The sequence below is a fragment of the Rattus norvegicus genome, chromosome 16 (assembly GCF_036323735.1).
Source record: "Rattus norvegicus strain BN/NHsdMcwi chromosome 16, GRCr8, whole genome shotgun sequence".
Lineage (NCBI taxonomy): Eukaryota > Metazoa > Chordata > Mammalia > Rodentia > Muridae > Rattus > Rattus norvegicus.
Window position 1 is genome coordinate 65,663,325 of NC_086034.1, and position 72,089 is coordinate 65,735,413.

The 72,089-nt window shown below is 41.4% G+C and overlaps 1 long non-coding RNA gene across 2 annotated transcripts; it reads right to left on the reverse strand.

Moving 5' to 3' along the window:
• Positions 1–21,927: 21,927 nt before the first annotated feature.
• Positions 21,928–44,948, reverse strand: LOC134482553 (uncharacterized). Of its 2 annotated transcripts, XR_010058794.1 has the most exons (3): positions 44,767–44,940; positions 38,206–38,302; positions 21,928–22,692 (listed from the first exon to the last, which is right to left on the reverse strand). It is a non-coding gene; the product is annotated as an uncharacterized LOC134482553 (long non-coding RNA). The 2 variants fall into 2 exon arrangements; XR_010058795.1 differs by lacking the exon at positions 38,206–38,302 and having other exon boundaries at positions 44,767–44,948.
• Between the last annotated feature and the right edge of the window lie 27,141 nt (positions 44,949–72,089).

The window sequence follows — 72,089 nt, forward strand, 5'->3', positions numbered from 1 at the left end:
GTCAGTTTACCAGTATGATTATTTGGTAAAATGTTAGTAGTGGCCTCCCTCAGAGACTAGGACCTTCATAACCATGAGTTCTTTGTCAGGCTTTCAGAAATAGGCATGAGTTACCTTTGTGGAGCATGTCTCAAGTCTAATTAAAACGTTGCTGGTTAACCCCACAACAGTCATGGCACTGATGTAGCAGAGGGCACACGTAGTCTGGGAGGTTCACTTGTAACTTGCAGGACTCAGAGCTGGCTGCATAAGCCTGGTGACCATTATTATCTCCTAGCAGCCTGAAGAGCACCTTACAGGACTAGAAAGCCTAACCAGTAGGGAAGAAGCTTCCGGCTCAGTTCCTGTTTGATTTCTTTATGTCCTTTTACAAGTATGCAGTGCCTTAAACAATAGCATCTTTACAATCATGCTTTGGTGGGTGGCCAAGAGCAATGGCAATATCTTGTATTGTCTGGGTGGGTAGGGCTTTTGGGGTCTCCCTAGATGACTTGTTGGAGGTATCCCATATTTGGCACTGGTATTTTTGTTTAATAACCCATGGCTTTGGGGATGAACATTATCCATCCATGGAGGGCTCCTGCATTCACCCGCTCTTCCTCTGTCTTATATTTTCAAATAAGTCTGTAAAACAGTAGGTTTCCATATGACTTTTCCATAGATCATTGGTTTGGTTACCTTCCCCTCCTCCCCGCTCCTCTTCCTTATTCTCCCACCCCCCTCTCTGCTTAAACTTTTTTATATCTCCCACTATGTGCTCTTCTCTCTCCTCTCCCTTAAGGCTTCTTCCCTTCCTCTCTCACTCTAATGGCCCCTTTCTAGCTTTCAGGTCCTGATGAGCCTTCAATGTTAAATGCTAAACATATGTGGCTAACACCCCCTGTAGTGGTTTGAATGAGCTCGACTTCTCCATGATTAAGGAGTTGAGTGTGTGTTGCCTTCAATAATAGGGACTAACTTATTTTTATGGAGAGCCACCAGAGAGCCTTGGCAACAGCTTCTGTTGTTTGGGGTTTCCTGTGATCCCCTTTGCCCAAGAACTCCATTAGGTATGTATAACACACTCCTGGCCCCCGAAGCTGCTTCATTTGGTGATAAGAGATGGCCAGTTGGGTTCTGTCTACCCTGTTATTTGACGAGTCCATTTAAATCAGCTCCATACACAAATGGAGCAACTACTGTATTAGGTTTCCGTACTGCCCTTCAAATGGGATGTCATTTATTTCATTGATCGTGGCCATTCTGATATGTGGAAGATGAAATCTCAAAGTTGTTTTGATTTACATTTCCCCGATGACTGTGGATGTTGAACGGTTCCTTTAAAGGGCTTCTCAGCAATTTGAGACTCCCCCCTTTTGAGAATTCTTGCTTAGATCTCTATCCTATTTTTAAAATTGGGTTATTTATTACATAATTTTATATCTAGTTTTTTTGAGTTTTTATATATTCAGGATTTTATCCCTCTATTGGATGTTGTTAAAATCTTTTCTCATTCTGCAGGTCACTGCTTTGTCCAGTGATGGTATCTGTTGTTGTAGAGAAGGATTCAGCATTGTGAGGTCCCATCTAGTGATTTTGATCTTAGCGCTTGTGCTTTCCATATTCTATTCAGAAATTCTTTTCCTGTGCGAATGAGTTTAAGGCTACCCCCCACTTTCTCGTCTATCGGGTTCAATATATCTGGTCTTATGTTGAGATCCTTGCTCCATTTGGAGTTGAATTTTGTGCAGTGTCAAGTATGACTCTATGTGCACGTTTCTGCAAGCAGCCGTTCACCTTTGTTGAAGATGCTGTCAATGACAAAATTTTTGATAACATTGTTAACTAAAACTAAAAGGCTCACAATTGTGGTTATTGTCAAGACACAGCTCGTTGAACCTGTAAACATCTTTGTGACATGTATGCGATAGATAGTGCAGAATATTCCAGAAACTCACAACATGCTATCATTGGAGAAGATGGCCCATGGAACTTGAACAAAAGTAAAAGTATGTGATAAATCAAAGTTTGTGAATGAATGCCTCTCTTCCCACTGAAGGAAAATTTACTTACATCTAAGAGACATATTTCAAAACCAGAAATTTAGATTTTTCTTCTTAATAAATGAATAATTATCTTTAATGTGAGATATACTATTGCATAAGAGAAAATGCATGAGCACCCTGGATTAGGCAGTCAAGACTGAAATGATAACTTCCTGTTTTAGAGCGCACCACAATTCAGCCATATAGGGTTGCAGTAAAGTAAGCAGGCTCTGCAGTCCAGTTTGCTTGCCTTTAGTCCTTCACTATTTCCTGGGTGACCTTCAAGAGGTGCTTAGCCCTGTAGACCTCTATTTCAGGTCAGTGGTTCTCAGAAACCAAAAGACATTTGGCAATACTTAGAGGTGTGTGTGTGTGTGTGTGTGTGTGTGTGTGTGTGTGTGTGTGTGTGTGTAAAATAGTGTGTTCATGTGTACTTATTCATCAGGAGGATGGTTGGGAGAGGAAATATATGGGCATGTAAAGGGTCAACTTAGACATCTCTCTCAGTGGAGCTCACCGTTGTTAGACTAGCTGGCCAGCAAGTTCCTTCTGTCTCTATGCCTACCTTCTCTATGTTCCTTCTGTCTCTAGACCCATCTTCACTCCACAGCTGGGGTTATAGAGGTGACACCATTGCACTTGGCTTTTATGTGGGTCCTGGGGATTTCAATTCAGGTTCTCATGCTTGTGTGGCAAACACTTGAGAGGCTAAGACATCTCCCTGGTCCCTTAAGAAACTTGATTGTCATAACAATAGGGTTTCTGTTGGTGTCTAGTGGGTAGACTTGGAATGCATGGGACAGCTTCACAGCAACAGTACGGCCCAAATTGTCAATAACTCTGTCAAAAGCTTGAAGGGACTTTTGTCATTTGTCCTTTCTAACTGATAAAATTGGCTCGAGGTAGTATACATAATGTGAAAAAAAAAGAGGCAATCATTACACTTAAATTAGAGATATTTCTGTGCATCACTAAGACCGAAATGGATATCCACTTTATGCTAGACGGAGTGACAGATTTCATTCATTAAGTGAATTTTCTCGTACTTAATAGTTGTTAAAATAGTTAACATTTGGATATTACTGGTTATCATACCATTATTGGCAGACTGTTTTCTCTGATTACTCTGTAATGTGGCTGAACATTTACTCTTTTCTTTTTTTCTAACTCCTGTGTACTTTAAGAATATGCTCACTGCAAGGACTCATGTGGTTCTCACTGTTCAGCAACTCAAACCTTAAACGTTTCCTACAAAATAGTGCATGTCAAGTAAATAAAAACATCACTGATGGTATTATGTCCAGCAAACAAGCGGGTGTCGTGGAGGGGGTGCTGACTGAAATGAGTACAGGGCAAAGCTGTGAGGCTACAAGCACCTCAACACAGATCCGAGGAAAGGGACATGGGTAGCCATGAGGCAAACTGTGCAACTGTGAGATCCATTGCATCACAACTCCTGCTTCCAGTGGGATGGCTTGTTCTCAGACCCCAGAGCCTGTCCTCAGACCCCAGAGCCTGTCCTCAGACCCCAGTGCCTGTCCTCAGACCCCAGTGCCTGTCCTCAGACCCCAGAGCCTGTCCTCAGACCCCAGAGCCTGTCCTCAGACCCCAGAGCCTGTCCTCAGACCCCAGTGCCTGTTCTCAGACCCCAGTGCCTGTCCTCAGACCCCAGAGCCTGTCCTCAGACCCCAGTGTCTGTCCTCAGACCCCAGTGCCTGTCCTCAGACCCCAGTGCCTGTCCTCAGACCCCAGAGCCTGTCCTCAGACCCCAGTGCCTGTCCTCAGACCCCAGTCCCTGTCCTCAGACCCCAGTGCCTGTCCTCAGACCCCAGAGCCTGTCCTCAGACCCCAGAGCCTGTCCTCAGACCCCAGAGCCTGTCCTCAGACCCCAGTGTCTGTCCTCAGACCCCAGTGCCTGTCCTCAGACCCCAGTGCCTGTCCTCAGACCCCAGAGCCTGTCCTCAGACCCCAGTGCCTGTCCTCAGACCCCAGTGCCTGTCCTCAGACCCCAGTGCCTGTCCTCAGACCCCAGTGCCTGTCCTCAGACCCCAGTGCCTGTCCTCAGACTCTCGAGCCTGGGGTCAACACTGCCAAAGCTGAACGATGATTTCACACAAGCACAGAAAGGCTATTTATCTTAATTAAGATGGATATAGTTTAGGCACAACTATATTAAATTCATATTGTTCTTATATAGATAACAATGTGGCTGATTATACCATATATCCGCTTGACAACTTCTAGTGGTGTCATTTACCATTTGAATTAAGTCAATTCCAACTTTGAGTGTGTGTATGTGTGTGGGTATGTTTTTTCTAACAGACAAACCCATCTCTTGTTCAGCTTCTGCCTCTTCAGAGTCTGCGTGTGCCTCTTTTTATCTTATTTTAAATGTTTACTTCTCAGATGTTCCAGTAAGGCCATTTAAATTTCCAAATAGAATATACATTTTCAAAACAAAACACAAAGCCGTTAGAAGCAGCCCCGAGTATTTTCTCCGTGATGAGTTGTCTCTGTTTAATATTGCACAGGGAGGATTCACTGTCTACTGAACCGTAGACTTTCATTCATAGCTTGGGTTTTTCACAGCTTATGCTGGTTTACAGCTGAATGGAGCCACACAAACAATAATAGGAAAACAAATGGAATCGATAAGAATTCAAAATGAAGAAGGCAGAGTGCGCGGCTGAGCTCAGACTCTGTGACTACGACACGACATCTTTGATGATGCTCCTCAATTTCTGCAAAGTGGCTGAGGGGTGATCTCTGTCTTTATGACACCGGGTTCCATAGCTGAATCAGTTTATAACATCATCTCCAAGTGCATTACTCTTATAACAATTAAAACATGAGTCTTTCAGAAGTGAAATAGAATATACCTTCCTAGGATGATACTTGGACCTTGTCTTAGAAAAATGTTTTTAATATTTTATTTATTAATAATTTATTAATGGATCTATAACATCACTTTACATCTCCATCGCTGCCCCACAGTTTCTCCTCACACAGTCCCTTCCCCTTCTCCTCTGCAAGGGTGGAAGCCCTCCTGGGTATCCCTCCCCACCCTGGCCCGTCAAATCTCCTCAGGGCTAGGCACATCCTCTTCCATAAGAATATTTTTTTTAACACATTGTGTTTTGGAGGCTGTGTTGAAGATTCACTCTGTGATATCAAGAAGTCCATTTTGGCTCAGTTTGAATTTTGATTTTCAACATGGATGGATGCTCTTGGTCCACAAGTCCTCTGGATTTTTAACTGGTTAGATATTAAAACTGTCACTGAATTCTTTCCTTAAATGTAAGGGGAGGTTTATATTTAAATGCCAATACTGTTTGACTTTTATTTCATCTGAATGAAAGTTCAACAGTATGCACAAGATGTTAGACTGTCTTGATAGATTATGGTATTTAAAGAGGTGCAGAACATTCTAGAACAGTATTTTTTACCTCGTGGCTGCAACTCCTCTGGGGATTGAACGACACTTTCACGGGGTCTCATAGCAGATATCTTACATATCATATATTTACATTATGATGTATAACAGTAGCAAAATTACAGTTATGAAGAAGCAACAAATAATTTTATGGTTGGGGGTCACCACAACAACATGCGGAATGGTGTTAAAGGATCATAGACTTAGGAAGATGGAGAACCACTGATGTAGAGGTTAGTAGCTAAGCAAATAAATCTTTCATGTAGTATAGAGATGGATCTAAAACAAGGATGCCAATATTTGCCAGAGAAAATAAGGAATGTCTGAGATAGTATATATGAAAGCCAATTTTGCATTCTAGTCATTAATGATGCTCACCAATTATTCTATTCACCTTCTAGGTACATCCTAGGACCTTAACTTAGGTACGGCTGTGTAATTTGGCTTGGCTAAAAGAAAAAAAACAGATGGGGATGATATGCAGAAGGTCAGGAATTTGAATAGGGAACTTTCACCAGCAAGTTCCAGGTACCAGGAAAGCAAGAGGCTCCCAGGATCCAACAGGATGAGATTAGCTGAAATGCCCAACTAAGGGGAGGGAGAACCTATAGAGACCATATCTAGACGTTAGGAAGGCCTCCGGATGGGGGATGGGGTCACCTACCCTTCTCAAAATTTTAAGCCAGAATTGCTCCTGTCTAAAGGGAATACAGGGACAAAGAGTGGTTCAGAAACTGAAGGAAGGGTCATCCAGAGACTGCCCCACCTGGGGATCCATCTCACATGCAGCTACTAAATCCAGTCACTATTGCTGATGCCAAGAAGTTCTTGCTGACAGGAGCCTGATATGGATGTCTCCTGAGAGGCTCTGAACCTTACTGATGATACAGATGAGGATGCTTGCAGTTAACTGTTGAGCTGAGCACGGGGACCCCAATGGAGGAGTTAGAAAAAGGACTGAAAGAGCTGAAGGGATTTGCAACCCCATAGGAAGAACAACAATATCAACCAACAAGACCCCCCAGAGCTCCCAAGGACTAAACCAACCAAAGTGTAACCATGGAGGTAACCATGGTTCCAGCTGCATATGTAGCAGAGGATGGCATTGTCTGGCATCAATGGGAGAAGAAGAAGCCCTTGGTCCTGTGAAGGCTCAATTCCCCAGTGTAGGGGAATGCCAGGCCAGTGAGGTGGGAGTGGGTGGGTGGGAGGGGGAGCATCCCTACAGAAGCAGGGGCAGGAGGGATGGGACAAGGGGGAACCAGGAAAGGGGATCATGTTTGTAATGTAAATACATAAAATATCCAATAAAAATAAAAAAAAGAAAGAATAGAAACAGAGAAGTTTTATAGTTAGAAAGCTTTTAGAACTAGAGTGAAATTCTCCAAGTGCCATTTTCCATGTCTCCTGACTGTGAGAGTCTATCAGCCTGCAGCTGTCTGGGATGGTTAATAAAGTGTGTTGAGAAGTCAACCTCTTTCCTTTTAGCCAGGTGACTTTGGGATTGCTGGTTACAATGGCATAAGCAAAACTACATCACTGATGGAGTGGGCTATTGTTACCTTACTCAGATAAAAAAGAATGCCAAAAAATACCATTTATTATTTATTAGAGGTTATGGGGAAATGGGATAAGGAGCAAATGAACACAGAGATATGAGTCTGTATATGACATCATTTGACCAAAACAGAGTCAAATTACTCTTTATAACTTATTTTACTAGCTAGGTTAATAATTGCCCTGAAAAATTAATTATACATTCATTAATTTACAAAAATATAAATATCACAGTCCGTACATTTTGTTCCTAATAAATCTTGAAAACCCTTAGACTACTTGATTAGAAATGTCCAAATACCTAGATTATATTAACATTAGATTTTACAGAATGACTATAGTGGGAATCATAAAAAGGTAAACTAATAAAATTCTAGTTTTAAAGCATGCTGTTTAAGAGTTTTGTACTCTGACTCGTAAATTAGGAAAGATAAAACTCATTTAGGTGCTGGGGAGATGGCAGAGTGTTTAAGAGCTGGCAGGACTCCTGGGTTCCAGTTCCAGGACCCTCACAGCAGCTCACAACTCTTTGTACCTCGTTCTAGGAGATCCAGTGGTGTTTTCTAGCCTCTTTGGGCTCACATGTGATGCCCATGCACATGTGCAGACAAAATATTCATACACATAAAATAAGAATAACTTGAAAAATATGTTTGGACACACAGCTACATTGTACAGTTTGTTATGGACAAAGACCTGTTTTTGGTACTTACTTGTTTGTCTATTAACTTGGTAGTACTGGATGTTTTCCCTAGGGCCTTATGTGTACAAGGCACAAGCTCTATTATTGAACTACATCCCTTATCCTGTCTGTTTCTGACATCTACAGTTTGCTCTGAAATGTTTTGAATACTTACACGCTTAGAATTAAATAAACGTACACATGGCAAGTGTTGTAGCCACATACAAGGTGATCTAGAAATGGCGTGAAACCACAGTGTCAAAGAACAAGGACTTTCCCTTTTGGAAAGAGAGACGGCTAGCTTAAGTCCTGATTCAGAAAGACATCTTGTTGAATGAACTCATTGGAAAAAAAGCTCCTTAAGTCACATAGAACACAATTTTGTTTAATACTGTGACTTCAGAAGCTCAGAGAAACTGTGGGAGCCAAGAAGGTTGAGGGGCGTCACAGTGGAAGTTACCAGTGTAATTGCCTTTCAGCTGTGGCAATGCTCAACTTGAAGAAAAAAGTGCACTCTGTTAACAAGAGCCTTTGAGTCAGTAACATTGGATTGGTGTAAGCTTGAGAGAAATGCCCAGTAGTTAGTAGTCCTGCTATATGGGAAGAGTCACAGTGGTTCTCTGCTAATGTATTCATTCATTCATTCATTCATTCATTCATTCATTCATTCATACATAAATAGTGTTCATTTAGAATAGGCTAGAGTTCTACTGTTACTGGGTGCTTTCTTTCTTTCTTTCTTTCTTTCTTTCTTTCTTTCTTTCTTTCTTTCTTTCTTAAAATCATTGGCAGAGGAATACTATGTACTTAAGATGAATAACTTGTACTGTGTGTGTGTGTGTGTGTGTGTGTGAGAGAGAGAGAGAGAGAGAGAGAGAGAGAGAGACTAACATCACACCAATGGTAACTACCACGCTACTACCAGCTTTCACAGACTTTTATGCATTTTAGATTACACATACAAATGGGATCAAGCAAATATATGCCTTTCTCTGACTTATTTCACTTAACGCAATATCCTTCAGGTTCATCCACGCTGTCAAAAATAACAAGGACACATGCTCCACTATGTTCGTAGCAGCCTTATTTAAAATAGCCAGAAGTGGGAAAGAACCCAGATGTCCCTTTAACAGAGGAATGGATACAGAAAATGTGGAACATCTACACAATAGAATATTACTCAGCTATTAAAAACAGTGACTTCATGAAATTCTTAGGCAAATGGATGGAACTGAAAATATCATCCTGAGTGAGGTAACCCAATCACAGAAAAACATACATGGTATGCACTGAAGGAGCTGCAGGGGTTTGCAACCCTAAAAGAAGAACAACAATATCAAACAACCAGACCTTCCCCCACCCAGAGCTCCCAGGGACTAAACCACCAACCAATGAGTGCACATGGAGGGACCCATGGCTCTTGCCCCTAATGTAGCAGAGGATGGCATTGTCTAGCACCAATAGGAAGAGAAGCCCTTGGTCCTGTGAAGGCTCATTTCCCCAATGGAGGGGAATTCCAGGGAGTTGAGGTGGGTGGGTGGGAGTGGGAGCATATTCATAGAAGCCTGGGGATGGGGATCTGGGAAAGGGGAGGAAGGGGATAACATTTGAAATGTAAATACATATCCAAGAAAAATAAAATTTAAAAAATGACCATATTCTTACTATTTGGTTAGTTGTGGAAATTCGTTGTACAGTGCTGAGTGTCATAAAGACATTTTCTTTCAAGTATATCATGTAATTGGAGTCTATGCTCCAATCCCTTGCTTCCTTATAATCTCCTTCTATCATCCAATATCCCTTCAGCGTTCATGTCATTAAGTACTTGGCTTTATATATTGTATATAAATGCATCAAACTATATAAATATACTATCATCTCCATTGTTCATGTCCCCGTGTAACTCTATCTATCCATCTATCCATCCATCTGTCTATCTATCTATCTATCTATCTATCTATCTATCTATCTATCTATCTATCTATCTATCTATCTAACAGTTTGATGTATTTACATACAATATCAAATCCATAAGTGTAGGAAAAGATGTGATTGGTCTTTATGAACTTGGCTTGTTTCACTTAAAATGAGGATCTTTAATTGTATCTATTTGCCAGCAAAGGGCATAATTTCCTGTTTCTTTATGGCTGAATGAAATACCACTGTGCATATGTAACATGTTTTTAATCTGTTCGTCTTTATCACACAGGTCTTATCAATCGCCTCAAGTTCTCAGAACTAGACTTGTTTCATAGGCTCTGTCTCTGTTCCACCTCAACAGCCAGAAGGCCTGTGGACTTCTTCTCTCCCTCTTTAGTTCTCTTTTGTTCTTTGGCTTAAAAAAAACATTTACTGAAGAGTTACACTAGGACATGAGCAATGGAGACAAAAAAAATCTGTGCAAAGATTGCATAAAATGGTTGTAATTGTTGGAAAAAAATTTATAGGGCTAGAAAAATATGAATAAAACCTTAGGCAACAATTGAGAGAGTGGTAGTTAAGAGTGTAAATTGTTCTAAGGTTCTAATCTTATTTAATATTGATTATGTTTGGACTTTGCAGATCTAATCAAGAATATTAAAATCTTTAGAGTAATTAGTGAACAAAAGAGAAGTTTGGTGAAACAATTTCCAAAGTTATAGAAGGAAAAATGTGGGGAAAATATATTAAAACCCTCACTCTAGCCAACGAATAAAAAAATAAAAAGGAGAGAAGGAATTGGTAAGCCAATGAGATGCTGGAAGCCCAATAGGAAAATGCTCCGTACAATTGGCCTGCAGGCCCTTTTTCTAGGCTGTGGGTTTATTTCTTGATTGAGGATTGATATGGGAGGGTCTCCCCCACCCCTGGGCAGATAGTCTGAGTTGTTTAGAGAAGCAGACTCATCAAGATAAAGAGAACGAGCCAGTAAGGAATGTCCCTTTATGGTCCCTGCTGCTTCAGCTCGTTTCTGCCTTGGCTTCCCTTACTGATGGATTGGGTTCTGACATAGAAGTCCAACAATCTCTTTCCTCCCCAAGTAGTTTTGAGTCATGGTGTCTTTATCACAACAACAGAAAGCAGACAAAGAACATCGACTAAGTACGTTAAAAAAATTAATGCAAAGCATTTCTAGGGACAAAGAGACTCTTCGGTGTAAAGTTTCAGACCATTAGACGGACATAACACTCTATTTTAACGGTTCTCACACCAGAACTTTAAAATCTACCAAACAAAATTTATGCAGCGTAATGAAAAAATGTGCAGTCATCGTGAAATTTTAGCACATTTTTCTATGTGAATGTTAAGCACACATTAGTGAAAGTGTAGATGGCTTGAACTGTATAATTGTTATAACCTTTAAAATGTCAATGGCTCCAGACGATTTCAGTTTACTCTTTGTTTAAATAAATAGTCTAACACAGGTGTTCCTAATTGGTAGGCGGGCATGTGCGGCCTCTGCGCAATATGGTCACACAGAGGCCCAGGACAACAGATGGTCTCAACATACAATTTCCAAGACCATACTGAGCATCAAACATTGGCCAGCAGACCAGGGGAGAAACTGCAAGAGAGCTCATGGAGTCTATATCAGATAGGATGAAAGTGGCTTATTTCACTCTTGTCTAGATTCATTTGTCGGAGCTCAAACATATGGCTACGACCAATCGCAAGGAAGGCTGAGAAACTCAAGCCTGTCTAGGCATAAGATCAACATTTTAAATAGGCAATTTTTTTTGTGTGTGTAGACCATTAAAATAGTTCTGAAATTAAATGAAAAAGAGGGTGCCCCATATAATAGCCACAAGAGTGGAGGAGTGCCAGAAATAATCCTAACTAAAGATGAGTAGTTCCTCAGAAGACTTATGAAAATTTATACATGTAGAAAAAGATACATTATGGTTATAGAATGTATGGTTATACATTATGGTTGCAGATATCACTTCTCCCTCAAATGATCTTTAGGTTCTGAGTAACCGAGGATAAAATATTCCCTATTGGGGTTTCTGTAGAATTTGACAAACGGACTCTAAAATTTGTATGAAAGATCAAAGAATGAAGAAAAGTCAAGATACACCCATAAGAAGATGAATTAGAAGGTGTTGTTGTTGAGGGTTATGGGGCAGCAAGGACTGGCCAGACTATATGCAAGACTTAGTTCGCTGACAAAAATGGGGTGGTACTAGCACAGGGCATATAACACAATGGTACAACAGAATCGAAGTTCCAAACCAGACCCAAGTGTGTTTGGAAATCTGATTTATGACAGAAGCACCACTGAGTATGTTAAGCTGTTCGATGCACCGTGCTGGGACAGTCTCTTGGGACGGAAGAACATGATAAAGACTTGGATACACTTCCATAGAAATTGGCCAAACCCAGACAGGAATCTAAGGCAGAATTCTGAAGGTCAATCTTTAAAATAATTAGAAGTAAATTGAATAGACTTTCTTTGTGGTCACCAAGTTAAAAAAAAATGAACTTAATAATACAAGAGAGAGGCCTGGAGAGATGGCTCAGTGGTTAAGAGCACTGACTGCTCTTCCAGAGGTCATGAGTTCAATTCCCAGCAACCACATGGTGGCTTACAACCATCTGTAATGGGATCTGGTGCCCTCTTCTGGCCTGCAGCCACATATGCAGGCAGAATGCTGTACATAAATTAAATAAATAAATCTTAGAACAAAAAATAATACAAGAGAGAAAAAGATTGAAGCATTGTGTGTAAGTTGTATGAAACTGACACTGAAACAAAATTTGTGTTTGTCAAAAGATACCTAGGGGAGTTGAACGCAGAATAAAAATTAAAAAGTAATAAATTTGAAGAAGAAACCGTTTATTTATATGATATTAATAATGTATAGATTCTAGATATCATTATATAAGAAAAGATAAATGATCTGAGGAAAAACGGTCAAAATATCTATATGGGAAACTTATATAAGAGGAAGTATGTACAGGAAATATCTGGTGAGATATTTGTATCAATAGTTAGGAATCAGGATGTTCAAGTTTTACCTCCACCCCCCTCCCCCAATATCGCACAGCATGCTTCCATTGTTCTTCAGTAACACTCCCACCTTCCTGACACATTGTGTGGCATTGCAATCCGGTGAGTGTAATGTGATCTTTAAATCTCAGGTGGCTACAGAGCTGCTTCAGACACCATGCAGGCCAATTTTCTAATTTTACCTTTATCTCAATTGAATGAGTCATGTTTGCCAGTCTGGTGGCAGAAAAAAAGGGAGGAAATTGATCACTTTCCTTTGTTGCAAGACTCATCAGGTTTACAGCTAGAGAGATGTCTTAGCTATTAAAGGCTAGTCTCACAACTGAAAAAAAAAAAGGCATCGGGTTTAATCGCACCTTTTGTGCTATCTGGGTTTTAACAATAGGGAGAGTGATGGAGGTTAAGAGAATAACGTGACTTTGTCTATTGATCCACGCCCCAGGCCTTTGATTGCACATTACTGTTCCCAGAGACTACTTTCCTGTTCTGCCGTTTGTCTTTTTCAATGTGTGGAATGATCAGCTCACGTATAAATACTTGAAGTTTTGACACAAACCGAACACAATGGAGGCACAGCACTTTATTGTCAAGGATAAAATATATCTGACTCAGTGGAAAAAAAAACATTTTAATTTTTGAATATCCAGAGAGTTCATGTTCATTGTGGAGGCTTCTCTCATATGACCCAAGCCCTTGGAATATATAAAGTTCTTTGTCTTTCTAACAATTCCTCATCCCTACACACTGTAGGTACTTTTCTGTTGCTCTCATGAAATCCTCTGACTCGGGGAACTTAAAAGAGTGGATATTTGCTTTGCTCGGGGTCTCTGCGCGTCAGGACCATTTTCCTTTTACCCCACATGCTTAGGATAAAGAAGATGTGGTGGAAAAAACTGAGCAGGGAACAGAGAGCTAGTAAGTATCCAGAGATAATGCGCTCCTCAGAATCTTCCCCAAATAACCAAGCCTATCAGCTAAGCACTACTTTCTAAAGGTTCTGCAACCTTCCCAAACAATGACCATGCGATCAAATATAACCTGTGTAAGTGTAGCAGTTTGAGTGAGAAATGTCCCTTAGGGGCTCATGTGTTTGAACACTTGGTATCCAGCTGGTGGCATTGGTGGAGATTATGATGGGACTATGGGGAAAGGACAGCATTGTTATAGGAAATACGTCTCTGGGACTGGCTTTGAGAGTTTATAGCCTTGCCCTAATTCCTGTTCTTTCTACTTCCTGAGTTCAAGTCAAATGTGCTCAGGCTTCTCCCTGCTCCTGGCCATGCCAGGCTAATAGGGATGGAAGAGGTAGGAAGAATTCACCTTCTTTTGTCCAAGATGTTGTGTCAGGAGAGTAGGCATTGAAGAGAGACATCAGAGTATCATCACCATTGTCATCGTAATCGTCATCTTCATCAAGACAAGAACAAGAGCAAGAACATCAAAATGTCCCTTTGGAGATTAGAGGTCCCTCCCCACCTGCCTTCTTCCTCTAACTAATGGAGGTGCCCAAGAAAAGCTCATGACCTACACATTTGAAATAGATGTACAAAGAAAGGATCATGGGACATGGGTCATGGGTATGGCACAAGGCTTTTAGTCTTTTTCCCTTAAATTTCTATTTCTCACCACGTAAGGCACAGAGGCTGGGGATTTCGGTAGGACCCTGAGTCTCTATCAGTGGATGGGCAACTTGCTAGAGTGTGTGACCTCTGTGCTCATTAGTTATCAGACATTAAGCAGAGGATTGACTCTCAAAGCTTGGAGACAGAAGTTGGAATACCTTTCTTGATTTGTAACCTCTTCTGTGACCTTCAACAAGCCACTCAACCTTCAGGCTGCATAGTTCCATCAAACCAGCCTTGTGGCTTTACCTCTAATGTCAACGGTGACTTTCTTGGGTATACCATGGCTCTATAATCATAAGAGGATTTTAGGTTCAAGAATGTTTGTATCATCTGATAAAATTAAAACAACAAAAAATGCCCCTCAACGATAACAAAACAAAACAAAACAAAAAAACCCCAAAACCCACCTCGAACCAACAATCTATCTCCTAAAATTATCAAGAACATTCTCAGCAGCAACATCCGGCAACACTGAACTGACCCTCTCATAGCAACAGAACACTCCTGCCCTCAACAATGAGAGCCTTCTCTCAGACATTTTAAAAGCACTTTCCTTGGGGCCCAGTGGGTGCTTCTTTTTCTCTTCCTGTTAAGAAAAGTGAAGACCATGCTAGTGGATAAGTCAGTTGTGTCAGAGCTCCTACTGGGTGCATGAGTGTACATAGTATGTGTCATTGAAAGAGGTATTCTGGAACTGTAAAAAAAAAAAAAACAAATTCCAGTTTCTGTATTGTTTTAGGCTTAAACATCTCAAAACATAAGCTGTTTCCTGGTGCCATTAGTTGCATACTAGGAATTTGATTTGCATTCTTTTTTTTTTTTTTTCATCTTTATTAACTTGGGTGTTTCTTACTTACATTTTGATTGTTATTCCCTTTCCCGGTTTCCAGGCCAATATCCCCTTAACCCTTCCCCCTACCCTTCTCTATGGGTGTTCCCCTCCCCATCCTCCCCCCATTACCGCCCTCCCCCCAACAATCACATTCACTGGGGGTTCAGTCTTGGCAGGACCAAGGGCTTAGTCTCTTACTAGGCTATTCATTGCTACCTATGAGGTCAGAGTCCAGGGTCAGTCCATGTATAGTCTTCGGGTAGTGGCTTAGTCCCTGGAAGCTCTGGTTGGTTGGCATTGTTGTACATATGGGGTCTCAACCCCTTCAGCTCTTTCAGTCCCCTTCTCTGATTCCTTCAACAGGGGTCCCGTTCTCAGTTCAGTGGTTTAATGATGGCATTCGCCTATGTATTTGCTGTATTCTGGCTGTGTCTCTCAGGAGAGATCTACATCCAGTTCCTGTCGGCCTGCGCTTTTGTCTTGCATTCTTAAGCTTGAGGATTGAGGGTGTCAATTTGAAGGGGCACGAGTAACATGTATAAGTTAAAACCATGGCTACCAACTGAACTATCGCCGTCATGCGATGACACTGCTGTCACCACACTAGTTTGTGAACACAGCTTTATGAAGGGGAACCAGTGGTTTATTGCACATTCAGGGATGCTGGAAACTCTCTCTGGGGACTTTTTAATAACCTCCACCACTCTCTAATTCAGATGTTTATAATTTGATACCAGCAAAACACATCGCTAGAGGACCCAGCAGCAAAGCCATAAAACCTTTGATTTACACTGTTGGAAGTGAAATTGCTTTCCCATTGTGGGCTGGCATAGAGGAGAGACCTCATCATTGGTAGGAGAGAAATTTGAGCTTTGTCAGTCCACAGTAGATCAATTTTCATTTATTAATAATATGTCATTATGCAGTACTTGAGTGGGGGATAAATAATTCCTTTTGTAGTGTGGGTATTTCATGGTGTTTTAAAGGGCCTTTGTTAAGTGCTTTCTTGTTTGGTTAGAGGATAAATAACTGGTAAAGAAGCTTGACTTTAAGACTTGAGTGCAAGTTGTGTCTCCTGAAAAAAAATATTTTTGATATGCTCAGAGGGAAAGAGGGTAGTAAGAAAAAATACGGTACTCTTTTCCTGCATTGACTGGGAGGCACCAGTACTCAGAATCTTCTACCCAAGAAGTCTTCGCAGCAAAGCAATTAATTAGTTGTCAGAGTACTGGGAGTGATGACCTTTCTACAGTGACAGAGAAAGATGAAGATGAAATTGGCCTGAAGTTGAAAAAGAGGAAAGAAAAAAAATAAATAATGAGATTCATTAGACAGGCTGAGGTTGTTATTGAAGGTGACTTCTTCCTCCGCTAAGGATTAAAACGTTCTCAGCAATTCCTAGAAATGGTTTGGTTCAGTGATTAATAGAATGGTTCCCAAGTTCTAGGGAATCTTGGAAGGTAGAAGGGACCGCAAAGTAAATGTTTGTGCCTCAAGGTATCAGTCATTAATGCACAGGTATGAAGAGGTGCCATTGGGAGGGGATCGGGTCATGGGGGTGGAGCCTCGCTGATAAGATTAGCACCCTTGTGAAAGAGGCTTTTCATCCATAAGGAGGCCCAGCGGAAAGGTGTTATGAGGTAGACCTTTGAAGGATCCTAGGGGCTTTTGCCAGCCTTACACCCACCTGCCTCAGGTCGAGGCTAGACCAAGTTCCATTCTCCACCCACAGTTCTAGGGAGGAGCAGGGACATTCTTGAAAAACTGCAGAATGTACTGACTGATAGTCACCTGACCTTCTGGTCCCAGATAGAGTTTGTATGCCCATCATTATCTGCCCATGCTTGCTAGCCAATAGAGTCAAAGGTCAATATGCTTAGCCAATAAGTTTAAAGCTGTAACCTTGCTGATGTAACCTGTACCCCTAAAAAGTATAAAAACTGCTTCTTATAGCCATTCAGGGTTGCCTTCTAGTCACTTGCTACGAGGGGCTGATTGAGGGTTCACCCTAATGCACCAGAAAACAATCCTCTTGTGTTTGCATCGAATTCTCACTTGGGGCGGGGTGGGGGTGGGGTGTCTCTGGTAGTTAAGACTCACTTCGAGTCTTACACCCTCACCAGATATCAATTATGCTAGAGGTTTGAGTTTGGATTTTTCTAACTCCCATAGATGTAAGCAGTGAATCTGTTTCCTGTAAGGCACTCCATCCATAGTGTTTTGCTAAAGCAGCCTGAAGGGTATAAGAAAGGGAGAACGGAAGAATTTCTGTGATTAGTTTATGAAACAAAACATGTAGATAGTACATTTAACTCCATAGAGACTGAAAAAAATAGTAAGGCAACCTGAATTTAGACTTTATTTAGCTTATTAGGAATTTATCTCCTTTCTCCAGTGCTGCATGACTTTGCTATTTAGACCAGAATGAGGGGAGCAACATGGGGTAAATATCGTGAAGGAGTCGGTGGCTTCTGGGAAGAAAGACCTGGTTGATTGGAAGTTAGAGCAGTGGCATTCATGCTACCCAGTGGTGATCACACTTTTGTTAAGTGCCAGAAAGTCAACGTTCTGAGCTTTCTAGGATCTACAGTAAGTCCTGGAGTTACTCCACAGAACCATTGAGTGTGACAGGAGTCACAGCCAATAAAAAACGAGTCTCACTAGGAAACACGAGAGTGGCTGTGTTCCTGCAAAGTTTTATTTACAAAACACGGGGATCTGGATGGCTTGGATTAAGAAGCCTTAAGGTTACAACCTTGGTCCTACTGTTGACCTAATGCTACTCAGTCAGTCATTCACTTTCTGCTGACCCCAAGCAGCATTTCCTTTAGATCGCGTGTAGACAATTCATACAGCATAGCATCCATGATGTTTTATCCAACAGGGATTGACAGATAGCGCACATTCCCCAGGGGAAGTGATGCAGAAGGAAGAAGGTCACGGCCAGGTAAGAGCTGACATTTCGTCAAAGGAGATGCATCCCAGAACCTGAAATGTAGCTGTATAGGTCTATGTTGGAAACAGACTTCTGGGGAGTTGTCAGGGCATAACCTATGAGAAGCATGAGGTCTGGCTAAGCTGAGACAGAATGAAGGAAATTAATTCCGTGATAATTTACGGGCTTCAAACGTCAATCTTTTGCTAAGAAATCAGTGATTCTCGACAAAGGTACTTATGCAATATACGGGATCTAGTCTTTATTCTTGAGTATGTTAGAAACTGTAAAATAAGAATAAAATGATTTCAATTAGAACAATGGCTTCTACTATTCTGCCTTTCGCATGTAGCCAAAGCTCACCTGCACAGGCCTGACTCTGAGCGGCGTGCCATGGTGAGTGGATTTTCTAGACAGGAAATTTTAATCCACTCCTGGTTAAAAAGGAAATTCTAATTTTTTTCCAACACAGTCATACATTCTAGCCTAAGTATGAGCCAAACCAGTACCTTTGCATGTTACTAGATTTGTGACAGGTAGCCTCATCTATTAAAAAACATCCTTAAAAATGTACTTCAGGCATGCAATCTCCCAAATTAGAACTTTTTAAAGGGCTCTATTGAAAAGTGCAAGGCTATAGGAAAAAAATCTAGCTTTTGCTAAGAACAGGAATAAAGCTCGTGGAGCATGTCAGTTGCAAGAGAGATGCCAAGATTGCTTTTTGAAAGGCTAAGACTCCCAATCTCATGATGACTGATGTTCAAGGTCATTGGTGTTACTATTTTTATGGTATGATCTTTCCAGTTTCCACAGTTCGGAGTTCAAAAACAGAAATTGTTCTTATTTGAAGGATACATTTGGAACTACTTTCGAAAACATGTGTGGTCCAAGGGGTAGAACTGAATACCGTGGAAATATGGCAGTGTTCAAGGTCTTTGATTGCTCAGGCATACATGAGAAATCATTCCTTTTATTTACTCAAAATTGAGGGTGGTAGGAAAAGGAATTTGAGGCCAGTGGGGGAAAAAGCACCGATACCTCTTTCTAAAGGTAATAGGGTCTCCAGTCAATTACAAGATAAGAATGCCAATTTCCTTAGCAGGGCTGTTTCCCTTCTCCCTTTCAGGGATGGGGAAGCCTCACTGTTTGTGTTACAAGTATTGGCACAAGTGCCTTTCCCTCCTACTTTGTAAGCCAAGCCACCATTCAGTTCTACACTTTGGCATCGTGTTCGTATTCTCCTAAAGAGGCTATGGCTCTTCTTTTCGGGAGCTCTCTCCCCTCTACATAGTTAGAGCTCTCTTCTCTCTGTGTGGTTCGAGCAACGTGCTTTTCCAAATCTTCTTCCCAGCCCCTAACTTTGATCCCTGACATCAAGTGGTTTGAATGAGGATGACACCTCCCTTCCCCATAGGCTCATAGTGGAGTATTTGGTTCCTGGTTGGTAGGTTGTTTAAGAAGGATTAGGAGGTGTGGCCTTGTTAAAGGAAGTGTGTCCCAGGGTTGGGCTTGGAGGTTTCAAAAGCCCAAGCGAGGCCCATTCAGATCCCTTTCTACAGAATGCTTGTGGATGACACGTAAGCTTTCAGTTACCGCTCTACTGCCATGCCTGCTAGCCTGCCTGATGACGAACTTCTTGCCATGATGACCATCGACTAATCTTCTGAAACTCTAAGCGATCCTTCAATTAAATATCTTCTCTTGTAAGCTACCTTGGTTATGGTGTGTCTTCATAGTGATAGAATGGTAGTTAAGAGAGGAGTAGTTGATTCTACTCTCCAGTTGGCTCCCTGGGTGGGGGGGTCGTAAGCTTTTAGGAATGTTCTGGGCTGATGTGTGTCAACTGCATTGGGACAGGAAGGCCAGCATAGCTTTGTCAATCCAAGGCCTGAGCAGATTGTCCCAAGAATCAATGCCTGAAATTGTTAATGATATTCTGTTATGCTTGTAGACAGAAACCTAGAATAACTGTCCTCTGAGAGTTCTACCTAGCAGACAATGGAAACAGATGCAGAGACCCACAGCCAAATATTAGACGGAGCTTGGGGAGTCTTGTGAAAGAGTTGAGGGAAGGATTGAGGGTCCTGAAGAAGACAGGGACTCTACAGGAAGACCAACAGACTCAACTAACCTGGACCCTTGGGGTCTCCCATAGACTGAGCTATCAACAAAAAGCATACAAGAGCTGGACGTATTCTCCCCCTTTCCCCGGGCAACACCCCCACATATGTAGCAGATGTGCAGCTTGTTCTTCATGCAGGTCCTCCAACAACTGGAGCAGGAGCTGTCCCTGAATCTGGGGCCTATCTGTGCATCCCATTCTCCTAACTCAGCCATCTTGTCTGGCCCCAGTGTGAGAGGATGCCCTTATGAGAGGAGAAGGGGAGGGGAGATAGAAGGAGGGACTGTGTGAGAGGGTGAATGGGAGGAGAGGGTGCTGCTACAGGGATGTAGAGTGAATAAATAATGGAGAAAAAATTCCCTTCGCTCTAGGTGTGAGAGTGGGTTGATGCCAGGTTCTGGGATTGGAGTAGACCTCATTCCCACCCTTAGAGCTAACTTTCTGTTCCTCATGATAGGATGCCACCTCTCCTTCCTACTTGGTCTTATAGCAGCTTTTGGTGTTGTTTTGCTTATTTACTTCTCATCCATTACAGAGCCTACGTTCGTTGGTCAGCTCTCCTAATTGCTTGGGTCTGTCCCGGCTTTAAAATGGAATGTTCAATGTTAGGAAATTCCTCTATCTCAGGTAAATTGGGATGGTTGGTCAACTTACTTGAACTAAGTTAAATTCATAACTGGGCATATTGGACTAAGTGCTTCAGAGGAAGGGAAAAAATAGATCACCTAGAAAGAAATCACATGAAAAAGTTCACAGCTGAAAAATGTTTTTCTTCACTGTAGAAATAACAGTTGCACAGAGCCTGTTTCTGTTATACCTAGCAACTAACTTGTTGAAAAGGAGCTGATGTCACTGTGGGAGAACAAGGAATCGGAGGCTGATTTGACAAAAATTAAATGGCAGCCCCATTTGTGCCAATGTCCCTCTTATTATAGAGGTTTCTCAGTCCAGAACGCCAATCAAATTCAAAAGTTTGAGTAGTAGCAACGTGAGTCATTTAAGATTTCAAGGAAACATGGCTTTGAAATGGAGTTTTAAGCCTCAAACATCAGCCTTCAGGTGGATATTTGCATAGTGACCCACAAAACAATGTCTGTTGAGTTTCCACTGTGGCGGTGTTTGGAATAGAATTTTAAAGATGAGGAGAGAAACGAAAACTGCTGGCAGGTACTCAAAATCATTCTGGCTTTGTGAAGTCTAATGAAGTTCAAGATGCTCATCCTGGGCACAGGTAGGATTGTTCTTTGAGTTACTAAGGGCAGACAGGATGGCCTTTGAAGATGCTATAGGGAGTGGCTTGCAGCTAGGCTAGACTAGCATTTCAGGTCTGCCTGAATCTTTGAAGGCTTGGCTCAAGCTCATCGATGCACCAGGCAATAGTCAGAGCTGACCATCCTAGCAGGAGGTAGCTGCATTCCAACAGGTCAGTGAGGAAGGAGCCTAGGTGAGGGGACCCGGATGTGAAGGGCGAGGTGATCGACAGGTGGATGCAGATTCTGTATTAAAGAAACGGGGCTTAGGGGAGAGGGCAGGGTTCAAAACAGGGAGAGATTGTAGGGGCAAAACAAAACCAGGTACCTCGGTAGAAGTTGATCCCGGAGCGAGCGTGGGTTGAAAAGTGACAAGAGACCATTTGGGAACCTAGTGACCTTCTGGGCAGATCACTGACACGGGCTCAGATAAGAGTCTATGTGGAACTCTTATAGCAAAACACCTGCAGAAATATAACTTATAAAAGTGTTTATTTCAGCCCAGGGTCAGTTTTTCTCATTGCTTGGAGCTTGGAAAAAGCATGTTCTTATCTCTAAGAAGGAAAGAGAGGAAATACACCAGGGTATCCCCCTGCCTTCCACGTCTCCTTCAAAGACAAATCCTCAGTGACATAAAGGCTAACAGGCTCCCGCCTCGCAGTTTTTCAGCTCTCCCAATAGTTCCATGGGCCCTCGTAGGGGTACGGAAGGACCAGGTCTATAATGGGCAAAGTGCACAGATTAATGTTGTAGACTGGTAGCGGCCGGTCAAGCTTCCATGCATATATACAGTTTGTCTAGACACTGGTGTAGAATAAGGCTTCAGGCTGGAAGGATTTTGAGGAGCAGGGGAAGAAACAGGCGAGCAAGCAGAATTACAGGCCGCTGCCCAGAACTGTTTAAAATGGGCTGAGAGGCTGCCTAAGCCACAACAAACCTTGTCGAATCAGGATACGATTGAAGTCTGGATATAAGAGCTGCAGGAGATCTGTTCGTCCACGTATTTGTTTTTAACAAATAAATATTCATTGGCCTTTCTCTGCGATGCGCCTGTTCTGGATGTGGAAGAGTCACCGGAAGCAGGAAAATGAGAACACACTGAAGGGAGACTTTCCTCAAAGGCAGAGTCAGTCAAGTACACGAACACTCGAGGCTGTATGAGATGCGGATTCGGCTGAAAGGAACCCAGTTAATCTTGACCGGGATGTCACATGGGGCTTCCAGCTGCTAAGACCTTCTCACCTTATGGAGGAAGAACAGAAAGGTAGATTATTCATTGTGTCAAGCTTTAAGTAAGGACACTGCCCACTGAATGACCTAGGTAGGACCTTAGGAAAAAAAAAAAAACCCCGGCCACTCTCTAGATATGCTAAGTGTCTCCAACATCTTGCGCCACCATGATAGTCTCGTCTCTCCCCAAGGCCTCCTGATGATGAATTAACACGCACAGGTAACCCCCAGGGCTGGCTGACATGCAAACTCATATCACATCTGTTCTCCGCATTACTTTATTTGTTCTATCTGAACAACAGGGATCCTAGTCCTGAGGCACATGACACGTGAGTGCCGTGGCTTCCTCACACCTTTCCGTGAGACGACACGGGGAACTTTGCGCACTGTCCGATTCACACTGCTCGTGTGTCCCTAATGGAATCGCCTCCCAGGCGCCTCATGCACTGTGGGGTGGCTCCCGTTTGTTTATCTCACCATACTTCCTCTTGCATTTGCCATTCACCCAGGGCGCTCCCTCAAGATGAACCTCTGAGTCATTGTTTATATTAGGAAAGCAGTTAAAAGAAAAAGCCAGAGTTTGAAAAGCATGGCTCAGTTTTATGCTCGCACGGGGAAGCCGAAAGATCATGACCCTACTTCCAAGTGGTAACCTCCATTAAGAAATTAAGTAACCTACAGACCACTGTGCTAAGTGCCCTGGTCGTCTTAGGTGAGGGTAATATGTGAAGGATGGGACGTTTATTCTCCCAGAGTACAAAAGCTATTTAGTGAAATAAATCATGCAAGTCTGGAACTAGGCGAGCCGTGATTAGATTTCGGTTCTGCCACTCCGAGTTGGAGCTAGCCACTTAACCTTTCGCGAACTCTGAAAATTGGCTGTGACTCCAAGTATGTTGAAGTTGCTGTGGTGATGAAGTGAAAAGCAGAGAGACGGTAGCATGACGCGGAGCCAGCAATGGGATGGGAGCTTCCCCGTGTTTCCCGGGTCCAGGGACACTCGCAGATGCACAGACAGTAAAGAAGCCGGACCAGCACACCAGATAGCGTGTGACCAAGTGCTCAATTGTGTGGAACACCACGGAGGAAGTCACAGAGGCTTATTCATGAGTTGGCTTGATGACAAATTAACTGTCATCCTGAGGTAATGAATTTCACATGGACTCAGTCACAGAGTTCAGCCATCGGGGCCGAATCCATAATTAGAGTTTTTCATAAGAGAAAAAGTATTTGCATATTTTTTTCTGGACTTTAAAAGTGATGTGCATGAACTGTAGAAAAATGTGAGCAAACATATTTTTTTTGAATCTCATTGAGTACATGACTAGTTTTTGGAGGTAACCATTATTAATATTTAACATTTACTCATATTTTATGTTTATCATGCTTTCTTTTAAAAAGGATTTCTTTCTTTCTGTCTTTGTATGTTTATGTGTCTGCATGAGTTTATGTGTATCATGTGTGTTCTGGCCAGTGGAGGCCACAAGAGGGTGTCAGATTCCTTGGAATTAGAGATAAAGAAAGTTGTGAGTTGTTATGGGAACCAGGTCCTCTGTGGGAGAGGACAACACTCTGAATACTGGCCCATTTCTCCAGTCCCAGTCATGCTTTTTAAAATTATCTAGCTTGACGTTGCATTGTGTGGCAAGAGATTTCTCATTTTTTTTTTTTAACTTTTAGAAAACTGATTTTTTTTCTCTTATCTTGTTAGACACATTTTTTTCCATCTGAGAAAAAAAAAAGAAACCTTTGGGCATGATTGTTTTAGACTAGAATCCTGGAGCAGGAATTGGGTCCACAGGTTAAAGTGCGTGGCATTTTAAGGATCCTTATAGGAAATGCCCAATTACTCCCCAGAGAAATTGTACCAGCAAACATCTTATCAGAACAGTTTCTAAACAGGTCAACCTCACATCTCTACCCAGAACTGTGACTTCCTTTGCCCTTGGTGACAAGGTAAATGGAACGTATTTAAAGATGCATCTCACTCTTGGTTTAGAATAAGCTCAAAAGGAGTTAGTGAGGCAATGGGAGGCATGGCTTTGTGCTTTCTGCATCTATCATGCCTGAGATCCTGGGACCTTGACCAGTCCTGTCTCTCCTCTCCTAGCTGTGGGTAAGTGAACAACTCTGTTTTCCCACGGGCCTACCATGATGGCCTTGCTCGTTGCTGGCCCCACGGCAATGGGACCAGGTAGCCATGGATCACTGAAATCTGGAACTGAATTAGCCCTTTCTGTTAAGAAAGTTGTTTGTCTTGGGCATTAATCACAATGACGATATCCTGCATGATTCTGGGAAGATTCTGTATGCTGCGTTGTTAGGTACAGTGTTCTGCACTTGTCTACTGGATCTTGTGGGTTCAATACAATATTGTGTTGTCACATTTCTTTTTATCTTACTATAGATGCCTCTATAATGATTTTGTATACTACATACATAAAATATTATTTTTTACCTTTTCACTGTCAATCTATTTGATTGATAAATTGATAAAATTCAGTTGAAGATAGTTTTATGGATTCTATTAATTTTTGTTCTTTTTACAGTGTTGTAGCTAGAACTCAAGGCCTACCATATCCCAGGCTAGGCAAATACTCTGATACTAAAGTATTCTGACAGTCGTGGGCTCTGTTTGGATAAGAGAATTAATCCGCTGACGTGTAAAGTAATTGCAGTCTGGAAGGAATTGATTTTGTCATCGTTGCACATTTTCTATAAGGCTGTAGTGTCTAATCCTTTACTTCTTACAGTATCATCCTCAGTCATACACACACCGACATACATGCACACACGCAAACACACGTGCACACACATAGTTAGCGAAATGGTTCAATTGCTTTCTTGTTTCTTTCGATGTATTTTCTATAGCTATTTTCTTTGTAGTTACTGTACGGATTATATTTCCCGAGTTTATAACATTTTATTCTGCATATGTAACCTCTTTAACTTTGGTAACGTGCAATATCTCTGCTCCTTTACATGTCTGCCGATCCCTTTCAATTGCTAAAGTGAAAAATTTATTTCTTTATCTATTGGGTGCCACAAAAGATGAGATAATAACTTACCAAAATAAATTATCTCTGTCACATATCTCAGTACACTGACACTTTTAGACTAGTATTGGTTCTCTTTTGCTAGATTACCTTCCCAAAGCCTGCAGAAAAGAAAAGCAGCTACAGATCATTGCTGTGCGAACAATGCAAATATTACCAAAACCTTTATTTTTATACATATCTTTGAGTTACTGTCTAATACCCCTTTCTTTTAGCTTGTAATATGACCCTCTTGCATGTTTTTAAGAAGGAATGTAGAGTAGTAGTAAATTATCTTACCTTTTGTTCATTTAGAAATGATTCAATTTCCCCTTTGCTTTTTTTTTTTGGATAGTTTATGTATTTACATTTAAAATGTTATCCCCTTTCCCACTTTCCTCCTCTCCCATCTCCCCTCCCCTGCTTCTATGAGGATTCATCACCCACCCACCCACTCCCACCTCAGCGCCCTGGCATTCCCCTACACTGGGGAAACGAGTCTTCACAGGACCGAGGGCCTCTCTTCCCACTGATGCACAATGCCATCCTCTGCTACATATGCAGCTGGAGCCATGGGTTTATGTGTACTCTTTGGATGGTGGTTTAGTCCCTAGAAGCTCTGGGGGGGTCTGGTCGGTTGATATTGTTGTTCTTCCTATGGGGTCGCAAACCCTTTCGGCTCCTTCAGTTCTTTCTCTAACTCCTCCATTGGTTCTAAAGGACATAGTTAGACATATAATTTTTTTGGTAGATATTTTATTTTTTCTTTTAGCACTTTAAATATATTGGCTAATTACCTTTTCATTCCCTAAGTTTCTTTTGCTTTTTAAACATTTTTTTAAATTGCGTTTATTTCTTTTATTTAATCGCGCAGGTCCAGGACAAGTTGCAGTCAGGATTCTGCCTTCCTACAAAGTCGGAGTCCCTGGGATAAACTCAGCGGTCAGGCAGCAAAGGCTTACCCGGTAAAAAAAAGTAAACCTTACTCAGTAAAGCTTTACTTGCTGGGCCTATTAACGTTCTGATGAGAAATATGTTTTGATCCCTTTTTATTTTCAGGATCCTGTGTATCCTGAGAAATTTCCTTCTTGCTGATTTCAGAATCCTCCCTTAATGAGGCTTCCTATGGTTCTCTTTGAGGTTATCTCTCTTGGAGTTGGTGGAATTTCTTGGAATGTTATATTTCTGTCTTTCAAGTGTCAGAGACTTTCAATCACATTTAAGCGACCTTCTCTTTCTGGAGTTCTCATAGCATTCATGCTGGTTTTTCTGATGGTGTGCGAAAGTTCTTCCTGCTCTGTACACTTCAACCTTTCCTTCTGTTCTTCATACACAGTAATATCCAGTGAAGTCCGGTCAAATTTACCGATTTGTTTTTCTGCCTGGACAAATCTGCCTTTGAGATCCCTTTCAGCTTCAGAATTTCTTTTAGGACTTAAAAAACCTCTTTATTATTAATATTTCCACTTGTCCACATCATTTTCTTATCATCCTTCTGACCTTCGCTTAGTTATGTGAAGGTTTCTTATTATCTACTTCGGTCTTTTTCTCTGTCTGGAAGTCATTTTAGCAGACTGGGAGGAGCTTGCAACAAGGGGGAGGAGCTTACGGTATGGGAAGATGCTTGCAACAAGGGGGAGGGGCTTGCAATAAGGAGGAGGGGCTTGTAGCAAGGGGGAGGAGCCTGTATGAAGGGGGCAAGGTTTGCAACAATACAGCAGAAGTGACTTCCTGTTTTTTTCTTCTTCTTCTTTTTTTTTTTTTTTCCGGAGCTGGGGATCGAACCCAGGGCCTTGCGCTTGCTAAGCAAGCACTCTACCACTGAGCTAAATCCCCAACCCGACTTCCTGTTTTTCTGCAAACTAGGTGCTCGGGAGCTGGGTTGAGGCTGAGTAGCTGCTTCTGTTCATAGACCTGACCTTGATCAAACTGTACCTTATTTCACAGTTCAAGTTTTCTAGAATTTTCACAACATCAGCAGACTCCAGTGCTGCACAATCGTTGCCCCAGGTGAATGTTTCTGGTGCTGTTGTCTAGGAAGGAGACAGATGTGTATTGTTTTTTGTCTTATCTCTCTGACCATTAGCCATTTAAAAAAATTCTAAAGCAAAAATATGGGAAGTTTATTTTGTTTTCATTTTTACTGTTCATGAATAATAACATGATTAGAGGAAAAAGGCTCTTAGATAAAATATTTTCTTGTGAAAACAGGCTTGGCATTGCTCTGTTGAAATCCAGTCTATATTTCAAAGTCTGAGGCCAGCTTGATTTTCATTTGTTTTTATATTACTTATTCTTTATGAAGCTGGGCATCTGAAACCATCTGTCAACTAATAACCACATGTCATTTGGATGTAGGTCTGTTCTCACTAGCTTTTCTTAATATATAATAAACCATCTCCATCTAAGACCTTTATATTTCTATTGGAGTTACTTCTCAAGATGAGACGTCATGAAATTAAAAAGATGTTGAACTGTATAGGAAATCCCTACTCGGGTGTCCAGACAGCCTACAGAATGGAAGAAAAATATTTTCCAGTTATGTATCTGACAGGAGATTAATATCTAGACGATACAGAAACTCAAAAAACTGAACAGTGTGAACTTGAACAAGGCCAATGAACCAGCATGCAGGTCTCGAATCATAAATGGGTAAAAATCATACGAGAAAGCTTTCAACCTCACTAGTAAGTGAATGTTGGGTTTGCTTTGGGAAGGGAACTGCATAGAGACAAAATACTTTAGAAATGCTAACTTTAGAGGTTCTTTTTTAGCCTTTATGCAGTGTTATCTTCTTTGGAATACCTCAAAATGAAGGTTTGAATTATACTAATTTTTATAAGAATCAGCTGTTATGAAAGTTGGCTTGTTATGAATTCATCCACTAAGTGCTTAGTTTATTATGTAGCAGTAAACATGGGAAAGGCTAGTGTGGTGGCTCCCAGGTATAATTACATAACAGGGAGGCCAAGACAGGAATAGAGCCATGCATTTGGGGCCAGTCTAGACTAAGTGACACTATCACAAACAAACGAACTGAAAGGAAAAAGTTTAAAATTGCCTCCTAGACAAAAGTTGAAGCCAAAAGCGGGCCCTGGAACTGCCTGTTACAGAAACTAGCTGATCACAGAAAGAGTAATTGCACCAGCTGGTTCAGCCACTTTGTTCCAGAAACTAGCTAACCATAATAGCAGCTGACCATAATAGCAGCTGACCATAGTAGCAGGAACTGGTTAACGAACTCCTCTACCCCTGCATGGGATATGAGTCTCTAGCCCAGTGCACTGGTTTCTGTCATCCCTATCAATAAACCTCTTGTTGATTGCATCAAGATCGGTCTCTCGTGAGTTCTAGGGGGGTCACTTCATCCCAAGATTGAGTGAGGGTCTCCCCACTTCAGGGTTCTTTCAGAACAAGAATAAGCAAGGTGAAAATTTGTTTTATGTAGTGCCAGTCACTCTACAAGAGAAAAATGCCATAAAAGGTAGTTTGCAGAACACCCATTTTTGAATTAGAATTAAATCCCAAGGAAGGTAAATATTAAATATCAGTGGCTTTTATGCTACTTGGACATTATGGACAAGAATACACTTCATATAATTTGGACAGTTGTAAGATGATTGACACATGGGTGCTGTGTACATCGAGATGACCTGGGAGCTCATGTGTCAGCAGATGAAATGAAACATATACGACAATGTGATCTAGTCACCGAAGGGTAAAATGAGTTTTAGTGGATTAAGGTCAGTTATTTTTCTTTTCTTTTTTTTAAAGATTTATTTATTTTATGTATATGAACACACTATAACTATCTTCAGACACACCAGAAGAGGACATCAGATACTGTTACAGATGGTTGTGAGCCATCCTGTAGTTGCTGGGAATTGAACTCAGGACCTCTGGAAGAGCAGTCAGTGCTCTTAACCACTGAGCCATCTCTCCAGCTCCTTTAATAATACAGTGTTCGTTCTTTCTTTCCTTTTTTTCAAGATCTATTTATTTTTATATGAGTACACTGTTGCTGTCTTCAGACACACCAGAGGAGGTCATCACATCCCATTACAGATATTTTGTGAGCCACCATTTGGTCGCTGGCAGTTGAACTCAGGACCTCTAGAAGGACAGTCAGCGCTCTTAACCCCTGAGTCATATCTTCAGCCCTGGTAAGTTATTGTTCAATTCAAATACTTTTAGCTTTTGGGGCCCATTGATCCAAAGAAACAAAACAACAACAAAACTAAAGTCTTCCTCTTGGTTTCTCTTCTTTGTTATTGTATCCAATCTGCTCTCTGGGTTAGATCTAGAGTGAATTTGAGTGAAGACACACTGAATTCTTACTTATAACACAAGACTGATACATCCACTATCTGCCAGGAGCTGGGCCAGAATCTGAGGAAGAAATGCCTTTCAGAGTTAGACTGTAACAGGGGAGAGAGATTCATGCTTAATCCTAGTGGTTTCTGCTGCTGAGGACTGATGATGAGGATCTGGAGAGGGGTTAGTTCTCTTAACAAAGGTTGGCCTTTCTCCTGAAGCACAGTTGCAAAGTGGAAAGCTCTGGTGTCATGCTAAGCCCTTAAAAGACCTTTCCCCCCCTCACCTTCTGGTTCTGCCTTAGAATTAAATTAAAGCAATTTGTGATTTTTGCAAAGGCGTGAATGAAATAGAAGTAATGTCTCCAAGGTTAAACACCACACCCCCACCAAGACCCTCCAGGCAGTAAGCACCAGCTGTCAATTACTGACCGTCCCAGAGATTTGCTTCAGTGTAGCTTTCTCTGTGCTACATACCGATAAGATTTTTTTCTTGAAAAAAGAGGAATGCACAATTCTGCTAACTGATACAGTTTTCTTTGCTGATACTGATTGGTTAATATATCCACAGGCGCACTTTGCTGCATTCCCCAGGGAGAGCAAAAGTTATTTTCATGAAGGTGGGGGCAGTGGTGGAAAAGAGCACAGATCCAAAGGCTGGTGAGAGTAAGGAGCGAGGTGATTGTCCCGCACAACCTCAGCATATGTAGCCTCAGGGAGCTGGTATGTCGTGGTCAGAATGGAGAGAGGGGTGCAGGCTACTGCCTGCTTTCTATAGAAAGTAACATCCGAGGTGCTTTAAGTGGATGGATGGCTTAGGGCACTGGTTCTCAACCTGTGGGTTCAGATGGGTATGGAACGACTCTTTCACAGGAGGCATATGTCGGATATCCTGCATATCAGATATTTACATTAGAATTCATAACAGTAGCAAAATTACAGTTAGGGAGCAGGAACAAAATAATTTTGTGGTTGGGGGTCAGCACAGCATGAGGAACTGTATCGAAGGATCGTAGCACTAGGAAGGATTCAGTGGCAAGACCCAAGGATGTTAGTTGAGAACCGTGTCTGGAACAGCCCTTTGTGCAATAGATGCTGGAAAACATGAAGGGATTGCCAGGCTTCTGGAAGACAGGTCGAGCCATGGATCTTGTTCTAGGTCCTAGCGTTAATTTTATGAGCTTGGTCTAAATCACTTCTCTGGTGCATTGGGAGATGAATGGATTTTCGTTCTGGCTTTAATTGGCCTCACCCACAGTTCTCTGCTCTCTACAATAGTGGTAGGCTTGTCTCTCCTCTAGCGTGGTCACTGATTGAACCACACGGGATCATCCATGTCTAGATTAGCCAGAAAATGGAGGCAGGTTTGCAAATGGAAGCACTCCCCAGACGTGGCGATTATTTGCTGAGAGCAGTAGTTTTGAACTCTCAGAAATTGAATAAGTCCACTGGGAAGTTATTAGTTGATGGTTACTGGAGCAGAAACAGCAGTCATGGCTGTGTGCTTGTTTGCAGCTAAAAGAGGTGCCTCTAGAGTAAGTCACATAAAGAAGTCACAAGAGAAGACAGCTGTAAGGTAATGGATTTGCTGTTCTCTCGAATTTCGTCATCATGCAGAGTATCCGCGACCCAACACATCGCGTGCTCCTGATTAGCATCGCAACCATTAAATGTCAGCTGATACTAAAAATAAGAAAAAAACATAATAAAAGTTTGATTATTTTTAAAAAGTGAAAATGTTTGTTTACCCTTTGCCATTTATGGATACTGTTACCAATATTTTTCAACATTTAAAATCTTAAAACCTTAAAACCTTTTTTTTTAAATTTAATTTAATTTTTTTTACATTCCAGATTTTATTCTGCTCCTGGTCTACCCTCTGACTGTTCCACATCCCATAACCACCTCCTCACCCCCCTGTCTTCACTAGGATGTCCCCCACCCCCACCCCATCAGACCTCTAAACTCCCTGGGGCCTCCAGTCTCTTGAGGGTTAAGTGCATCTTCTCTGACTGAACCCAGACCCAGCAGTCCTCTGCTGTATGTGTGGGGGTCCTCATATCAGCTGGTGTACGCTGCCTGGTTGGTGATCCAGTGTCTGAGAGATCTCAGGGTCCAGGTTAATTGAGACTGCTGGTGCTCCTACAGGTCACCCTCCTCAGCTTCTTCCAGTTTTCCTCTAACTCAACCACAGGTGTCAGAAGCTTCTGTTCATTGGTTGGGTGCACATATCTGCATTTGACTCTTTCAGCTGCTTGTTGGGTCTTTCGGAGGGCAGTCATCATAGGTCCCTTTTTGTGAGAACACCATAGCCTCAGTAAAAGTGTGAGGCCTTGGAGCCTCCACTTGAGCTGGATCCCACTTTGGACTTGTCACTGGACCTTCTTTTCTTCAGGCTCTTCTCCATTTCCATCCCTGCAGTCCTTTCAGACAGGAACAATTGTGGGTCAGAGTTTTGACTATAGGATAGCAACCCCACCCCTCACTTGATGCTCTGTCTTTCTGCTGGAGGTGGCTTCAATAAGTTTCCTCATCCCACTGTAGGGCATTTCATCTAGGGAACCCCATCCCCCTTTGAGTTCTGAGGGTCTCTCACCTCCCAGTTCTCTGGTACAGTTTGGAGGGTCCTCCCAACCTCCTACCTTCCGAGGTTGCCTGTTTCCATTCTTTCTGCTAGCCCATCCCCTTCCCTTCCCCGTCCCTCCCTCCCTCCCTCCTCTTTTGTGGTTCCTTTCTTCTCCCTCCCCTTTTGTGGTTCCTTTCTTCTCCCTCCCAAGGGAGACTGAGGTGTCCTCACTTTGACCCTTTAGCTTGTTGACTTTTTTGAGTTCTTTGGATTGTATCTTGAGTATTCTGTACTTTTTTTTTTTTTTTTTGGTTAATATCCACTTATAAGTGAGTATATACCATGCATGTCCTTTTGGGTCTGAGTTACCTTATTAGGATGATATTTTCTACTTCCATCCATTTACCTGCAAAACTCAGGATGCCCTCATTCTTAATAGCTGAGGAGTATTCCATTGTGTAAATGAACATTTCTTGTATCCATTCTTCTGTTGTGAGGGACATCTGGGTTGTTTCCAGCTTCCGGCATTCACAAACAAGGCCACAACGAACATAGTGGAACATGTGCCCCTGGTGGCCTGGAGGGGCATCTTTTGGGTATATTCCCAAGATGCTGGGTTTTCAGGTAGATCTATTTCTAATTTTCTGAGTAATCTCCAGGTTGATTTCCAGAGTGGTTGTACCAGTCTGCAATCCCACCAACAATGGAGGAGTGTTCCTCTTTCTCCACGTCCTTGCCAACATGTACTGTCACCCGAGGTTTTCATCTTAGCCATTCTGATTGGTGTGAGGTGGAATTTCAGGGTCATTTTGATTTGCTGATCACTAAGGACTTTGAGCATTTCTTTAGGTGCTTCTCAGCCATTCGAGAATTTTCTGTTGTGAATTCTTGGTTTAGTTCTATACCCCATTTTTTGATTGTGTTGTTTGGTTTTTCGGTGGTTAGCTTCTTGAGTTCTTTATATATTTTGGATATTAGCCCTCTATCAGATGTGGGCTTAGTGAAGATTTTTTTCCCAATTTGTAGGTTGCCAATTTGCCTTATTGACTTTGTCCTTTGCCTTACAGAGGCTTTCCAGTTTCATGAGGTCCCATTTATCAATTCTTGATCTTAGAGCCATTAGAGTTCCGTTTAGGAAGTTTCCCCCTGTGCCAATGAGTTCAAGGTTCTTTCCCACTTTCTCTTCTATTAGATTGAGTGTATCTGGTTCTGTGTTGAGGTCCTTGATCTATTTGGGCCTGTGCTTTGTGCAGGGTGACAAATAGGATTCTATTTTCATTTTTTACATACAGACATCCAGTTAGACCAGCACTATTTAATGAAGATGCTTTCTTTTATCCATTGTATATTTTTGGCTTCTTTGTCAAAGATCAAGTTTGCATAAGTGTGTGGTTTTATTTTTGGGTCTTCAAGTCTATTCCACTGATCAACCTGCCTCTGTACCAATACCATGCAGGTTTCTTCTTCTTCTTCTTCTTTTTTTTAATCACTATTCCTCTGTAGTAGAACTTGAGGTCAAGGATGCTGATTCCCATAGCAGTTCTTTTATTGTTAAGAATTGTTTTGGCTATTCTGGGTTTTTTGTCTTTCCAGATGAATTTGAGAATTGCTTTTCCATGTCTTTGAAGAATTGTGTTGGGATTTTGACGGGAATTGCATTGAATCTGTAGACTGCCTTTCGTAGGATGGCCATTTTTATTATGTTAATTCTGCCAACCCATGAGCATGGGAGATCTTTCCATTTTCTGAGGTCTTCGATTTCTTTCTTGAGAGACTTGAAGTTATTGTCATACAGATCTTTCATTTGGTTAGAGTTATCCCAAGATATTTTACATTATTTGTGGCTATTGTGAAGGGAGTTGTTTCCCTAATTTCCTTCTCAGCCTGTTTATCACTAGTATAGAGGAAGGCTACTGATTTATTTGAGTTAATTTCATATTCAGCACACTTTGCTGAAGTTGTTTATCAGCTGGAGAAGTTCTCTGGTAGAATTTTTGGTGTCTCTTATGTATACTATCATATCATCTGCAAATAGTGATACCTTTATTTCTTCTTTGCCAATTTGTATTCCTTTGATCTCTTTTTGTTGTCTTATTGTTCTAGCTAGCACTTCCAGTGCTAGATATGGGGAGAGTGGGCAGCCTCGTCTTGCCCCTGATTTTAGTAGGATTGCTTCAATTATCTCTTCATTTAATTTGGTTATTGGCTGTTGGTTTGCAGTAAATTACTTTTATTATGTTTAAGTATGGGCCTTGAATTCCTGATCTCTCCAATACTTTTAACATGACAGGGTATTGAATTTTGTCAAATGCTTTTTCTGCATCTAAGGAGATGATAATTTTTTTTTAGTTTATTTGTGTAGTGGATTATGTTAATGGATTTTCATATTTTGAACCAACCTTGCATTCCTGGGATGAAGCCTACTTGATTGTGGTAAATGATGATTTTGATAAGTTCTTGAATTTGATCTGCAAGAATTTTATTGAGTATTTTTGTATCTATATTCATAAGCAAGATTGTTCTGAAGTTCTCTTACTTTGGTTGGGTCCTTGTGTGGTTTCGCTATCAGAGTAATTGTGGCTTCATAGAATGAAATAGGTAGTGTTCCTTCTGTTTCTATTTTATAGAATATTGGTATCAGGTCTTCTTTGAAGGTCTGGTAGAATTCTGCACCAAATCCGTGTGGCCCTGGGCTTTTGTTTTTGGTTGGGAGGTTTTTAATGACTTCTTCTTTTTCCTTATGGGATATGGGTCTGTTTGGAAAGTTTACCTGCTCTTGATTTAACTTTGGTATGTGGTATCTGTCTAGAAAACTATCTATTTTATCTCGATTTCCCAGTTATGTTGAGGATAGGTTTTTGTAGTAGAATCTGATGATTTTTTGAATTTCCTCCATTTCTGTTGTTATGTCTCGCTTTTCATTTCTGATTTTGTTAATTTGGATACTGCCTCTGGGCCCTTTAGTGTGGCTAGGGGTTTATCTATCTTGTTGATTCTCTCAAAGAACCAGCTTTTGGTTTTGTTTATTCTTTGTATTGTTTTCTTTGATTCTATTTGGTTGATTTTAGCCCTGAGTTTGATGATTTCCTGCCTTCTACTCCTCTTTGGTGAGTTTGCTTCTTTTTGTTCTAGAGCTCTCAGGTGTGCTGTTAAGTTGCTAGTGTAAGATCTCACCAGTTTCTTTACCAGGGCACTTAATGCTATGAATTTTCCTCTTAGCACTGCTTTCATTGTGTCCCATAAGTTTAGGTAAGATTTGTCAACATTTTCATTAAATTCCAGGAAGTCTTTAATTTCTTTCTTTATTTCTTCCCTGACCAAGTTATCATTGAGTAGAGAGTTGTTCAGTTTCTATGTGTATGTGGGCTGTGGGCTTTCTGTTGTTTTTGCTGTTATTGAAGTGTTTTGAACTTTGGTAAAGTTTTTTTTTCTTTTTATGAATGTGGGTGCCCTTGCATTTGGGGCGTAGATGTTCAGAATTGATACATTCTCTTGGTGGATTTTCCCTTTGATGAATATGAAGTGTCCTTCCTCATCATGCTTGATAACTTTTGGTTGAAAGTCTACTTTATTGGATATTAGGATGGCAACTCCAGTTTGTTTCCAGGACCATTTGCTTGGAAGACCTTTTTACATTCTTTTACTCTGAGATAGTATCTGTTTTTGTTATTGAGATGTGTTTCTTGTATGTGGCAAAATGCTGGATCTTGTTTGTGGATCCAGTCTGTTAGTTTATGTCTTTTTATAAGTGAGTTGAGTCCATTAATATTGAGAGATATTAAAGCCAGATGACTGTTGGTTCCTGTTATATTTGTTTTTGTATGTGGCTTTATGTGGTCGTGGTTCTTTCCTTTTGGCTTTGTTGTGAGATGCTTAATATCTTGTCTTTTCTTTGGTGTAGGTACCCTCCTTGTGTTGGAGTTTTCCATCTAGCATCCTCTGTAGGGCTGAACTGGGAGATAGATACTGTTTACATTTGGTTTTGTCCTGGAATTTTTTGGTTTCTTCATCCATGTTGATTGTTTTGCTGGGTATAGTAGCTGGGCTGGCATTTGTGTTCTGCTCAGGATCTTCTAGCTTTCATATTCTCTGTTGAGAAGTCTGGTGTAATTTTGATAGGTCTACCTTTGTATGTTACTTGGCCCTTTTCCCTTGCAGCTTTTACTATTTTTTATTTGTTATGTGCACTTAATGTTTTGATTATTATTTGATGAGAGGATTTTCCTTTCTGTTGCCATTTATTTGGTGTTCTATAGGTTTCCTGTACCTTTATAGCCATCACTTCCTTTAGGTTTGGGAAGTTTTCTTCTATGATTTTGTTGAAGATGTTTTCAGGTTCTTTGAGCTGGGAATCTTCATTCTCCTCTATTCCAATTATTCTTATATTTGGTCTTTTCATTGTGTCTTGAATTTCCTGGATTTTTTTTATGTTTTGAATTTTCTTTGATAGTTGTGTCAATATCTTCTACAGGATATTCTATACTTGAGATTCTCTCTTCTATCTCTTGTACTCTGTTGATGATACATCTGTAATTCCTGGCCTCTTTTCTCCTTTTTCCATTTTTAGGTTTGCCTCCATTGTACTTTCTTTATTGTTTCTACTTCCACTCTTAGGTCTTGGACCACTTTATGCAATTTATTAACCTGTTTGATTGTGTTTTCCTGTATTTCCTTAAGGGATTTATTTGTTTCCTCTTTAAGGGATTATACCTGTTTACCTGTGTTCTCCTGTATTTCTTTCAGTGAGTTATTTATATTCTCCTTAAAGGATTCTATTATCTTCATGAGATAGGATTTTAGGTCAACTTCCTGATTTTTAGGTGTGTTGGTGTATTCAGGGCTTGCTGTGGTGGGAGAATTGGGTTCTGATGATGCCCATGTATATTGACTTCTATTGCTTATGGTATTTCACTTGCCTCTTGCCATCTGGTTATCCTTGTTGTTTGCTGGTCTGGGTGACTCTGTCTGGAGTCTGCCTCTTATGTCCCAGGGTTGCAACAGGTCTCCTGGTAGGCCTGTAGCTCTGGCTGTAGCAGACCTTCTGTGGGGCCTTCTAACTGTGGGGTCTTCAGAGGGACAGGAAAGCTGCTGATCTGTTGCCCTGACTTCGGTAGATCTCCTGGGAGGGCTTTAGACTGTTGGGTCTTCAGAGGAGAAGTCACACTGTTGTCCTGTGTGAAGTTGTTCTCCAGGGGGGCCTGTGGACTATGATTTCTGTTTCCCTGTGTCTATTAGAGTTCCAGTGAGGCTTTCAGTCTTTTGAGTCAGTTGTCCTGCATGTCACAGAGCCCCCAGGAGGTCTTAAGACAGTGGTGTTGGTTGCCCAGTTGCCCTGTGTACAGAGGAACTCCTGGGATACCTTCAAGCTGAGGTGTCCTGAGTGCAGTAGATCTTCTGGGATGCCTCAGGATGTGGTATCAAATTCTCTGAGTGCAGTGGATTTTCTGGGATGCCTCAGGATATGGCATCTTCTGGGAAGCAGACTAGCTAGCAGTCTGCCCCAGCAGAAAGGACCAGAAAGAAGGGGATCGGCATTTGGCAGGCAAGGTTTTGGGGGATGGTGGGTCTCCCAGCAGCAGCTGTGGGACTTGTGTTGGGGGGTAGTGCTTACCAAATGCTGGGTGTAGCAGATCCTCTGGTTTGTCTGAAGATATAGTCTCTTCCAGGGAGCAGACCTGCTAGCAGTCTGTCCCAGTAGAAAGAACTGGCTGGAAGGAGAAAAGACTTATTATTCCTTTTTGAGAAAATACCTTGTAAAATTCATCTAAACAATTACTATTTGCCCTTTAGTCACTTTTGTCTGTTTTTAAAAATAGTGGCCAAGAATTAGCTAGTGGGTGGGTGGGTGGTCACAACTTCATTGTACAATGCTTTGTCTCCAGGCACACAGTGCAGTCAAAGAGTGCTGTGTGTTCTTGGCACTTATTGTACTAAGTTGTGCTCAAGTGCTGAGAATTAATAAGATTAAAGAATATTGCATCATCAAGGACATTCCTATGTGAAATTGGAACTTTGTTTTCCTATAAATGCACACTGGTAAAGAGTACAGTGAGAGGGAAATAAATGGTGCCACATTCTGACTCGTATGCGTTGGTAAAGAACACATGACATGGAAGAGTCTGATGCCACTTGGTAATTTGGATTTTTTTTAGACACCGGTGATTATATCCACTATTGCTCTTGTACCCTCGCTAAAGGTGCCAACCCAGTTTTGTAGGACAGCAGTGTCTTAGTTTTAGGAAAGTTGTGTTGACCTTTGAACTCTTCCAAAGTACTTCCATGAAGCCTCTTGGAGTTCATTGGCTTCTCGAGGCTCTGGGAGCCACCGGGAACTGCTACTCATAAGGGTAAGTAGAGGTTGTCATAGCAACTGATATTTAAACGTTTGTGTCTGCATCACATTTTCCAATTACTGCCAATTGGATGGCACCAGTGAAAGGATTTGGAAGTAAAGCCAGAGTTTTCATAAAACCAACGTCTATTTATCAGTTAAAAGAACATTCTGAGCCCAAATTGATTGCTTCAGGATTGTTTGTCTTGATCTCCCTAAACTCTGCTGTTTAATTTTAAGTCAATATCATGTCAGGTGCTTAATGGTTGGGAGTCCAACATCAGCAACTGAAGAGTGAGATCATCCTCCAATGGGAGCTAAAGCTTAAGCCCCAAGCACACACTTCAGATCCATTTAGTTTATGCTGTGATGGCTGAGAAGAATTGGCAGAAGTATCCAAAGTGAGATACTGACAGCTTTCTAGAAAATGTGAACTATTAGAGCAAGGAGATAATCACAGAACAGTCAAGGGAAAATTCTCCACATTATGAAAAGGCTTAAGTCTAAGGGTAAACCAACAAACAACAAATATGAATGAAAAGTTGAGGTAGGGAGGGAAATTGATCTCATGAAGAAGCTCATGCTGTTAAAATTCACAAGGTTGAGCAAAACAAACAAACAAACAAACAAACAAACAAATAAACAACCCCAATCAGACAAACAAAGAATAAAACAAAATAAAAACCTTGTCTATTCAGAATAGGAGTTCTAGAAATTGAACTTAGAAACTCACATACTCTAGCTGTTGGTTGTGTCATTTGTCACAACAATAGAAACACAGAACAACTATACATCTTGATTTCACTAGACTAGCCCTAGTTAGTGTCTTTTCTTTGCTATTATCTTAATAGGCTTTTTCTCCCCTCTCAAATATTGGGAAGTTTGAATGACTCGATATACTTACCATGACTTATCTATAGAAGAAATGATGTATCAGATTGTTAACTGGCAAAGCAATCACCCAGCCATAGCATTTTTTTCTGCTCTTCTGTGACAGAGGCCAGGAAGGAAATATTCATGGTTTGAAGCTTCTCTTGCAGCTATGATTGATTGTGTTATGAAATTTTGGGCATAGAGTAAAGTTTAGAAATACGGTAGAGTTGATTTCTGTTTCTATTTGACTGCTTAGACTTGTAACGGTCACCTTGAACCTCTAAAGAGTTCAAAGAGGCCTTGGAGACCCCAGCTCTGAGGATATTAAGCTGCTGGCCATGCATCAGTAGTTGGTTATCTGACAACAAATTATTTCTGTTAAGTTTCTTTTGGTTCAAAAGCTGAAATAATTCCATTTGACATGATTTTTCTTTCCTTGGTTTATTTTTATTTATTCACTTGTCCTTGGTCTGGGTAATCAACGGTGTGAATGGCGATGCCCTTTGTCACCTGGAACCAATCCTTTTCCTATGTCCCATTTGTGAATACTATGCACAAGTATTAAACTATAAATGATTAAAAGACGAAGGAGAAACTGAGAATAAGGACAACAGAAGAAACTTGAAAGTTTTCCTTTTCTAGTTAGTTCTTATTTTAGAGATCCAACGCTTATTTTCTGAGAACTCTAAGGGCTGTGCATTTGGCAAGGGATATTCATTTTTCATCTTCTATGCTAATTTCTTAGGGGAGGGAAAGATAAATCTGAGTGTCATTAGGACGCAGATGGAGCTGAGGACTGTGGTTACTAATGTAGTGCTTTCCAGAGACTTATTTTGTTGTTCTATCTCAGGAAGAAAAGTGACTACACAACCTCCTTTCCTAGGAGTTGAAAGACCCCATATCATTATTTCCTAGCAAAAGTGATATGAGAAGGCTAAGATGCTTCTACAGTCTCTCCATGGTGTTGGCAAATCTGATAACTACAATATTCAGGTGAATAAAATATTCTTGAAGCATCACTGAAGAGATAGTTTCCAATCATTGAGAGCACTGAAACATTTTAAGTGTTGCAAAAATAACCCCAAATTGAATCCACTTAGACCTTGCCAAAATCAAGACTGTCATCTTTTTTTTTTTTTCTTTTTTTTTTTTTTTCCGGAGCTGGGGACCGAACCCAGGGCCTTGCGGTTGCTAGGCAAGCGCTCTACCACTGAGCTAAATCCCCAACCCCGACTGTCATCTTTTTAAAAATTTAAAAATTAATTAACTGCATCCTGACCACAGTTTCCCATCCCCCCTCTCTTTCCAGTCCTTTCCTCCCACTCCCCACCTCCCCTGTCTGCTCCTCTTCCCTTTCTGTTTAGAAAAGGGGAGGCCTCCCATGGATATCAACCAGCCTTAGCATATCAAGTTACAGTTAGGAATCTCATTTTCTTGAAGATTGAAAGGAGGGAAAAGTAATTTGAGACCCAGAGAATTACTTTGCCATGTGGTAGTTTGCCTTCCTGACATTCATGGTCCTAGAGTCTAGCAGTAGGCAATTCAAGATCAAAAGGCTTCCCCTGTCTTTTCCTAGTTACTTTCCTTAACCCACACTGAGACCTTGAGAAGGACTCATCCATGTTTTCCTGATGAAATGATTCCAGGGTTCATCTCTGAGTTCTAGCTTGAATTGTTGGTAAACTAACCAGACAGAACTTATATTTCTATCAATGTGTGTATGTGTGTGTGTGTGTGTGTGTGTGTGTGTGTGTGTGTGTGTGTGTGTGGCACTGGGGATTGAATCCAGGGCCTTGTGCAAGCACTCTAGGCAGGAGCTCTACCACTAAGCTAGGTCTCTGGAGACCCATTCCCATTTTAACGTGACATCGATGGGCTTTAAGACAACATAGTCCTGAATTTGGTGGCGAGCACTTTCATTTCAATGTGTGCATTAATTCCCTGGATGAAGGCGTGGTTTCTATGAAGTTCATTCTGTAAGACAGACCTGGAACGATTTTGGATCTGGTCATGAACAAGGAAACTTAAGCAGCCTGAGGTTTCTCTCAGCTCATCTTCTAGAAAGTTGACCTTTGTTTTCAGGAAGCGTTTCCTAGGCTGTTTTCAGAAGTGAATTCCCATGAGAATCTATTTTCTCCTCAGTTAAAATAGAATAAAACATTTACAATTTGGGGACGTTCTCTGACGGCAGGGCAATTACTCTATGCATATTGCAGACTGCCAAGCCTGTGAAGGTTCAAAAATGAAATTGTCTTGACACTATCTAACCAAACATTAGAGTGGAGCAACCTGATCGTGACAGTAAAACCAGGTCTTGTTTTAGTGGCAGAGACAAGGAGATAAATTACTTGAGTTTTGTTTCAGGATAAAAATAAACACTTGTTTTATTGAATTTTGCACTGGAAGTGGTATTCTACAGTCTTCTTAGTATCTAGTCAATTTCCAACATTAGCTGCATGTCTATAAATTCCCTGATCATTAGAGTATAATTATCTTCTGTATAGCAGATGGAATTCTGTCATCATTGTGGCTTTCAATAAGTAATGATACAATTTCTTAGTAAAGACAAGTTCATTTGGTAAAATTTCTAACACCACTGTGTTTTGGAGATCTGGAATTTATTTGCTTATTTATTTATTTGTTTGTTTTGAAACCAATTTGCCTAATTTGGAGGTGGATCAACACCTTCCTGGAATTTTGCTTACAGGGACAACACAAGAATGAAATCTTATGAAACCAGCGGTCTCAATCTGTGGGTCTCAACCCCTTCCTGGTCGCATATCAAATATCCTGCATATCAGAAATTTACATTACAGTTCATAACAGTCACAAAATTACAGTTATGATGTAACAACAAAACAATTTTAAGTTTGGGGGTCACCACAATAATGAGGAACTGCGTTAAAGGGTCTCAGCATTAGGAAGATTGAGACTCACTGACGTCAACTCTGTTTACCTTTATTCTAGGACATTATCTTTCAAGCATATCTCTTTATTCTTCTGTCCTGCCTTATGGATTCCTGAAGGAAGTCATCATAGGTAGAAGATTTCATTGAGACAGTTGCTTAGTGGTAATAAAAATAAAAGCCCATTAGCAGATGAAGGAAGGGGTTAATGAGTCAGGAAAGCAGAATGTGACCATGGGTTCCCAATAGCTAACACTGGTCTGTGGCAGTCTCCACAAGACACACAGTTTAATCATGGGGTGACAAGGAAGGTGCAGGTGGATGATGGGCTGCAATTGTACAGAGGCTGGGTGTTCTTAGTCAGACTGATGGTCAGAAATAGAGCAACGAAGCTGGTGAGAGCCTGAAATATTAGACTCCAGTTGGCAGTTTCACCATCAGAAGAAAGAGGTAAACATTTATTTTGATAAATGGCAAATGAGAGAGGCAGTCAGAGCCCCAACCTGCAAGCTATGAAGACACTAAAAGATACCATCTTTCTAGGGGCAAGCTAGACAAGCAGCCAAAAAGAATACTGCTTAAGTCATATAACCAAAATAAACCAAAGACGGATGGTCAGAATGTTAAGGGCAATCACCTCAATAAAAGTCCTGATTCATTGTTAAATTCTTGGATCTGGGCCAGGTCTCAGATTCCTCATCTACAGATTTAAGGAGAAACCTGGGACCTAAGAGGAAGAGCCTTGCAAAACACGAAGTAATTCTTTATAGCCTTTACAATCAGTAGCAATCCACTATATCCTTTTCCGAATAGACTATAGACAGTTACTAGGAGAATGAACACCAGGGAGAGGGGAATTTAAGATGTTGAGGATGGTTGGAAGAGTCTGATTTGCATTGGTGCCTGGGGATTCAATATTGCCTCTGTAACATCAGCAAAAGGAGCCTTGGCTAAGAACTGCCTTACTACAAATCTACCCTGTGAATGTACATGGGGATAGTTCCTTGGTCCTGCCACGGGACTTCGTACTTGGTAAAACACTTACACTGGCTTCCCGACCTGTGAGATAAGATACATTATCAAAGAATAAGTCAAAATGGAGGCCTCTGAGTTTGGCATGACCTGAAACCTCTATCCTTGGCCCGGAGAGAGCAAAATATCAAAATTAGCATCGTGTCCATGGGAAAAGTTTACTGCCATTCCGTTGAGTACTTAATGAATGTGACGATGCCCTTGCTCTTCTCCAGACTCCTGTCAGAATCCTTGGGAATTGTGACAAATCTGGACTGCAGTTGGAATGTGACCCAGTCCCCCACCTCTTGGCTCATTTTCAGACTCCTGCTGAGACCTGCAGAAACAAACTCACCACACGGAAGGTAAGTATGAGGCCTGGTTTCCTGTCCCTCGCTCATGTCCAGATTCCTTCCCGAACTCTTAGAGATTCCGATTGACTCTGTGTCAGCTCAGAAATACATATTTGTTCTATTATCTACTGGCTTGTCTTCAGAATCTTGCTAGCACCTACAGGAACTCTGGCCCGATGTGAAGTCAGAGATTCCCTGTGTCTTTTCCCAGTTCTCTATGGCCCTCATGTTTGTGCAGGCTTCTGCTGGGACCCACAGGAGCTCTGTCTGATGCAGAGTGAGGTTAGAGATCTACACCTTGCCTGTCTACATGTACTCATATTTAGGATCCTGCCAGGGAAGCCGGGACTTCTGCCCAACTCTGTGAGACCTGCAACCCACACCCTGTAACCGAGACACAGATTTTACTCCCATTTCTAGGCTTTTGTTAAGACTCACAGGAATCATCAGTGTCTCAGTGTAAGGTCGGAGTTCTATAATGCAGTATTCTAACTCCTTCAAACTCCTGATTCAAACTCCTTCTGGGACTTGCTGGGACTCCTAAGGTAAAGTCTGAGACCCCCACAGTCCTATTCCCATGCACGAGTCCATAGTGAGACATTAGCTTACTTGACATTCTCATGAAAACTAGAATAAGCCATGCCCACTCTGAGCTGCACCGGGGCTCACTTCACGTGGGCCCAGATTTTCCTACTTACTGTTTCGATTCCCTTTGGAACTTTTCATGCTGTGGCTGGACGTTGCCTGAACTGAACATTACTACCATAACATAGGCATGTTTTAAGGTTATTTCAAAGACATCATCAGTAGAGTCTCATGATGATTCTCACAGTCACGAGAAGGAGCCAGGAAGCATGAGAAACCTACATCTTCATTAGTCATTAGGGCAAGCCATGAGTTTAGTAACACCAGTGAGCACAGAGAGAGCAATCCATTGTGATGTCTGCCTCTCATTGCTGGCCTTCGTGGCCCTAGCAGTATCCTTAGCTTCTTCAGCCACATGGACTAAAGCCAGCATCTGAGATGAGTAATCGGCCTCAAGAAAAATCAAGAACTAATTGTGGACCCAGACCCACAGGCAGGAAAGAGAAATATGGGGGCTGCAGAATGAGCTCCCTGGAACCGCAGATGAGTAAAACATTCATGCAGCAGCAACATGGCTGCGTACTAGGATGTAATTCTGTATTTCAAAGGAGTTTCCTTCTAAATCAATAATTGGGATAGATTTTGGAAAAAGCTTTCCCACTGCCCGTTTCTTATTACTATACACTCCCCTCACCATACACAAATATATGAACACACAAATACAAGCAAATATACAGAATACACACATATTCAAACATTTATATACAAAAACACATACAAACACAAAAGAATTTTAAACACTAACACACCAACACACTTCATATTATATTCTGCTAATGGTTTGGAACATTCCAACACCCCTCTCCAGTTTTGTTAGGCTTGAGTTTTTTCAGAGTTATTTCTAACCAGCTGAAGAATTTGGATTGGATAAAGCAATGGAGGTGAAAGATACTCCTGGCTTATTGTATTGGTACAGAGGTTGAACACATTAGGATGTCGTCATGGGCTTGTTTGTGCTATGAACCTTGTGATTTACAAAGACTCCTGAGACTTTGGTCACACTGAATGTGTTATGTTTAGGGTCTGTCTGGTTTATAGGCAAATTTATCCTGTCTACAAGAAATGCAGGCATGGGGAAGGGAACAGAGACTGAGGGAATGGCCAACCAATAACTGCCCCAACTTGAGACCCATCCCATGGGCAAGCTCCAGTGCTTAACACTGTTAACGAACTGTTATGCTTGCAGACAGAAACATGTTATCCTCTGAGAGGCTGTACCCACCAACTGACTCACACAGATGCAGAGACCCACAGGCAAACAGTGGATGGAGCTTGGGGACTCTTATGGAAGAATAGGAGGAAGAAGTGTAGGCCTCAAAGGGATAGGAACTCCACAGACCAACAAAGTCACCTAACCTGGACCCTTGGGGCTCCCAGAGACTGAACTATGAACCAAAGAACATACATGGGCTGGACCTTGGCCTTCCCACACATATGTAGCAGATGTGCATCTTGATCTTTATGTGGGTTCTGAACAACTGGAGCAGGGACTATCCCCAAAGCTGTTGCCTGTACTTGGAATATGTCCCTCTAGCTAGGCTGCCTTGTCGAGCCTCAGTGGGAGAGGAAGTGTCTAGCATCGTACAAACTTGAAATGCCAGGGTAGAGGGGGGAAATAGCCGGGGGTCCCCACCTGTTCAGAGAAGAAGGGGAGAGGCGGGTGGGTGAAAGGACTGTGGGAGGGGTGATTGGGAGGGAGGCAGTGAGTAGGATGTAAAGTAAATAAGTAAACAAACAAACGAGCCTCCCTTGGTCTCTAGTTAGTGTCATTATTCTGGAAGGTCGTAGAACCTTTAGAAGGTAGGGCATTGTTGAAAAAAGAGTCACTGTCACAAGACCTGAGGTGGCACTTCCCAGTCCCATGTCGTGTCTACTTCATGGTCATGAGTATCCTGTGACCATGGGTGTCATACTTCTGCCCCATGATGGACTCTGCAAGCAAGTGACATTTTCTCCCTCATGTTTCCTCTCATGAGGTCTTTAGGCATAGGAACAAGACCTGACACAGGCAGCTGCATTTGGGAGCATTCTATTACGACAGGTACTTTGTTAATGTTCTAACTCTATCATTTCACTTTTCAGCAGACCCTTGTGAACTAGGAGTGGCCACTGCATTTTACAGATGAGAAAGTCTAGTCTCAAGAGAGGTTAACAATATTAATCAAGGTCAAATTACACTAAGTGTCTGAGCAAATCCTATGCCTAGAGATGGCTGATGTCAGTGGCTGCACTCTTTCCAATATAAGATGTTGCATCTCTACGTTATAAATTTTATTACGAGTCTATGAGTCACCGTATCAATGACAAAGGTGAAAGATTCTGTAATTTGGCTCTTTCTTCTCCTTCTGAACCATGGCCAGTCTGCATTTCTAAGCCTTGGTAGGAGTTATTTACGGCCTAGAAATTACGTTCTGACTGAACCACTACACAAAGAGAAAATATGCACACAGTTATCAGATGTGATTCACAAAATCTTTTGCATCTTTTAAAAAAAATATTCTCTTACCCATATGCCAGGGGATGACAGTAGTCAAAGTAATCTTGGAAGCTATGCAAGCCGTGTGTAGATGATGGCCTAACATTTGCCCATCTGCGGTCTGAATGATCAAATGGAGCGGCACTCTGTGTTGGCAACAGCTTGGTGTGACAAGTAAGTTTGGTGTAGCAAGTTTTGGAGTTTCCAGGTTAAAGAATTGTCTTAGTTCATTTTCTGTTGCTGTTGATAGGGTATAATCTTTTTTTCCTCAAGATTGTGCTGGTTGTAAAATCCAGGAGAATGAACCAGTGACTCACATAGGCCTCTTGATTCACTGTTGCACGACAGAGGGTGTTACATGGTGGGACAGAGCAGGTATGCTAGTGTGGCTCATTCTTCTTTTTATAATCATTTTTTAATTTTTGAAATGATAATGCAGTGACATAATTTCCCCTTCTTTTCCTCTCTCCCACCCTTCCTCTTACTCTCTCTCAAATTCAGAACTTCTATTCTTGTTTTTACACGCGCGTGTGCACACACACGTGTTTTTAGATGTATATGTTTACATTATCATGTATATGTTTACACACGCATACATGTTTTACACATATGTTTTTAGATATGTATATGGTTTACATACACATATATGTTTTACACATATGCGTTTTTAAATGTATATATTTATACCCTTATATACATTACCATGTATATGGTTTACACACACACACACACACACACACACACACACACTCCTAGATATATAAATACAAACTGCTCCATCTATGTACTATTACTTTTAGACATAATTTTAGGGCCGAGCACTTGCTATTGGATGACAAACTGGTGTGCTTTTCTGTGGAGGGTGATGGCTGTTTCTCCAGCTCTCAGCCTCCTTCCTTGCCTGTAGTTCTTTGTTTAGGCTTCAGGCCTTGTGAACTTCCTTCCCCCTTCCATGTTGCCATGTCTACTGCTATTATTTTTTTCAGGCATTGTTTAGTCAGCTATGCTATTGAGACTTCACGGAGGTAATATCTCTGTCATTTCTAGGAGACACTCTCACAGCAACCTTCTCTGTCCTCTGGCTCTTACAATGTTTTTGCTTCCTTGTCCCCAAGCATCAAGTGATGCTTGAGCCTTACATGTAGGAATTGAATTGTGCTATCAGTTTGGATTAGGCACCACACAGTCTTTCTGATTGGTTATGGGTTTCTATAATGCCCTCTCTCCATCTGATACCTGTGGTATCAGTTGTCTCCTAATGCCACCTAAAGCGATGTCACATGCACAGAAATGAATACCTCAAAATTGGTACTAGATGTCTGTTAAAGTGTGAATGTGCTCACCGAAAGCTTGTGTACTCTAATCCGTATGTTAATCATATTTGGAGACAAAAGTCCTTTGGCAGGCAATGAGGATTAGATGAAGCTATAAAATCGAAGGCCCTGTGACAGACTTACTAACTTTATAAAAAGAAATATGAAGGGCCTGGGGTGGGCTCAAATGAAAACCCTTTGATATTGAGTGAGAACCACACATATCTGTGGGTCTAAGAATATACCTTTAGAATGTCATTTGGGATTATGCTGCCTTAGTAAAGTGTTGGCTGTAGATTCTTCTCTAAGATCCATGACCCAACTAGTTCCTGGTAGCAGGCTAGGTGTCCAACATCAAACATAATTTCTGTCTTGTTTGAGCAAGCCCTAAATCCAATTAAGAGAGCTTTTAACCAGAGCTTCCAGGGACTAAGCCACAACCCAAAGACTATACATGGACTGACCCTGGACTCTGACCTCATAGGTAGCAATGAATATCCTAGTAAGAGCACCAGTGGAAGGGGAAGCCCTTGGTTCTGCTAAGACTGAACCCCCAGTGAACGTGATTGTTGGGGGGAGGGAGGCAATGGGGGGATGATGGGGAGGGGGAACACCAATAGAGAAGGGGAGGGGGAGGGGCTAGGGGGATGTTGGCCTGGAAACCAGGAAAGGGAATAACACTCGAAATGTAAATAAGAAATACTCAAGTTAATTAAAAAAAATAAAAAAAAAAAGAGAGAGAGCTTTTAGTTACACTAAGGTATGGGTGCCACTTCTCCATCATGAGTTGTCGTTCCATTATGGTCATTGTGTGTCATAGGTGTCCAAGCTGGATAGGACTCTGCTTACTTCCCTTCTTTGGGTGCTTGCATGGTACAGTGACAGCTAGTCTCAGGTAGAGGGTATTCAGGTCAGGGGCAATCATTTTGGTAGAACTACTAACCTGAGGAAGGTTGAAGTCAGTCTTATGCTTATTGAGTCCGGAGCTACAGTATGCAAGGTTGTTAACAGTGCATGTTGCTAAGAGCAGCATGTTAAGAGTGCATGCTGTCTGTTATTGGCTGTCCTTGGTAAGACACTGCAAGACAGAGATGAGCTCAGGAAGAGAAGGGGCTTATTTAGAAATAAAGAAAAAAGCAAAGGGCAAAAGCCCAGAGATCAAAGACTTAGGAGAGCCAAAAGGTTTTACTCTGTCAGTGAAAGCAAAGCTAGGAATGTTGGGAATGATGAAGATCTATTAAAATTCAGCCTCTGGTGAGAATTCTTTTAGTAACAGAGATCATTTCCATATCTAAAACCTCACTAATGTGTTTGCCAAATGTATCTAAATTGATATTAGTTCTGTTCCTTTAATGTTATAAAAGTCTGGCAGAATCTATGAAATTCCAATTTTATGGAAATGTGTCAATTTACCAGCCTAAGTAGAGAAAACAAGAGTCCTAGTTGGGGTGATGATGAAGGTGATTCCACAAGCCCTTCTTTGAGTTAGTCACAGGTAAAGGGTGCTTATTGCAAGAAAGGCATTGGGTTGTCTCAACTGCAACAAGACTCACTTCAGCTTTGCTAAAGCAGATACCATAAACTAGGACTGAAATTATGAAGCAAAGTATCAAAAACTGTCTAAAGAGAAACAGAAATTGTTATAGGGCTTCAGAAGACAGAAGTAACCAGCTATGCAAATGTTTATGGTGGATTCTGTAGCTAAGAAGGCATTTGATGTAAAGGCTGAAGTATATAGGTAGAGGTGGGCAAAGGTGTTATGAAAGAAACATGGACATGGTCACGATCAAAATGGCATCACTTGTGTCACATGGTTTAAAGAAACAGGTTGTGATGGGAGGGAACCTGCAAGCTGGAACAGCCTGGGAGCTAGACTAGCAGACATGGGCATGTGGGTGGGGACAGCCTGAGAGCTAATGAGAGGACTTTGATCTGTTACAGGGCTTGTTTGAGTTAACAAGAAACCAGGTGTCCCATTTGGACACATAGAAACCTGTTTCACAAGGTTTCTGAGGAATGGTGATTTTTTTAGGCTTTTGTTAATCCACTAGCAATCCTCTGTTTACTCCAAGTCCAGACTTAGCTAAGACCAGATTGTCATTTGGGACATTTTGAGCAGCATTGCCATTTCAGGGGCCCATTTTGGACCTAACTCTAACAACAATAAGAGAGGAAGTGAAGCCAAGAAGTTATACAGAAAGAGCTTGTAACTTGCCACTAGACCTTAGCACAAGTGATATCATGATGGAAATACCATCCAGGCCTTGGATCCCAGCATACAGGCAGCAACATGTGCCAAAAACAAGAACAATGACTTAATCCATCAAAGTCCAAAGTTCTGGGAAGTCCCTAAATGTACTAACCTTGCCTTTTGGCTTCTGTAGTTCTGCTTCTGCCTAACTGTTCTTGCTATCAAGGTATGCCAACACAGGATGTGGTTTTTGTTCTTAAAATTCCATCCCCAGGAAGGCTTGAGAGTGTACTTGGGCCTCAAATACCTAGTGTAGTTGTTACTCAGTTAAAAAAGACTTTCTACTGATTTGTTTGAGTTAATTTTATATCCAGCCACTTCGCTGAAATTGTTCATCAGGTTTTAGGAGTTTTCTGGTGGAATTTTTGGGGTCACTTAAGAATACTGTCATATCATCTGCAAGTAGTGATATTGTTGACTTCTTCCTTTCCAATATCTTTGACCTCCTTTTGTCGTCTGACAGCTCTGGTTAGGACTTTGAGTACTATATTGAATAAGTAGGGAGAGAGTGAGCAGCCTTGTCTAGTCTCTGATTTTAGTGGGAATGTTTCAAGTTTCTCTTCATTTAGTTTGATGTTGACTACTGGTTTGCTATATATTGCCTTTTACCATATTTAGGTATGGGCCTTGAATTCCTAATTTTCTAAGACTTTTATCATGAAAAGTTGTTGAATTTTGTCAAATGCTTTTTTAGCATGTGGTGAGATGATCATGTAGTTTTTTTTTCTTTGAGTTTGTTTATATAGTGGATTGCGTTGATGGATTTCCATATATTGAACCATACCTGCATCCCTGGGATGAAGCCTACTTGATCGTGGAGAATGATTGTTTTGATGTGTTCTTGGATTCAGTTTGTGAGAATTTTATTGAGTATTTTTGCATCAACATTCATGAAGGAAATTGATCTGAAGCACTCTTTGTAGAGTCTTAGTGTGGTTTAGGTATAAGCCTAATTGTGACTTCAAAGAAGGAATTGGGTGGTATTCCTTTTGTTTTATTTATTGTGGAATAATTTGAAGAGCATTAGTAGTAGGTCTTCTTTGAAGGTCTCATAGAATTCTGCACTAAATCCATCTGGTCCTGGGCTTTTTTTGGCTGGGAGACTTTTAATGACTGCTTCTATTTCTTTAGGAGTTGTGGGACTGTTTAGATGGTTTATCTGATCATGATTTAACTTTGGTACCTGGTATTTGTCTAGAAAATTGCCTATTTTATCCAAATTTTCCAATTTGGTTGAGTAAAGGTTTTGGTAGTAGGATCTAATAATTTTTAAAATTTACTCAGTTTCTGTTGTTATGTCTCCCTTTTCATTTCTGATTTTGTTAATTTGGATACTCTATGTCCTCTGGTTAGTCTGGCTAGGGTTTATCTATCTTGTTTATTTTCTCAAATAACCAGCTCCAGGTTTTGTTGATTCTTTACATATATTTTTTTGTTTCTACTTGGTTGATTTCAGCCCTGAGTTTGATTATTTCCTGCTGTCTACTCCTCCTGGGTGTATTTGCTTCTTTTTGTTCTAGAGCTTTTAGGTGTGCTGTCAAGCTGCTAGTGTATCCTCTTTCCAGTTTCTTTTTGGAGGAACTCAGAGCTATGAAATTTCCTCTTAGCACTGCTTTCATTGTGTCCCATGAGTGTGGGTATCCTTCCTCTACTCAAAGGATAAACAGGCTGAGAAAGAAATTAGGGAAACAACACCCTTCTCAATAGTCACAAATAGTACCTTGGTTTGACTCTAACCAAGCAAGTGAAAGATCTATATGACAATAACCTCAAGTCTCTAAAGAGAGAAATTGAGGATGTCAGAAGATGGAAGATGCTATTGGATTGGCAGGATTAATATAGTAAAAATGGCCACCTTGTCCAAAGCTATCTACAGATTCAAAGCAATCCTCTTCAAAATTCCAACTGAATCCTTCATAGAGTTAGAAAGAGCAATTTGCAAATTCATTTGGAATAACAAAAAACCCAGGGTATTGAAAACTATTCGCAACAATAAAAGAACTTCTGGAGGAATCACCATCCCTGACCTCAAGCAGTATTACAGAGCAATAGTGATAACAAGCTAAATGGTATTGGTACAGAGATAGGCAGGTGGATCAGTGGAATAGAATTGAAGACCAGGAATGAACCAAACACTTATGGTCACTTGGTTTTTGACAAAGTAGCTAAAACCATCCAGTGGCAAAAAGACAGCATTTTCAACAAATGGTGCTGGTTCAACTATTGGTCTGAATGTAGAAAAATGCAAATTGATCCATTCCTATCTTCATGTACAAAGCTCAAGTCCAAGTGGATCAAGGACCTCCACATAAAACCAGATACATTGAAACTAATAGAAGAAAAACTGGGGAAGAGCCTCAAACACATGGGCACAGGGGAAAATTTCCTGAACAGAACACCAATGGCTTATGCTCTAAGATCCAGTATCAACAAATGGGACCTCATAAAATTGCATAGTTTCTGTAAGGCAAAGGACACTTTCAATAGGACAAAATGGCAACCAACAGATTGGGAAAAGATCTTTACTCATCCTATATCCAATAGAGGGCTAATATCTAATATATATATATATATATATATATATATATATATATATATATATATATATATCTCAAGAAGTTATACTTCAGTGAACCAAATAATCCTGTTAAAAAATGAGGTACAGAGCTAAAAGAATTTTCAACTGAAGAATACTGAATGACTGAGAAGCACTTAAAGAAATGTTCAACATCCTTAATCTTCAGGGAAATGTAAATCAAAATGACCCTGAGATTCTACCTCACCAGTGAGAATGGCTAAGATCAAAAACTGAGGTGACAACAGATGCTGGTGAGGATGTAGAGAAAGAGGAACACTCCTCCATGGTTGGTGGGATTGCAAGCTGGTACAACCTCTCTGGAAATCAGTATGGAGGTTCCTCAGAAATTTGGACATTGAACTACCTGAGGACCCAGCTGTATCATTCCTGGGCATATACACAAAAGATGCTCCAACATAAAACAATAACACATGCTCCACTATATTCATAGCAGCCTAATTTGTAATAGCCAGAAGCTGGAAAGAACCCAGATGTCCTTTAAGAGAAAAATGGGTACAGAAAATGTGGTACATTTATACAATGGAGTACTAGTCAGCTATTAAAAACAATGACTTTATCAAATTCTTAGGCAAATGATGGAACTAGAAAATATCATCCTGAGTGAGGTAACCCAGTCACAAAAGAACACACATGGTATGCACTCACTGATAAGTGGATATTAGCCCAGAAGCTCAGAATACACAAGATACAATTCACAGACCATACAATTCAAGAAGAAGGGAGGCCAAAAATGTGAACGCTTCAGTCCTTCTTCGAAGATGGAACAAAATACAGGGACAAAGAGTGGAGCAGGGACTGAAGGAAAGGCCACCCAGAGACTGCCCCACCTCGGGATCCAGCCCATATGCAGCCACCAAACCCAGTCACTACTGCTGATGCCAAGAAGTGCTTGCTGACAGGAGCCTGATATGGATGTCTCCTGAGAGGCTCTGCCAGAGCCTCACTGATACATTTGAGGATGCTTGCAGCTAACCATCAGACTGAGCATGGGGACCCCAATGGAGGAGTTAGAGAAAGGACTGAAGGAGTTGAAAGGGTTTGCAACCCCATAAGAAGAACAACAATATCAACCAACCAGACCCCTAGAGATCTCAGGGACTTAACCACCAACCAAAGAGTACACATGGAGGGACCCAGGGCTCCAGCTGCATATGTAGCAGAGGATTGTCCGGTATCAGTAGGAAGAGAAGCCCTTGGTCCTGTGAAGGTTCTATTCTCCAGTGTAGGGAATGCCAGGGTGTTGAGGTGGGAGTGTGACCTTCTTCACAGAAACAGGGGAAGGGGGAATGGGAGAGGGGGAGAAGGGGTAACATTCGAAATGTAGATACATTAAATATCCAAAAAAAAAAGGATTTAAAAAAAAAGACTTTCTACCATCTTGAACCTGTATCTGAATAGTCTTTAATAGTGGATACCTTAGAACAGGCTCTTGTACACAAGTGTCTTACAATATCAAGAAAGACAGCCAGAATCAGAACTTACATGGAGAATACTACAATGTTATACAAAAAGGACTTCTAAAGGGACATCTGTCTAGCAACCCCGTTCAACATTGGGATGATGCCACTCTTGTTATTAATCACTGTGATTATCAATGTCTGTTTTTAAATTTCTGGTGTAACCCACTTCATTTTTGAAGTAAACAACTTTGTCTTCCCTTTTCCCTTTACTGTGGCTTGGGTATTCCCATTGTAATACACTACAATTCCCAAAGAAACTGTCCCATTTTGTTCTGAATTGTTTTCTCTCATTGTTTTATTTAGGTTGACAATGTTTTGGGGATAGAAAGCCTGTATGTGGGAAAGCATCCTCTTATACTCACATATTTATATAAGTAATATTTCAAAGATGAACCAAACACATTTAAAACCTGCTCCATATCACATGCCTGACACTGTTTGGGTGGCCAAGAACGTAAGACTGGAAAGGCCATGGGCCTAGGAGAAAACTAAATACTATTGTTGAATTCAAGGTCTATCTCAATAAAATGAGTCCTAACACCATTCCTCTATCCGCATAGATCAGCGTCTCAGTCAGCTATCAACAGAGAAGCTTCCTCTTGGAGTAGGTGGGAACTAAAACAGAGGCTCCAAACAGGATAGTGTGCAGAGTGAAAGGTTTTGGAATACTCAGTCCTAAATGAGGGACTCCATGTAGAAGAGGAGGCAGAAAGATGGTAAGAGTGGGTGGAGGACACCAAGGAATCAGTGTCTTCCAGACACGACAGGAGAGATACATGTATGAACTCACAGAGACGTTGGGAGCATGCACAGGACCTGTACAGTTTCAAACCATGGCGTCGCAGCACTGAGAGGGTGAATTGTATGTGTACTCCCTTCCCAAATCAAGAAGCTAGCTGCAATTGACATCCACTTGGTAAAGCTAATTTAGATTTTCTCCCATGGAGTCTCACTGGAACTGAGCCGAAGCTTCCTTCATATTTGTTAGCTTCATAATGACTGAAGTGTCTGTAGACTTGTAGGCTGCTGGTAAAGAAAAGACATCAACTCTCGGACTTAAGGTTGGAGCCCATGTGCTTCACTAACTGTTCTGTCAGGCCAGATATGTGTATTGTTGCAGTAGTGGCATTACTGTTTGCGGAGTAACCACTTTCTGATTGGATTTGATTGGATCCTCTGTGAGAGGATCATATGTGAGTGGCTGTATTCCTGGCCAAAAGCCCATGGCCGGGGGAGACCAAAAGTCCCCAGAAGGGAATCTACTATCGATGTTTTGGTGCATGGAAATGTAGTCAAACTCTCCTCTAAATATGCTGTGTGTTCTCAGCTCATGTGGAGAGTCTTCTTTTTGCTGTAAAGAGGCTGTGACTCATAATTGTAGATATGCAGAGACTCCTGACTATGAAAATGCTAACAATACTCAGCCCTAAATGGGGTGTTTATGCTGCCCCTGTCAGGGCCCAAGGAACTTGAGGTAGAAAGATCGTCTGAGCTAGAGCATGAGAGGGAGAGCTACAAAATGTCTTCTGCAAGTGACATGGCCAATGCAGTCACAAGCAGCAACTGTGGCCCCTTACCTGAGATCTGCACATGAAAGACATGAATGTAAGGAAGGGATTAGTTGGAAAAACAGGGTCATTAGGACTGGGAGGGTAAATGGGGCCAGTTAATATCATAATTATATATTGTACATGTATGAAACTTAAAAAAAGTTAAAGAAGAAATAAGTTTGCTGGAGAAGGAGCGACATTTTCCTCCTGGCCAGTGGGGGAGAAGGCAAGAAGAAGTGGTTCAAAGGGAAAAGAAGGGGGGGATGCAGAGGCAATGAGGTGATCGTCATCACAATATAGAATACATATGTATGAAACCGCCAGAAAAAAGAGAGGGAAGAATGTGTAAGTCTTGATTTCTGGGTCTATTCATAGTTACAGAAATGGAGGGTTGAATTTTATTTTTAAAGACTTAATGAAGTCCAGAATTCTGAAGTAGTTATTACCTCTCTTGGTTAAAATTAGGAAAGAAATATTTCCACTAATCGTTTACAGCTTGCTATTCAGAGAGGCACTATAAATAAGCAGCCAGGTAGAGCGAGTGTTTTCTAAGACTATTCTGAGCATATTTTTCTGCCACAGTCTACATTTAATGTTGACTGAGGAGAATCAGACTACTTGGGGTCACCGTGGATTCTGGGTGACAGAGTAGGGAGATATAGATATGGGGTAGGTCTATGTATAGATATATTCCTGCATACACCATCATTCTTCCCGTTTCAATGAAGAATGAAACAACCAAGTCACATGGTTGTTACTTGCAAGTTGGTTTGGAAATGTAGTTTGCAGAGAAAGAATATGGGGACCGTTGTTACTTCCTGTTGTGTGTTAAAGGGTAGAACTGCACTGGTAGCTTAAATTGGGCCACACTGCTAACAGTTAACTGCATGGAAACTGGAAAACACTCCAAGTAAGGGTTGCTCTAACCTGTGAGCAATGGTGTTTAAATTTGCCAGCACTCCGATTTCTGCAGCCTAGTAGATGTGTCTCTAGCTTAACTCTATTACTGTGGATGATGTAGAGAATAAATTTGGGTGAACATTTAGAAACATCTACTGTAAAAAATAAATGAGACTTATTCTATAAATACAGGATAGGTAAAAATTAGAAAAATGTATTAAAGTAATAGATTAAACTAATGTATCATGGATGATTGTTTCATAAATGCACCTAACAAAATTTGACATATATGTGTGAGAAACTCAACAAGCGAAACAGCAAAAGGAGTTTGGAAGAGTAGATGCCCATAAAAAAAGCCTATAGCTGAGGCGGGGATGTAACTCAGTCAGCAAAGGGCTCACTGTAAAGGTGAGAGAACCTGAGTTGTATCCCCAGCACCGACATCCAAGGCTGGGGATTTAGGCACACGCCTGCCGTCTTTGGGAAGGTGGAGACTGGCGGACATCTGAAGCTCCTAGGCCAGCCTGCCTAGTGTGCTGAAGGCCAAGTGAGAGATTCTGTCTCAAGAGTTGCTTGGCTCCCAAGCAACAAACCCTACCCAGCCTTGATCTCTGCCTTCCCCATGGGCACAAACAGCCCCTACCCCTACCTATAGCAGCCAGATTCTTCTTTTAAATATTTAATATTTAATTAACTCTCTGAAAGTTTCACAAAATATGTTTTGATTATATCCATTCCCCCACTCCTCTTGGCTCCTCCCAGGCCCATCCTCCTACCTCTGTAGCTCCTCCTACCTCTGTAGCTCCTCCCACCTTCATGCTCTCTCTTCTCTCTTTTTAAAACTAACTCACTGCATTCATTTTGTGCCGCCCATATACTCCTAGAGTGTAGGACCGGTCTCCTGTTTTACAGAGCTAGGATTCCTGTTGCAGTTTTTAGAATCTAAGCACATGGCAAAACCTGACCACAAGGGAGAGCCAGAAATGTTATTTCCCAGAGTTCTCAGAATCAAAAAGAGAGTGTGGATGAAGGTGAAGAGTGTGTTGTGTCTGGGATGCCTGATTTCCTCACTTTGTTTCTGTCTTTGACACTTGTTATCGACCAATGTGTGTTTGCTTCATTTGTTTACTGAGTGCTCTCTCCACCACAACTCAACATCTGCAAGGGAACTTTATTTAGTGCATCAGCACATCTGGAGCCTGGGATATGGTATCCACTCAGTACATAAATATTCACTTCTGAATGCCTAATCTATTTGCATAAAATTAAAAAGATATCTCAAAGATTTTTGTTGTTAATTTTGTTTTTGACAGTCTCTCTCTTCTCTCTCTCTCTCTCTCTCTCTCTCTCTCTCTCTCTCTCTCTCTCTCTCTCACACACACACACACACACACACAGACCCTGGGTAGTTTTATGTCAACCTGACATAAGCTAAAGTTATCGGAGAGGAGGGGACCCCAATTAAAGGAAAATTTTTCTGTATGATTGTATGATTTTTCTGTATGGCTGTAGGGCATTTACCTAATTGGTGATGGATGTGGAAGGGCTGTGGTGGCATGAATAAGAATGGCCTCCATAGTCTCATGTATTTGAATGCTTAGTCGCCAAACATGTAGCATTGCTTGAGGATTACAAAGGTTAGGAGGTGTGACCTCATCAGCATAGGCGTGGCCATGTTGGAGGAAGTGTGTCATTAGGGGTGGGCTTTGAGGTTTCAAAAGCTCACACCAGGCCTAGATTCTCTTCTCTCAGCCTACAGATCTACCTCATATCTATTGCTTTAACACCAGGTTCCTTGCCACTATGCTCTGTGCTACACACTTCCGACCATGATGATCATGGATTAAGCCCCTGAAATTGTAAGTAAGCCTCGCGAGCTACATGTTTTCTTATATAAGAGCTGCCTTGGTCATGGTGTCTCTTCACAGCAGTAGATCAGTGACTAAGACAAGGGCCCAGCCCATTGTGCGTGGTGCTGCTCCTGGGCTGGTGGTCCTGGGTTCTGTAAGAAAGCAGGCTGAACAAGCCACGAAGAGCAAGCCATTTAGAAGCATTCCTCATAGCCTCAGCATCAGCTCCTGCCTCCAGGTTCTTTCTCTGTTTGAGTTCCAAGTTGGGGAGGAATGCTTTTGATCACAGAATTACACACACACACACACACACACACACACACACACACACACACACATACACACACACACACACACGCACACACATATACACACATACATGCACACACACACACACACACACACACACACACACTCTAACTCATGGGCTCACCGGTGGGTACACAACCAAGGACAATGGCTCCTGTTCTACCTGAATCTATCAATAGGAAATGGATTGGCAGGGAGGAATAGGATCCCTGAGTCCCATCTCCATCTTTACTTGGCTGTTGAGCCGTCCTTGTTGAGACCCAGTACACTTACCAGGTGCTACTATGAGCTCATGACTGTGATGATAGTGTATTGCCCAGCTATGACATGTCACAGCCTTTCCCCCTCTGCAATATTCCCTGAGCCTTAGTGCGATGTTATAAATGTCATGTTTAGGACTGAGCTCTCTGTCACTCATTTGCAGCACATCGTAAAACTGTGAGAGAGCTCAAAAGTTGTTTTTTTTTTTTATCTCAGTAAACTGGGAGAATGACAAGATATGTGGAGATATATAAATAAATTGAATTTTTGATACAAGTATAAATGTGAATTTCATGGGTTCGTCAGATAGGTGTTACAGGTATTTGGGAAAGCAAGGGACAGAACAAAGTCTATAGAAATGGTCATTATTTTTGTCACTGTGATAGAGTAAGTGTTCAGAGTGAGTGCAGTTGTCATGGAGATAAAGGAGTTAAGGTGCAGAAATCTATGTGTCAAAGCTACCTATCAACATCCCAAGTTATTTACGTAGTAAAGGAGATGTCATACTTTTCAGATTTTCAAAGTATTTTGGAGCTTATAATGATTCTTTCATATATTAACTGTGGTGCCTCTTTTTAGCAGCACTGTGCATTTTAAAGATATCTCTGTCAAAGTCCAGAAAGTTATTTACATCAACTCATATTCAGTACAATGTTATCTATGATTGGAATATCGATTGCGTTGTGGCATAGACCCGAGCAGGTGTGAATGCCATCTCTGTGAGTTACCAGCTTTGAAGGACCTGGCTAAATTACTCCACCTCTCTGACCAGCAATTCCTTGATCTATAAGTGGGAGCCATGATAGCTGCCTTGAAGAGTCATGATGAGGGAATGCATTACTGCACTGAGATGCTCAGAGCCCAGTGCTGCCACTGCAGCACTACCACACTTAATGAAGGAGGCATTGGGGTCGTGTCTCATGTAAGAGTGTGAGCTCTTCAGAGATCTCTGTGCTGAAGCATTTGAAGGTTGTAGGAATAGATTTGTACCATGAAAAAAGATGAGATTAAGTCACTGTTAGGGAAGACCCAAATCTGTGTGTGTGGCCTTTCCCAAGACATTTCATGCCTTCCTTTGGTGTTTCTTGGTAAAGCAAAGGGTTTTGATTGTGATTTTCAGGGTCTTTCCAGGTTTGGTTTTTGATGGCTGCAATCGCTAGACAATTGTGCTGCAAGCACGGGATTCATGATTTATTATTTTCCCCTAAAACCTAGTACTGAATTATATACAGTTTGAAGAGTTGATACGTTTAATTTTTATTTTTTAAAAAATAGTTCCTAAAGGACCATTTTATTTGATGCTGATTCCCCAGGTGTTTCGGCTACAGTATTTTGTGGGTCTCAAGTTTGTCCTGGAGAGGGTGACTAGTACCTGGGATGGTGTCAGAGTCACAGTGGAAGGGACTCTAATGCTGCTATTGCACATTCTTTTAAAACATTTAATTATTCATTCATTCATTCATTCATTCATTCATTCATTCATTTATTTATTTAACATCCTGATCACAGCTTCTCCTCCCTCCTTTCCTCAAAGTCCCTCCTTCTCACCTCCCTTCCCTTCCTCTACCCCTCCTTCCTTTCTCCTCTTAAAAAAGCTGACCTCGGGGGTTGGAGAGATGGCTCAGTGGTTAAGAGCACCGACTGGCTGTGTTTACCGGAAGTCCCACACGCGCGGATCCCGGCCCGCAGCAGCTCTCTGCTCCCAGACCCAGTGAGAGAGAGACCCAACCGCCTGGTCAGGTGGGCACTCCTGAGGCTGCAGAGCGGAAGAGACCACCAACACTGCTCACCCCTGCCCACATCCCTGGCCCAAGAGGAAACTGTATAAGGCCTCTGGGCTCCCGTGGGGGAGGGCCCAGGAGCGGCAGGACACCTGCCGGAGACACTGCCGGACCCTGAAGGAAACAGACCGGATAAACAGTTCTCTGCACCCAAATCCCGTGGGAGGGAGAGCTAAACCTTCAGAGAGGCAGACAAGCCTGGGAAACCAGAAGAGACTGCTCCCTGCACACACATCTCGGACGCCAGAGGAAAAAGCCAAAGACCATCTGGAACCCTGGTGCACTGAAGCTCCCGGAAGGGGCGGCACAGGTCTTCCTGGTTGCTGCCGCTGCAGAGAGCCCCTGGGCAGCACCCCACGAGCGAACCTGAGCCTCGGGACCACAGGTAAGACCAAATTTTCTGCTGCAAGAAAGCTGCCTGGTGAACTCAAGACACAGGCCCACAGGAACAGCTGAAGACCTGTAGAGAGGAAAAACTACACGCCCGAAAGCAGAACACACTGTCCCCATAACTGACTGAAAGAGAGGAAAACAGGTCTACAGCACTCCTGACACACAGGCTTATAGGACAGTCTAGCCACTGTCAGAAATAGCAGAACAAAGTAACACTAGAGATAATCTGATGGCGAGAGGCAAGCGCAGGAACCCAAGCAACAGAAACCAAGACTACATGCCATCATCGGAGCCCAATTCTCCCACCAAAACAAACATGGAATATCCAAACACACCAGAAAAGCAAGATCTAGTTTCAAAATCATATTTGATCATGATGCTGGAGGACTTCAAGAAAGACATGAACACACTTAGGGAAACACAGGAAAACATTAATAAACAAGTAGAAGCCTACAGAGAGGAATCGCAAAAATCCCTGAAAGAATTCCAGGAAAACACAATCAAACAGTTGAAGGAATTAAAAATGGAAATAGAAGCAATCAAGAAAGAACACATGGAAACAACCCTGGATATAGAAAACCAAAAGAAGAAACAAGGAGCTGTAGATACAAGCTTCACCAACAGAATACAAGAGATGGAAGAGAGAATCTCAGGATCAGAAGATTCCATAGAAATCATTGACTCAACTGTCAAAGATAATGTAAAGCGGAAAAAGCTACTGGTCCAAAACATACAGGAAATCCAGGACTCAATGAGAAGATCAAACCTAAGGATAATAGGTATAGAAGAGAGTGAAGACTCCCAGCTCAAAGGACCAGTAAATATCTTCAACAAGATCATAGAAGAAAACTTCCCTAACCTACAAAAAGAGATACCCATAGGCATACAAGAAGCCTACAGAACTCCAAATCGATTGGACCAGAAAAGAAACACCTCCCGTCACATAATTGTCAAAACACCAAACGCACAAAATAAAGAAAGAATATTAAAAGCAGTAAGGGAAAAAGGTCAAGTAACATATAAAGGGAGACCTATCAGAATCACACCAGACTTCTCGCCAGAAACTATGAAGGCCAGAAGATCCTGGACTGATGTCATACAGACCCTAAGAGAACACAATTGCCAGCCCAGGTTACTGTATCCAGCAAAACTCTCAATTAACATTGATGGAGAAACCAAGATATTCCATGACAAAACCAAATTTACACAATATCTTTCTACAAATCCAGCACTACAAAGGATAATAAATGGTAAAGCCCAACATAAGGAGGCAAGCTATACCCTAGAAGAAGCAAGAAACTAATCGTCTTGGCAACAAAACAAAGAGAATGAAAGCACACAAACATAACCTCACATCCAAATATGAATATAAAGGGAAACAATAATCACTATTCCTTAATATCTCTCAATATCAATGGCCTCAACTCCCCAATAAAAAGACATAGATTAACAAACTGGATACGCAACGAGGACCCTGCATTCTGCTGCCTACAGGAAACACACCTCAGAGACAAAGACAGACACTACCTCAGAGTGAAAGGCTGGAAAACAACTTTCCAAGCAAATGGTCAGAAGAAGCAAGCTGGAGTAGCCATTCTAATATCAAATAAAATCAATTTCCAACTAAAAGTCATCAAAAAAGATAAGGAAGGACACTTCATATTCATCAAAGGAAAAATCCACCAAGATGAACTCTCAATCCTAAATATCTATGCCCCAAATACAAGGGCACCTACATACGTAAAAGAAACCTTACTAAAGCTCAAAACACACATTGCACCTCACACAATAATAGTGGGAGATTTCAACACCCCACTCTCATCAATGGACAGATCATGGAAACAGAAATTAAACAGTGATGTCGACAGACTAAGAGAAGTCATGAGCCAAATGGACTTAACAGATATTTATAGAACATTCTATCCTAAAGCAAAAGGATATACCTTCTTCTCATCTCCTCATGGTACTTTCTCCAAAATTGACCATATAATTGGTCAAAAAACGGGCCTCAACAGGTACAGAAAGATAGAAATAATCCCATGCGTGCTATCGGACCACCACGGCCTAAAACTGGTCTTCAATAACAATAAGGGAAGAATGCCCACATATACGTGGAAATTGAACAATGCTCTACTCAATGATAACCTGGTCAAGGAAGAAATAAAGAAAGAAATTAAAAACTTTTTAGAATTTAATGAAAATGAAGATACAACATACTCAAACTTATGGGACACAATGAAAGCTGTGCTAAGAGGAAAACTCATAGCGCTGAGTGCCTGCAGAAAGAAACAGGAAAGAGCATATGTCAGCAGCTTGACAGCACACCTAAAAGCTCTAGAACAAAAAGAAGCAAATACACCCAGGAGGAGTAGAAGGCAGGAAATAATCAAACTCAGAGCTGAAATCAACCAAGTAGAAACAAAAAGGACCATAGAAAGAATCAACAGAACCAAAAGTTGGTTCTTTGAGAAAATCAACAAGATAGATAAACCCTTAGCCAGACTAACGAGAGGACACAGAGAGTGCATCCAAATTAACAAAATCAGAAATGAAAAGGGAGACATAACTAAAGATTCAGAGGAAATTCAAAAAATCATCAGATCTTACTATAAAAACCTATATTCAACAAAATTTGAAAATCTTCAGGAAATGGACAATTTCCTAGACAGATACCAGGTATCAAAGTTAAATCAGGAACAGATAAACCAGTTAAACAACCCCATAACTCCTAAGGAAATAGAAGCAGTCATTAAAGGTCTCCCAACCAAAAAGAGCCCAGGTCCAGACGGGTTTAGTGCAGAATTCTATCAAACCTTCATAGAAGACCTCATACCAATATTATCCAAAATATTCCACAAAATTGAAACAGATGGAGCACTACCGAATTCCTTCTACGAAGCCACAATTACTCTTATACCTAAACCACACAAAGACACAACAAAGAAAGAGAACTTCAGACCAAGTTCCCTTATGAATATCGACGCAAAAATACTCAATAAAATTCTGGCAAACCGAATTCAAGAGCACATCAAAACAATCATCCACCATGATCAAGTAGGCTTCATCCCAGGCATGCAGGGATGGTTTAATATACGGAAAACCATCAACGTGAACAACAAACTGAAAGAACAGAAAAACATGATCATTTCATTAGATGCTGAGAAAGCATTTGACAAAATTCAACACCCCTTCATGATAAAAGTCCTTGAAAGAATAGGAATTCAAGGCCCATACCTAAACATAGTAAAAGCCATATACAGCAAACCAGTTGCTAACATTAAACTAAATGGAGAGAAACTTGAAGCAATCCCACTAAAATCAGGGACTAGACAAGGCTGCCCACTCTCTCCCTACTTATTCAATATAGTTCTTGAAGTTCTAGCCAGAGCAATCAGACAACAAAAGGAGATCAAGGGGATACAGATCAAAAAAGAAGAGGTCAAAATATCACTATTTGCAGATGATATGATAGTATATTTAAGTGATCCCAAAAGTTCCACCAGAGAACTACTAAAGCTGATGAACAACTTCAGCAAATTGGCTGGGTATAAAATTAACTCAAATAAATCAGTTGCCTTCCTCTATACAAAAGAGAAACAAGCCGAGAAAGAAATTAGGGAAATGACACCCTTCATAATAGACCCAAATAATATAAAGTACCTCGGTGTGACTTTAACCAAGCAAGTAAAAGATCTGTACAATAAGAACTTCAAGACACTGAGGAAAGAAATTGAAGAAGACCTCAGAAGATGGAAAGATCTCCCATGCTCATGGATTGGCAGGATTAATATAGTAAAAATGGCCATTTTACCAAAAGCAATCTACAGATTCAATGCAATCCCCATCAAAATACCAATCCAATTCTTCAAAGAGTTAGACAGAACAATTTGCAAATTCATCTGGAATAACAAAAAACCCAGGATAGCTACAGCTATCCTCAACAATAAAAGGACTTCAGGGGGAATCACTATCCCTGAACTCAAGCAGTATTACAGAGCAATAGTGATAAAAACTGCATGGTATTGGTACAGAGACAGACAGATAGACCAATGGAATAGAATTGAAGACCCAGAAATGAACCCACACACCTATGGTCACTTGATTTTTGACAAAGGAGCCAAAACCATCCAATGGAAAAAAGATAGCATTTTCAGCAAATGGTGCTGGTTCAACTGGAGGTCAACATGTAGAAGAATGCAGATCGATCCATGCTTATCACCCTGTACAAAGCTTAAGTCCAAGTGGATCAAGGACCTCCACATCAAACCAGACACACTCAAACTAATAGAAGAAAAACTAGGGAAGCATCTGGAACACATGGGCACTGGAAAAAATTTCCTGAACAAAACACCAATGGCTTATGCTCTAAGATCAAGAATCGACAAATGGGATCTCATAAAACTGCAAAGCTTCTGTAAGGCAAAGGACACTGTGGTTAGGACAAAACGGCAACCAACAGATTGGGAAAAGATCTTTACCAATCCTACAACAGATAGAGGCCTTATATCCAAAATATACAAAGAACTCAAGAAGTTAGACCGCAGGGAAACAAATAACCCTATTAAAAAATGGGGTTCAGAGCTAAACAAAGAATTCACAGCTGAGGAATGCCGAATGGCTGAGAAACACCTAAAGAAATGTTCAACATCTTTAGTCATAAGGGAAATGCAAATCAAAACAACCCTGAGATTTCACCTCACACCAGTGAGAATGGCTAAGATCAAAAACTCAGGTGACAGCAGACGCTGGCGAGGATGCGGAGAAAGAGGAACACTCCTCCATTGTTGGTGGGATTGCAGACTGGTAAAACCATTCTGGAAATCAGTCTGGAGGTTCCTCAGAAAATTGGACATTGAACTGCCTGAGGATCCAGCTATACCTCTCTTGGGCATATACCCAAAAGATGCCTCAACATATAAAAGAGACACGTGCTCCACTATGTTCATCGCAGCCTTATTTATAATAGCCAGAAAATGGAAAGAACCCAGATGCCCTTCAACAGAGGAATGGATACAGAAAATGTGGTACATCTACACAATGGAATATTACTCAGCTATCAAAAACAATGACTTTATGAAATTCGTAGGCAAATGGTTGGAACTGGAAAATATCATTCTGAGTGAGCTAACCCAATCACAGAAAGACATACATGGTATGCACTCATTGATAAGTGGCTATTAGCCCAAATGCTTGAATTACCCTAGATCCCTAGAACAAATGAAACTCAAGACGGATGATCAAAATGTGAATGCTTCACTCCTTCTTTAAAAGGGGAAAAAGAATACCCTTGGCAGGGAAGGGAGAGGCAAAGATTAAAACAGAGACTGAAGGAACACCCATTCAGAGCCTGCCCCACATTTGGCCCATACATATACAGCCACCCTATTAGACAAGATGGATGAAGCAAAGAAGTGCAGACCGACAGGAGCCGGATGTAGATCGCTCCTGAGAGACACAGCCAGAATACAGCAAATACAGAGGCGAATGCCAGCAGCAAACCACTGAACTGAGATTAGGTCCCCTATTGAAGGAATCAGAGAAAGAACTGGAAGAGCTTGAAGGGGCTCGAGACCCCAAAAGTACAACAATGCCAAGCAACCAGAGCTTCCAGGGACTAAGCCACTACCTAAAGACTATACATGGACTGACCCTGGACTCTGACCCCATAGGTAGCAATGAATATCCTAGTAAGAGCACCAGTGGAAGGGGAAGCCCTGGGTCCTGCTAAGACTGAACCCCCAGTGAACTAGTCTATGGGGGGAGGGCGGCAATGGGGGGAGGGTTGGGAGGGGAACACCCATAAGGAAGGGGAGGGGGGAGGGGGATGTTTTCCGGAAACCGGGAAAGGGAATAACACTCGAAATGTATATAAGAAATACTCAAGTTAATAAAAAAAAAGAAATTAACAATAACCAATAAATAAATAAATAAATAAATAAATAAATGCCAGATTAAAAAAAAAAAAAGAGCACCGACTGCTCTTCCAGAGGTCCTGAGTTCAATTTCCAGCAACCACATGGTGTCTCACAACCATCTGTAAAGAGGTCCGATGCCCTCTTCTGGTGTGTCTGAAGACAGCTACAGTGTACTCATATATAATAAATAAATAAATCTTTAAAAAAAAAGCTGACCTCCCATGGATATCAACCCAACTTGGCATATCAAGGCAGCAAGACTAGGCTCAGCTTCTCCTACTGAAGCTAGACAAGACAGACTAGTTAGGGGAAAGGGATCCAAACACAGGCAAGAGTCAGAGACAGCCCCTGCTCCTGCTGTTAGGACTCCCACATGAAGACCTAGCTGACATATATGCACAGGGCAGAGGTCTGTCTCATACATGCTCTCTGGTTGGTGGTTCAGGTTCTATGAGCCCCTATGGACCCCGGCTAGTTGATTCGGTAGGTTTTCTTGTGTCCTTGAGCCTTCTGGCTCCTTCAGTCCTTTCCCCCTTTTTTGACAGGCTTTTCCAAGTTCTCCCTAATGTTTGGCTGTGGGTCTCTGCGTTTGTTCCATCAGTTGTTGGATGAAGCCTCTCAGATGACAGTTATGCTAGGCTCCTGTCTGTGAGTATAGCGGAATATCATTAATAGTGTCTCTCTCATGGCGTGGGTCTCGAGCTGCACTAACCATTGGTTGGCCCTTCCCCCAGTTTCTGCTCCGTCATTACCCCTGCACATTGTGTAGGCCGGGAGGGAGAACTGTGGGTCGAAGGTTTTGTGGCTGGGTTGGTGTCCCAATCCCTCCATTGGAAGTCTTGCCTGGTTATAGGAGATGGCCATTTCAGGTTCCATATCCCCCACTGCTATAAATAGGGTCACCCTCATAGATTCCTGGGAGTTTTCATTGTCCTAGGTTACTAGCTCATCCCAGAGACATACCCCAGCCCATTTAGCTGTCTCTCTCAGCACTCTCTTTCTCTGTCCTCTCCTCACTAATCTTCCTGTTCCCATCCCTCTATCACCCAGTCCCCTCACTCTGTCTCCCCACCCCCATGCCTATTTTATTTCCCATTCTCAGTGAGACTCAAGCATCCTCCTTGTTACTTAGCTTCTTTGACTCTGTATCCTGTACTTTATGGCTAATATCCCTTTATAAGTGCGTACATACGATGTTTGACTTTCGAGGTCTGTTTGGGTTACCTCACTAAGAATGATCTTTCCTAGTTCCATACATTTGCCTAAGAATTTAATAAAGTCATTCTTTTTAATAGCTGAATAATATTCCATTGTGTAAATGTACCACTTTAAAAAAATCCATTCTTCAGTTGAGGGACATCTTGGTTGTTTCTAGATATCGGTTAATACATTTAATGCTGCTCTGAACACAGGTGAGCAGGTGTCCTTGTGGAGTGGGAGACATCTTCTGAGGATATATCTAGGAGTGGTCATGAGGTATCTAAAATATATAAAAAAAAACTGAAGAAACAACACCAACAAACCAAACAATCTAATAAAAATGGGGTACAGAGCTATTTACAACTCTAATATTGCCTGAGTTACTGACTGCTGATAATCCTGAGGACACCATAGGTCCAAGTATATATTACTTTTCTATCCTCTGATGGAACCTAGACTTATTTTTCTATATTACACCATCTTTAAAATAAACGACTCCTAGTTACGATTATTTTGCTCATGCTTTTGTACCCTTTTGAGGGCTAGAAGAGTTGGGGAGAGAACAGGTAAAATGTGGAGATGTCGTGTTGGCTCGGAAATGAAGCTACATGGAAGAGAAACAATGACAGCTTCAGAGTTTGTTAAGTTTTCACAATTCTAATAAAATTTTCCAAAACCAATTGAGACTTGTTACTGGAGTTACAAACCCCTGTGTCCTGTTGATGGCTATGTTTCCCTCTACTGAAACACAATCAAGAAATGACTTCTAGAAGTAATGGGCATGGGCTTTTGAGGATTTTGGTCCCCTGTCCTTCCTGTTGTAGGATGTACATGCCCCCAGCAAGCACTTCTTGGCATCAGCAAGTGTCTGGGTTCGGTGTCTGCATATGGGATGGATCCCCAGGTGGGGCAGTCTCTGGATGGCCTTTCTTTCACTCCACTCTTTGTCCCCATATTTCCTTTAGACAGGAAAAATTCTGGGTTAAAAATTTGGAGATGAGTGTGAGCCCCAACCCCCAGAGGCCTTGCCTAACCTCTGGATACAGTCTCTACAGGTTCTTCCTCCTTTTGGCTGGATCTTTCAGCTAATCTCATCCCTGTTGGGTCCTGGGAGCCTCTTGCTTTCCTGGCATCTGGGACTTGCTGGTGGCTACCCCCACTTCCCCATCTCCTATTACTACACCATCTGTTCAATTTCCTGACCCTCTGTATATCACTTGTGTCTACTCCCATACCTGATCCTCTCCCCCTTCACCCCCCTCTTCTCTTCCTCCCAAGTCCCTCCCACCCTCTACCTCCTGTGAGTATTTTTGTTCCCCCTTCTAGGAAGGACTGAAGTATTCATATTTTGGTCTTCCTTCTTCTTGAGCTTCATATGTTCTTTGAATTGTATTTGTGTATTCTGAGCTTCTGGGCTAATATCCACTTATCAGTAAGTACATACCATGTGTGTTCTTTTGTGACTGGGTTACCTCACTCAGGATGATATTTTCTAGTTCCATCCATTTGCCTATGAATTTCATAAAGTCATTGTTTTTGATAGCTGAGTAGTACTCCATTGTGTAAATGTACCACATTTTCTGTATCCATTCCTCTGTTGAAGGACATCTGGGTTCTTTCCAGCTTCTGGCTATTATAAATAAGGCTGCTATGAACATAGTGGAAGATGTGTCCTTGTTGGAGCATCTTTTGGGTATATGCCCAGGAGTGGTATAGCTGGATCCTCAGGTAGTACTATGTCCAATTTTCTGAGAAATTGCTGACTAATTTCCAGAGAGGTTGTACCAGCTTGCAATCCCACCAAACATGGAGAAGTGTTCCTCTTTCTCCACATCCTCGCCAGCATCTGTTGTCACCTGAGTTTTTGATCTTATCCATTCTGACTGGTGTGACGTAGAATCTCAGGGTTGTATAGATTTGGATTTCCCTGATGACTAAGGTTGTTGAACATTTCTTTAAGTGCTTCTCAGTCATTCAGTATTCTTCAGTTGAAAATTCTTTTAGCTCTGTATCCCATTTTTAACACAGTTATTTGGTCTACTGAAGTCTAACTTCTCGAGTTTTTTTTGTATATATTAGATATAAGCCCTCTATTGGATATAGGATTAGTAAAGATTTTTTCCCAATCTGCTGGTTGCCATTTTGTCCTATTGACAGTGTCCTTTGCCTTATAGAAGCTTTGCAATTTTATGAAGTCCTATTTGTTGAGACTGGATCTTAGAGCATAAGCCATTGGTGTTCTGTTCAGGAAATTTTCCCATGTGCTCATGTGTTCGAGGGTCTTCCCTACTTTCTTTTCTATTAGTTTCAGTGTATCTGGTTTTATGTGGAGGTCCTTGATCCATTTGAACTTGGGCTTTGTAAAAGGAGATAGTAATGGATCAATTTGCATTCTTCTACATGCAGACCAACAATGGAACCAGCACCATTTGTTGAAAATGCTGTCTTTTTTCCACTGTATGGTTTTAGCTCTTTTGTCAAAAACCAAGTGACCATAGGTGTGTGGGTTCATTTCTGGGTCTTCAATTCTATTCCATTGGTCTACCTGCCTGTCTCTGTACCAATACCATGCAGTTCGTTATCACTATTACTCTGTAATACTGTTTGAGGTCAGGGATGGTGATTCCCCCAGAAGTTCTTTTATTGTTGAGGATAGTTTTCCCTATCCTGGATTTTTGGTTATTCTAAATGAATTTGCAAATTGCTTTTTCTAACTCTATGAAGAATTGATAGGGATTGAATTGATGGGGATTGAATCTGTAGATAGCTTTGGGCAAGATGGCCATTTTTACTATATTAATCCTGCCAATCCATAAGCCTGGGAAATCTTTCCATCTTTTGAGTGAGATCTTCAATTTCTTTCTTTAGAGACTAAAGGTTCTTGTCATACAGATCTTTTACTTGCTTTGTTAAAGTCACACCAAGGTATTTTTATATTATTTTGACTGTTATGAAGGCTGTCCTTCCCCAAATTTCTTTTCAGCCTGTTTATCCTTTGAGTAGAGGAAGGCTATTGATTTGTTTGAGTTAAATTTATACCCTGACACTTTGCTGAAGTTGTTTATCATGTTTAGGAGTTTTCTGTTGTAATTTTTGGGGGTCATTTAAGTATACTATA